The sequence below is a fragment of the Macaca fascicularis genome, chromosome 7 (assembly GCF_037993035.2).
Source record: "Macaca fascicularis isolate 582-1 chromosome 7, T2T-MFA8v1.1".
In the NCBI taxonomy this organism is placed as follows: Eukaryota; Metazoa; Chordata; class Mammalia; order Primates; family Cercopithecidae; genus Macaca; species Macaca fascicularis.
In genome coordinates, this window is record NC_088381.1 from 110,003,502 (window position 1) to 110,075,590 (window position 72,089).

At 35.8% G+C, this 72,089-nt stretch overlaps 1 long non-coding RNA gene across 12 annotated transcripts; it reads left to right on the plus strand.

The window, feature by feature from the left end:
* The first annotated feature begins 12,547 nt into the window (after positions 1-12,547).
* On the plus strand, positions 12,548-52,444 carry LOC123574516 (uncharacterized). 12 transcript variants are annotated; one of them, XR_010588450.1, is made up of 9 exons: positions 12,548-12,695; positions 12,781-13,037; positions 18,462-18,524; positions 18,824-18,911; positions 40,555-40,594; positions 43,734-43,835; positions 45,300-45,418; positions 50,192-50,333; positions 51,606-52,444. It is a non-coding gene; the product is annotated as an uncharacterized lncRNA (long non-coding RNA). The 12 variants fall into 12 exon arrangements; XR_010588452.1 differs by lacking the exon at positions 45,300-45,418 and adding an exon at positions 45,521-45,611; XR_010588451.1 differs by lacking the exon at positions 45,300-45,418 and adding an exon at positions 51,355-51,385.
* Positions 52,445-72,089: the final 19,645 nt, after the last annotated feature.

Here is a 72,089-nt window from a genome sequence, read left to right on the forward strand (position 1 = left end):
TCTAGCTTGTTCCAAGGATGCCACTGCTGCTAATATTGGACAGATAATATAACATAACAGTATGCAGGAATTAATACTCTATAGCAGAGATCAGCAACTATGGCCCAGGGGTCAATCCGGTCTGACATCTATTTTTGTAAATAAAATGTAATTAGGTCCCACACACATCCTCATTCATTTCGGTATTGTCTATGGCTGTTTTTGCACTCTTATCAGCAGTGTCAAGTAGTTACAACAGAGACCCAATGGTCTGTAAAATTCAAAATATTACTATGTGCCCTTTTACATTAAAAGTTTGCCAATCCCTCCTCCACGGGATGAATTTCTGACTAACAGTTGATGAAAACGGAAATATCAGCTTTCATCAGGTCTCTTCAAGCAGCTTTGTTTTCTGGTGGAGCTATCATCAGTTCAGTGATGTGCCACTTAGTATTTGATTTTCTTCCTTCACTGACTTATTTCCCTTTCCACTTCACTTTTGGTTACAAAAATTTTATTTTCTCCTTAGGAAAACATCAGTATATAAGGTTTATCTCAGTATTTGCAGTCTAGGAACTACCTTAATCACAACATATGATTTCAGTATTTCTCCAACACTCCTGATCCCCATTTTGCTTTATTTTTCTTTTTAACAAACAGCACCTAATACACTATACTGTACATTTTGCTTTTTAAGTCCTTTTTACTGTCTGTATCCTGTCACTACGATGTAGTTTCCATGAAGGCATCCACATTTGTTGTCACTGGATTTTTTCACTACTCTACCTAAAATCCTAGAACAGTTTCTGGCACATAGTATGCCCTGGATTCATCACTTTTGAATGAGTGAATTTATTAACATTGCACCTTACACCCTCACTTCTTAAAACTGTGAAGCTTTTTTTTTCCCCCAGTGCCTCAGTCACTTTCTTGACAATATTTCACAAAATAGAATTAATGCTTGCAGAGTTTTATGTAACTTTTAATAAATTCCCTAGAGATTGGATTCTTTAAAGCTGAAATTCTGCCCTCTGATTACATGCTTTTCTCATTTAAACCACCAGTCCCGGTACCCTAAATGTGATGTTCCTTCTGCCTGACCCGCCTGACCCTCACTGCCTGCTGTTGCATATCGTCATGCTTCTGCTTCTATTTATTCCATTGCCCTGCGTGTGCAAACCAGCACGTGCTCCATGCTTGTCTCTCCATGTGGCTGGGCTTAGTGTTAAGAAAACCCTTGCACCCCTGTTCCCTTTTCTAAGAGTTTTGCTATTATTAATTAGCAAATAGGATTCCCTTTAATAATTACAAAACAACTGATGGGAGAATTTTAAGAAGATAGCAAAACAAACAAAGGAGATTAAATTGGTGGTTGATTAATTGGCAAAGGATGACACAAATAAACTTACCTGCTTTCTTATTTACGTGAATCAAGAAGAATGAATAAAATAACACTAAAACAATTTAAGAATACACATATCAGGAAAAAATGAATTAATAAAACATCCAGACATAGTTTTTAAAAGTCATATGATCTGATATTTGTAATATCACTTTAGGCAGGCCACAACAGTAAACAAAAATGTATTTGCAATGATGACAACAGCAAATGAGACACAGAAACATGGAGAAATCTCACTCCAATAATTCTTAGGAGTCATTAGTAAGACTACACAAAGCACCGGAATGGATATAAAAATCAATCACTACTAATGAATGGAACTTTCGAAAGGAAAGTAGACATAAAGACATTACAGTAGACATAACAGAAAGACATAGCAGAAATCCATTACATGATGGTACAATGAGCTGTTTTAAATGCTTAATCATGATAGTAAAATGCATATACCAGCTGAGGTACCCTTCCTCTGAGTGCCAAATTAAATCAGCTTGAATCATAGTGCATGTGAATGTGTGCCTGGGGATTTTTCAGTCATCCTGGAGATTGGGGTATGGAAGGTAGTAGGAAGGTAGTAAAGGGAGGATGGTGTTTGAAGCACTTCTAATTCTATATTTCTGCTTCTTTTAAATTAATGAGTGGATCTCCTCATCTCCTACACTGTGTACACATTCTGTCATTGATGATTCAAGATGAGACACAGAAACCTTCTCCTTGATTTCTCTTGGTAAAATCACTCATCCAAGGCATGTATGCAATGTGGCAATGTGTGTGTGTGTGTGTGTGTGTGTGTGTGTGTGTGTGTGTGTGTGTAGCAGAACTTTATTTAGTTTTAGGCTACCTGCAGACTTATCCGTTATCAGATTGCTTGATGTTCTTTTTTTTCTATAAATAATCTATTCACATATTTTCTTCCTCTACAGTTTTCTGGGGTTTCATCGCTCTTGAGATCTCCAAAACTCAGTGCTACGGTCTTCATTTCATATAGCAATTTAACTTCCACTCATACACTCTATGGTGGCTCACTTTTATGTATCATGGAACTCATCAATGTTTTGCACAAATAATGAATCATCAGCCACAGGACACAAACTAACTACCAGAGATTTTCAATGTTCACCTTTCCTTTTCCATTCTTCACCAATCTGCTTGATGAGAAGTGAATAAATATGGAGATTTATATCACCAAGCCCATTAATTACAGTATCCACTTAAATGACAGAACTAGCTATATTTAGCTTAACTCTGTTTCTCTCTTTATTTAATAGCAGTCCTGACATTTGACAGAGGTTCATACTTACTAGTAATGATGACTGGAGTAGTTAATGACCACCTCCTCTGAGTCAAACACTTCTAAGTACAATATATTCATAAGTAAAACTATTAATGGATATTTTACAGATGAGAAAACCATGACTTAAGGATGTTAACTTGCCTCCCTGCACTTAGATTTTTTTTTTTTTTTTTTTTTTTTTTTTGAGACGGAGTCTCGCTCTGTCGCCCAGGCTGGAGTGCAGCGGCCAGATCTCAGCTCACTGCAAGCTCCACCTCCGGGGTTCACGCCATTCTCTTGCCTCAGCCTCCCGAGTAGCTGGGACTACAGGCGCCCGCCAACTCGCCCGGCTAGTTTTTTGTATTCTTAGTAGAGACGGGGTTTCACCCGGTTAGCCAGGATGGTCTCGATCTGCTGACCTCGTGATCCGCCAGTCTTGGCCTCCCAAAGTGCTGGAATTACAGGCTTGAGCCACTGCGCCTGGCCCCTTCACTTATATTTTAATTTTTCTGCCTGTGATCCAAACCTATGGAACCTCATCCTCAAACACATATTCTTAACCATTACATTGTATTACATTCGCTGATTGAGAAGAAATGAGATGCTCACTTGTTTGAGATCATTAATAAATTATTTTCTCCAGGTGCTGTGGCTCACACCTGTAATCCCAGCACTTTGGGAGGCTGAGGCGGGTGGATCACGAGGTCAGGAGATAGAAACCATCCTGGCTAACACAGTGAAATCCCGCTTCTACTAAAATTCCAAAAAAGTAGCCAAGCATGGTGGCACACGCCTGTAGTCCTGGCTACTTGGGAGGCAGAGGCAGGAGCATTGCATGAATATGGGAGGTGGAGGTTGCAGTGAGGCGAGATCGCACCACTGCACTCCAGCCTGGGCGACAGAGCGAGACTCCATCTCAAAATAAATAAATAAATAAATAAATAAATAAATAAATAAATAATAGCAAAGTATTTCCAAACAAAACCCAAGGTGTTCCCAACTTCGTTACTTTAGCATGCTCACTATATAGTGAGTATTTCACTGCTATATCTCTAGAGTTGTGGATGTCTTTTTTTTTTTTCAATAATGAAGTTTAACTTTTTTCTCATTTGCTCACTCTGGGAAATGGATGGCAGTAAAATTTCACCTGATTTTTTTCTCTCTGAAAATATAACCATATATTTCTGTTCTCCCTGCTGTTCTCTCATAGCATTACTGTGCTGTCCAGTTCTTTAATTCAGTCTCTAAATTATAGGTATAGAAAGACCTGTGATTTAGAACACTGTTGTGAGAGAAGGAAAATGAAGAACTAGCACTGAGCTGAAAAAGATTTACCAGAATTTCAAACACACATAAATCAATATTTTATATGTGGACTTGTTTGAATTACAAGAGCACAAGATTTGTGATCTTCAACATAAATTATCCCTTCTCTTATGTTTATTTTTTTTCTTCATAACGATCATCTTGCTTACCTTTGTCCCTTAGTCTAAGAATATGTAAGATAATTTTTAAATTCTTTTTTTTTTTTTTGACAGAGTATCTCTCTGTTTTCCAGGCTGAAGTGCAGCGGCACATCTCTGCCTACTGCAGTGTCCACCTCCCAGGCTCGAGCGATTCTCCTGCCTCAGCCTCCTGAGTAACTGAGAAGACAGGCACACACCACCACGCCCTGTTTATTATTATTATTATCTTGTATTTTTAGTAGAGACAGGTTTCACTTTGTTGGCCAGGCTGGTCCCGAAATCCTGGCCTCAAGTGATCCATCCACGCTGGCCTCCCAAAGTGCAGGGATTACAGGTGTGAGTCACAGTGTCCGTCCAAAAAGTTCTTGCTAATAAAATTGCAAGCTTGCTAAACAGGCAAGTTTTGGCAAACCAGCATAATCATTTTTTTTTCTTGACTGCTGTTTTATATTGTACTTCTTTTGTAAGCATCATCACTTAAACTACTTCTGATATTGTAATTTATTAATATATAGAAGTCGATATTGATCTTGACATAGCATTTTTTTACTGTTATCTAGACTTACCTAATCAATTTTAATATGTTTCTATGCTGTTGAACTTTGAGTTTATACATGTATTTAAAAATAAGTAAAGTCATATTTTATTTATATTATAGTTTTATTGAATGCTTTCATTTTTCATGATAACATTTTACATATCTTGGTAGAATAAAAAGAATGTAAGCATTCCAGGCACAAGAACAAGGCCCCAGGTCAGATTTTTCATTTTCTTTCTGTGTTTCCTTGGGCAAGACACTTCATGATTAAGTCAATTTCCATTTCTAAAATGTATTTTATAATCCCCCCTCCAATATGTTTTGACAAATTGGGTAAAAGAAAGTGCTTTCTTCTGCAAGTAGCAAAATACCTGGCAAATGTTACATCATTATTTCTTTTTAGTCTTGTATGCTTACAATTTATAGAATGTAATATATAGTTTATGCTTATTGTATTTATATGTAAAAATACACAGACATGCAAGCTCTACCAAAGTTCTAGGTATAAGTCGCTCTGAGATATTAAGAAAAGATAAAGTATTACTTTTTATTAATATGTAATTTATTTATGTTTCAACAATATAATTATACTTATTTTAATATTTCATATTCTATAATCTTTCTGGCCTCTGATAAATCTTTTTTTATTATTTTAAATTTTTTAACTTTTATTTTAAATTCAGGGGTACAAGTGCAGATTTGTTACATACGTAAACTTGTGTCATGGGGATTTGTTGTACAGATTATTTCGTCACCCAAGTATTAAGCCTAGTACCCATTAGTTAAAAGCTCAACATCACTGATCATTAGAGAAGTGCGAATCAAACCACAATGAGATACCATCTCACAATAGTCAGATGGCTATTATTAAAAAGTCGAGGCTAGGCATGGTGGCTGAAGCCTGTAATCCCAGCACTTTGGGAGGCCAAGATGCGTGGATAAGCAGAGGTCAGGAGTCCAAGACCAGCCTGACCAACACGGCAAAACCTCATCTCTACTAAAAAATACAAAAATTAACTGGACATGGTGGTATGTGCCTGTAGTCCCAGCTGCTTGGGAGGCTGAGGCAGGAGAATGGCTTGAATCCAGGAGGCAGAGGTGGCAGTGAGCCAAGATCACACCACTGCACTCCAGCCTGGGCAACAGAGTGAGACTCCATCTTAAAACAACAACAACAACAACAAAGGAAAAAAATGACATATGCTGGAAAGGTTTTGGACAAAAAGTAACACTTATACACTATTGGTGGGGTGTAAATTAGTTCAGCCATTGTAGAGGACAGTGTGGCGATTTCTCAAAGACCTAAATACAGAAATACGATTTCACTCTGCAATCCCATTATCGGGTATATACCCAAATAAATATAAATCATTCTATTATAAAGATACATCCACACGTATGTTCATTACAGTACTATTCACAAAAGCAAAGACATGGAATTAACATAAATGGTCATCAATAGTAGACTGGATAAAGAAAATGTGGTACATATACACATGGAATACCATGCAGTCATAAAAAATCACCTGATGTCTTTTTCAGGGACATGGATGCATCATGAGGTCACTATCCTTAACAAACTAACGCAGGAATAGAAAACCAAATACATCATGTTCTAACTTATAAGTGAGAGATAAATCATGAGAACATGGGGACACATAAAGGGTAATTTTTATAAATCCCAAACTTCTATAATTCTACTCATTTCATGTTTTTCCTTTCTTAATACTTAATAATTGTTTCTCTGAATTTAATTAAGTTTTTGTTTCTGTTATACAGGCAGACAGCTTATGGTTTGCTACCATAGCTTCTTAATTTGAAACTTGTATCCGCCTGGTATATTTAGATTTGAAACAGGGTCATTTACTGAGAGGGAAGTAAAGTTGATATAATATGTATCTCCTGCACTCATTATAAGGAAGCCTTCAGGATTTTCAAGAAAAACAGCAGCACTGAAAAAAGTTTAAAAGGTGATATAATGTATTGACTTATGATTCAGGTGCTTAGGTACTTAAGCACCTCATAAATCTCACTTTGATTTTCAACATTTCTTCTGGTGTCTGGGCATCTAACTACATCTCTTTAGTTTTTACAAGGCTTCATTGCAATGATGCAGGACATCAGATCTTCCCATTCTAGGCAATTAATGACAGTTCTTTTTTAGTTCTGGTTTTGCTGGTAACATGAAACAAAAATTCAAGAAACATTCATTATTTGGTTTTAATGTCATCTAAAATGCTTGTAATAAAGAGAGACATATATGAAATATGATTCAGATATTATCAAAGCACTATACAGGAAAAGAATGAAAATGAATAGGAAAAGAGATAATTGACAAGCTACATTTCTATTTCATGATTATCTTCCCTTCTTTGAGGAGAACAAAGTCATCAGACAAAAGATTTTCATTAGCATTTTTGGACTCAAAATGAGTTTTAATTGTGTTTTCTATTTTAGTAACAAGCCCATTCTTCACAAGATACAAAAACTTTATGAAAGCCACGGCCTCTGTTTACATTATGAAGTGATGAGAGATTTGGAACACTGAAACTCAACACACCTTCCTTAATACACTCTAAAGCCTGTGTAGAAGTGAAAGAAAAACAGTTTTTTTTTTTTTTTTTGTTATTGCTCTATTTTATTCTTTTTAAAAAAATTATTATACTTTAAGTTCTGGGATACATGTGCAGAATGTGCAGGTTTGTTACATAGGTATACATGTGCCATGGTGGTTTGCTGCACCCATCAACCCATCATCAACATTAGGTATTTCTCCTAATGCTATCCCTCCCCTTGTCCCCCACTGGGCCCCAACAGGCCCCAGTGTGTGATGTTCCCCTGCCTATGTTCATGTGTTCTCATTGTTCAGCTCCCACTTTTGAGTGAGAACATGCAGTGTTTGGTTTTCTGTTCCTGTGTGAGTTTGCTGAGAATGATGGTTTCCAGCTTCATCCACGTCCCTGCAAAGGACTTGAACTCATTCTTTTTTATGGCTGCCTAGTATTCCATGGTGTGTATATGCCACATTTTCTTTATCCAGTTGATCATTAATAGGCATTTGGGTTGGGTCCACATTTTTGCTATTGTGGACGGTGCTGCAATAAACATACATGTGCATGTGTCCTTATAGTAGAACTATTTATAATCCTTCGGGTATATACCCAGTAATGAGATTGCAGGGTCAAATGATATTTCTAGTTCTAGATCCTTGAGGAATTGCCACACTGTCTTCCACAATGGTTGAACTAATTTACAGTCCCACCAACAGTGTAAAAGCGTTCCTATTTCTCCACATCCTCTCCAGCATCTGTTGTTTCCTGACTTTTTAAGGATCGCCATTCTAACTGGTATCTCATTGTGGTTTTGATTTGCATTTCTGTAATGACCAGTGATGATGAGCTTTTTTTCATAGCTTGTTGACCACATAAATGTCTTCTTTTGAAAAGCATGTGTTCATATCCTTTGCCCACTTTTTGATGGGGTTATTTGTTTTTATCTTGTAAATTTGTTCAAGTTCCTTGTAGATTCTGGATATTAGCCCTTTGTCAGATGGATAGATTGCAAAAATTTTCTGCGATTCTGTAGGTTGCCTGTTTACTCTGATGATAGTTTCTTTCGCTGTGCAGAAACTCTTTAGTTTAATTAGATCACATTTGTCAATTTTGGCTTTTGTTGCCATTGCTCTTGGTGTTTTAGTCGTGAAGTCTTTGCCCATGCCTATGTCCCGAATGATATTGCCTAAGTTTTCTTCTAGGGTTTTTATGGTTTTAGGTCTTACGTTTAAATCTTTAATCCACCTTGAGTTGATTTTTGTATAAAGTGTAAGGAAGGGGTCCAGTTTCACTTTTCTGCATATGGCAAGCCAGTTTTTACAACACCATTTATTAAATAGGGAATCCTTTCCCCATTGCTCATTTTTATCATGTTTGTCAAAGATCAGATGGTTGTAGATGTGTGGGATATTATTTCTGAGGCCTCTGTTCTATTCCATTGGTCTATATATCTGTTTTGATACCAGTAATGTGCTGTTGTGATCACTGTAGCCTTGTAGTATAATTTGAAGTCAGGTAGTATGATGCCTCCATCTTTGTTCTTTTTGCTTAGGATTGTCTTGGCTATACAGGCTCCTTTTGGTTCCATATGAAATTTAAAGTAATTTTTTCTAATTGTCTGAAGAAAGTCAATGGTAGCTTGATGGGAATAGCATTGAATCTATAAATTACTTCGGGCAGTATGACCATTTTCACAATATTGATTCTTCCTATTCGAGAGCATGGAATGTTTTTCCATTTATTTGTGTCCTCTCTTATTTCTTTGAGGAGTGGTTTGTAGTTCTCCTTGAAGAGGTCCTTCACATCCCTTGTAAGTTGTATTCCTAGGTATTTCATTCTCTTTGTAGCAATTGTGAATGCTAGTTTGCTCGTGATTTGGCTGTTTGTCTGTTATTGATGTATAGGAATGTTTGTGATTTTTGCACATTGATTTTGTATCCTGAGATTTTGCTGAAGTTGCCTATCAGCTTATGGGGTTTTTGGGCAGAGACAGTGAGGTTTTCTAAATACACAGTAATGTCATGTGGAAACAGAGATAATTTGACTTCCTCTCTTCCTATTTGAATATGCTTTATTTCTTTCTCTTGCCTGATTGCCTTGTTTTGAAATCAATGTGTTAGGAAAATATCTTGGAGTCAAGATAGAAAAGTCAAGCTCTTGCAGTATTAAAAACATGTAAAGCCAAAGGTGAATTGTTAAGCCAACCAAATGCCATGCCTTAACCAATCAGACCTAAACAAGGACTAGAGCATTATGTGAAACTCAGGAGGTGCACTATAAATGAGTAATTAGTGACTGTCAAATGCCAACCATTGACACACACTGGCATTCAATGTCAGGCTAAAGCAGGCATTTTGTTAACATGCTTAATATAAAGATTTGCAAGTTTGGGATTAGGGACCTTTGAAAAGAGTGCATATTCCCATAGGGAAAGATAATTATTGATTATTTTAAATTATCTTCAACTATTTTGAAATCAGTTTAGATTTACAGAATATTGAAAAATAGTACAGAGAGTTTCCTTATACTCTTTACCCAATATCCAACAATTTTTACAGCTTATGTAACAATGGTACAACATAAAGATCAGTAAAATTACATTGGTACAATGTGGATGTACAGTTCTATGGAAAGATAAGTGCCATTTTATCACATACGTTGATTTCTGTAACTACCACTGCACTCAAGATACAGAACAATTTCACCACCAGAAAGATCTATTGGTGTCATCATTTTTTGAATTTAAATAAAACGTAAAATGTTACTTCCCATTAATTCCCTTTACCCTCTCCTGTTTATAATTGTCTTTAATATTTTTCTACATACGTGAAGACCCGTATTAGCTAAGAATATATTTTTATTTCAACCCTCAAACATAATTTAGAAAACAGAAGAGATGGAAAAAAGTATTGTGTTTACTATATTTTTTGTTCTTCCTGTTGTTTTTCTTCTCCTTGATGTTCCAAAACTCCTTATTTTATTGTCTTTCTCCTGGAAAAGCCTCCTACAGCTATTTTTTTAGGGATGTTTGCTGATGACAAATTATCTTAGATTTTTTTTTTTTATCAGAATGTCTTTATTTGCTCTTCACTGCGCATAAATACTTTTTCCGATATATAATTTACAGATCTTTCAGTATTTGAAGAATGTTGTGAAGTATCATTTTGACTCCTGTGGTTTATGGTAAAGAATCCACTTTAATTCAAATAATTAAAAGCAGAGTATTGCTTCTCCCTAGCTAATTAAGACTTTCTCTTTACCTTCAGTTTTCCTACATTTTGTTAAAATATATCCTGACATGGATTCCTTTGGGTTTCACCTGTTGTTAAACCTGTCACCGTTTTGAATCTTTAGATTAATGTAACTTGCCAAATTTAAAAGATTTTAGTCATAATTCTTTGAATTCTTTTTTTTTTTTTTTTTTTTTGAGACGGAGTCTCGCTCTGTCGCCCAGGCTGGAGTGCAGTGGCCGGATCTCAGCTCACTGCAAGCTCCACCTCCCGGGCACCATCTTTTGTCTCTCCTTCTGGAATTCTGGTAAAAAGATTATTTTGTTGTTGTTTCACAGATTCCTGAGGGTGTGTTGTCTCTATCATTTTTTTCTATTCTATTTTCTTTCTATTGTTTATTTCTGTTGAATTATTTCTGTTGTTCCATCTTTAAGCTTCCTGTCTCTTTTCTTTTTCCTCTCCACTCCTTTGGTTAGTCCATCCATTGAGCTTTTAATTTTTTATAGTAGTTTTGCTAGAGTTTATTATACACACTTTTAATTAATACAATTCACTTTCACATAACACTATGTCATTTCACATGTAGTGCAGATACCTTATACAGAGTATTTCCAATTTCTCCTTTCTGTACCTTATGACATTGCTGTCACTCATCTTATGAGTTCTATTTTATATGCATTCATTTATTGCTCCTATTTTTGTTTTGCAGTTATATTTTAGATCAAATAAGAGTAAGAGAAATGAAAGTTTACACTAATGTCACTTTTTTCTTTTCAGATATTCCCCCTTTTTAAATGTAAATCTGATTTTTTTTAATTCATATTGCTTCAATTTTCCCTGAATTACTTAATTCAAATTTCTTGCAAAGAAAAGCTGTTGGTGATCAATTCTCTTAATGACTGAATAAATTTTGTGTAAGCTGCGCTTTAAAATAATATTTCACTGGATAGAAAATTCTACTCTGCAGATTTTGCTCTTTAAACACTTTAAATATTTCACTTTACTCTCTTCTTATCCACATGGTTGCTGACAAAATGTCTCGGTACTTCTTATCCCTTATCCTTTTTCTCCTATAGTTTTCTCGCCTGTGGCTTTTTTTAAAGATTTTTCTCATTTTTAAATTTTTAATGATTATGGGTACATACTAGTATACCAGTTATATATATTTGCAGGGGACATGTGATATTTTGATGCAAGCATATAATGTGAAATATTGAAATCAGGGTAACTACAGTTGAATGTGATTTTTCCCAAGTGGTGGCATTGGGCTTTGGTTGTTTTCTTGTGTGGACTTATTCTGCACATTTTATTTGAGCATCCTACATCTGTGATTTTGTGTCTGTCATTAAATTTGAAAAGATCTAGAAAATTATTATTCCAAGTATTTCTCCCACTCCTCTCTTACTTCTCTTTCTGCTATTTCGATTCTTACATGTTACAACAACTTTTGAAATTGTCCCACAGTTCTTGGATGTTCTGGTATCCTGCTACCACCCCTACCATTTTTTTCTCTTTGTATGTTTCAGTTTAGGCACTTTCTACTGATGTGTATGCAAGCTCACTGATAATTTCTTTGTGTCCAGTCTACGGATAATACCATTAAAAAATTTCTGTTGGATTGTGTTTGATTTCTAATATTTCATTTTAATGGAATCTTAATGTTTCCATTTCTCTGTTCACAATATTTGTCTATTATTCACTGTCTTCTAATTGTTTTCCATGGCATTCCTTAATATATTCATCACAGTCATTTTAAATTCCGTATCTTGTAATACCTGCATCATGTGTGAGTCTGATTCTGTTGATTCCCTTGCCCCTTTAGATGGTTTTTCCTTGTGTTTTGGTGTACCTTTTAGATCTTTGTTGAAAGTCGTGTATTTTATTGCATAATAACCACTGAATCAAGTAGGCCTATAGTGTTAGAGTTATTAGGATTTTCCCCAGCAGTTGAACTGTATTTAGTATCTGCTGTAGCTCCCAGTGTCAGTGACTTCAAATTCCTTCAGTGTCCTTGTTGTTGTCACCCCTCTTAATTTTGTCTTACCTAAATGCTGCTTTTACAGATTTAGTCTTTGTCTTTAATCTCTTTCAGCTATAATCCTCTGTTATTATATTGGAGCCCTGTTTGTGTGGTGACAAGTGCTGAGGACATAGACTGTTCAATAATCCTCCACTTACATCTCATTGTTTCAGTGGGACTGTGTTTAGAAGCTGTGAATTTACAAGCCTTTTCCCACTGGGATAGCTTTTTCCCTCTGGTACCTCACTCTATTCCCTTTCTGCAATTTTCCAAATCTATTTATTTGAAGCCTGACCTTCACTAAACTATTTTTTCATCCTTAGGTGAGACAGAAAAGCTAGAAGGCACTGGACTCAGAGCAATTACTTCTCCCAATAAGAAAGTCTCCGGCAAATGCATTGGCCTCTGTAGAGAAACCACTTATTATGGGGAAATCTCTGGGTGTATTTTACAGTGATTACTCCTCTCATGACTCTGATCGAGAAAATGAAGAAATTAAAGAAGAGGGCTGAATCTGTTCATACTGGATGGAAGAAGAAAAGTTGACTTATCTGCTGAGAAGCTTATGAGCGGCTACAAGGTAAGAAATGGTGAGATTATTTGCTGAGAATGGAAGGATTGTTGTCAGAGGCAGTGGATATAGAATAAGAGACAGCAAGGAGGTATTAGAACCTCATGGAGTGGAGTGGGAGAGGTAGGTGGATGATACAGACACAGAGGACTGCCCCAGACGGCACTGAGAATTGATGATGCATTAATAGTAGTACAAATGTCTAAGTTTATTTTGCTGTAATCAATTAAGAAATGTATACAGCACTGTACACACACACACAAAAGACCTCAAACACTTTAGAGTGTGTGAATATAAAGAGAGAGAGGGAACTGAAAGAAAGAATGTATATAACTCATATATCCTTTCGTTGGATGAACACTTATTTAGTGAAACTTTGTTCCAAGCACAGTATGAGGAACTGAATGTATACTTTTGGACAGGAGGGATCTGACCACTCCTCTTTTAGTTTTCAGTCTAGAAAGGAAGACAATTAGTATCTTTGGTATTGAAATTACAGTTCTTATATTTTTATATCTTCTCTATTGTCTCAAAAATGTATGCATTTTAATTAGAAAAATAACATGCAAAATGTATGACACCTAAAGTGTTATCTTTCTGATATCAATTGCTCAAACCACTGAATTCTTCAGATCTAATTAAGATGTATTATATCTTGAAAGGCAAATTCCAAGGATATTTTCTACAATTCCAATGACAGGCATGTTAAATATCTAACCAGATGTATTTATAATAGTATTAGCTCTTTTATTCATTATAACAAATAATGTAGTGTAAGTGTCTCGTATTAAATATACCTCCAATAATTGAACCTTAAAACTTTTTGTATGGCTTCTTTTGAATATTGGAGTAGACCAAAAATAGTATTAATAAGAGCTACACATAAAAATAAATAATTGAAAAGAAGCAAGTTAAAAAAAGGAACCTAAATTCTAAAGAAAAAAAATTGATGAAAACTATGTATAATAAAAAAGTAAGAGAATTTTAGACCAATATCCCTGATGAACATCGATGCAAAAATCCTCAATAAAATACTGGCACACCGGATTCAGCAACACATCAAAAAGCTTATCCACCATGATCAAGTGGGCTTCATCCCTGGGATGCAAGGCTGGTTCAACATTTGCAAATCAATAAACATAATCCAGCATATAAACAGAACCAAAGACAAGAACCACATGATTATCTCAATAGATGCAGAAAAGGCTTTTGACAAAATTCAACAGCCCTTCATGCTAAAAACGCTCAATAAATTCGGTATTGATGGAACATACCTCAAAATAATAAGAGCTATTTATGACAAACCCACAGCCAATATCATACTGAATGGGCAAAAACTGGAAAAATTCCCTTTGAAAACTGGCACAAGACAGGGATGCCCTCTCTCACCACTCCTATTCAACATAGTGTTGGAAGTTCTGGCTAGGGCAATTAGGCAAGAGAAAGAAATCAAGGGTATTCAGTTAGGAAAAGAAGAAGTCAAACTGTCCCTGTTTGCAGATGACATGATTGTATATTTAGAAAACCCCATTGTCTCAGCCCAAAATCTCCTTAAGCTGATAAGCAACTTCAGCAAAGTCTCAGGATACAAAATTAATGTGCAAAAATCACAAGCATTCTTATACACCAGTAACAGACAAACAGAGAGCCAAATCAGGAATGAACTTCCATTCACAATTGCTTCAAAGAGAATAAAATACCTAGGAATCCAACTTACAAGGGATGTAAAGGACCTCTTCAAGGAGAACTACAAACCACTGCTCAGTGAAATCAAAGAGGACACAAACAAATGGAAGAACATACCATGCTCATGGATAGGAAGAATCAATATCGTGAAAATGGCCATACTGCCCAAGGTAATTTATAGATTCAATGCCATCCCCATCAAGCTACCAATGAGTTTCTTCACAGAATTGGAAAAAACTGCTTTAAAGTTCATATGGAACCAAAAAAGAGCCCGCATCTCCAAGACAATCCTAAGTCAAAAGAACAAAGCTGGAGGCATCACGCTACCTGACTTCAAACTATACTACAAGGCTACAGTAACCAAAACAGCATGGTACTGGTACCAAAACAGAGATATAGACCAATGGAACAGAACAGAGTCCTCAGAAATAATACCACACATCTACAGCCATCTGATCTTTGACAAACCTGAGAGAAACAAGAAATGGGGAAAGGATTCCCTATTTAATAAATGGTGCTGGGAAAATTGGCTAGCCATAAGTAGAAAGCTGAAACTGGATCCTTTCCTTACTCCTTATACGAAAATTAATTCAAGATGGATTAGAGACTTAAATGTTAGACCTAATACCATAAAAATCCTAGAGGAAAACCTAGGTAGTACCATTCAGGACATAGGCATGGGCAAAGACTTCATGTCTAAAACACCAAAAGCAACGGCAACAAAAGCCAAAATTGACAAATGGGATCTCATTAAACTAAAAAGCTTCTGCACAGCAAAAGAAACTACCATCAGAGTGAACAGGCAACCTACAGAATGGGAGAAAATTTTTGCAATCTACTCATCTGACAAAGGGCTAATATCCAGAACCTACAAAGAACTCAAACAAATTTACAAGAAAAAAACAAACAACTCCATCAAAAAGTGGGCAAAGGATATGAACAGACATTTCTCAAAAGAAGACATTCATACAGCCAACAGACACATGAAAAAATGCTCATCATCACTGGCCATCAGAGAAATGCAAATCAAAACCACAATGAGATACCATCTCACACCAGTTAGAATGGCAATCATTAAAAAGTCAGGAAACAACAGGTGCTGGAGAGGATGTGGAGAAATAGGAACACTTTTACACTGTTGGTGGGATTGTAAACTAGTTCAACCATTATGGAAAACAGTATGGCGATTCCTCAAGGATCTAGAACTAGATGTACCATATGACCCAGCCATCCCATTACTGGGTATATACCCAAAGGATTAGAAATCATGCTGCTATAAAGACACATGCACACGTATGTTTATTGCAGCACTATTCACAATAGCAAAGACTTGGAATCAACCCAAATGTCCATCAGTGACAGATTGGATTAAGAAAATGTGGCACATATACACCATGGAATACTATGCAGCCATCAAAAAGGATGAGTTTGCGTCCTTTGTAGGGACATGGATGAAGCTGGAAACCATCATTCTTAGCAAACTATCACAAGAACAGAAAACCAAACACCGCATGTTCTCACTCATAGGTGGGAACTGAACAATAAGATCACTTGGACTCAGGAAGGGGAACATCACACACAGGGGCCTATCATGGGGAGGGGGGAGGGGGGAGGGATTGCATTGGGAGTTATACCTGATGTAAATGATGAGTTGATGGGTGCAGCACACCAACATGGCACAAGTATACATATGTAACAAACCTGCACGTTATGCACATGTACCCTACAACTTAAAGTATAATAATAATAAATAAATTAAAAAAAAAAAAGTAAAATTAAAAAATACATGATAAAATATTAAAACATTATTAAGATAAACTATTACATTTAAAATCTGAGATCACAATATAACAGGTTTTACATGGTAAATTGTATGAGATAGAAAATTGAAATGGAAGTACAATTTTTCAAATTTAGATATTTCTTTGAAACCTCAAAATAGCCAAATGCCCTCACATTCTCTGTTAGTCTGATATGTATTTTATTGAAATCTTAGGAAACATGAAATGTATACAATGTAAATTTTTGAAATGTTATTTTAACTATAGCATATTTTAAAATGGATTTCACTGACTAATATTAAAACCATTTTTCAAGTTTATGTGTGTTTAAAAATTGCAGTTTGAATTTTTAATAAAGCAGTTTTCAAAATTGAACAGAAAGTAACTGACTCAAGATTTAGCGTATTTGATTGCATAAATATTTACTATTGATGTAATAGTTTTCTTTTTCAATAGATTTAGATATTGTTATTGTGTCTAAGTAGGTTTTATAATCTGAAAACAGAGACAGTTATAAAGTTAGTTATTGATAATTTTATTTAAACCTAGAGTAAATTTTACTTCTGTTGCATTTCACGAATTATATCTACACTAGAAAATGATTTATTTAAAAATTTAGGCCGAGTGCAGTGGCTCATGCCTGTAATTTCAGCATTTAGGGGCCAAGGCGGATGGATTTCTTGAGCTCAGGAGTTCAAGACCAGCCTGGCCATCATGGTGAGACCTCATCTCTACCAAAAATACCAAAAATATAGCTGGGCATGGTGGTGCGGACCTGTGATCCCAGCTACTGGGGAGGCTGAGGCAAGATAATCTCTGGAGCCCCGGAAGCAGAGGTTGCAGTGACCCGAAACTGCTCCATTGTACTCCAGCCTGGGAGACAGAGTGAGACACTAACTCAGAATACTACTACTATGACGACGACGACGACAACGACTACTACTACTAGTACTACTAATGAAAGAACCATATGGAAAATATACGTATATAAGCAAAATCTCTGTTAGTCTTATAGTTCTTTTCTAAAGCAGAAAAAAGCATCTGGCAAATGGCTGGGAATGGCACTCACGCCTGTAATTCCAGCACTATGGGAGGCCGAAGCAGGAGGATTACCTGAGGTCAGGAGTTCAAGACCATCCTGACCAATATGATGAAACCCCCATCTTTACTGAAAATACAAAAATTAGCCAAGTGTGGTGGTGCATGCCTATATTCCCAGCTACTCAGGAGGATGAGAGAAGAGAATCACTTGAACCTGGGATGCAGAGGTTGCAGTGCGCCAAGATCTCACCATTGAACTCCAGCCTGGGCAACAGAGTGAGACTCCATCTAAAAATAAATAAATAAATAAATAAATAAGCATCTACCTATCAACCAAATGACAGTCATTTGTCATTTTACCCAGAATAAATATATTTTGAGACCCTAGTTTCTCTTACAGCTTAGATCCCAGAAGTGAATGTATAAAGTCAGCCAGCTAAAAAAAAGAAATAATAAAAACATAAGAACTGTAAATATGAAAATTTTTTGGAATAATCACAAAAGATATCACCTCCATATACATCCATGTTCATCATCTTCTTATCATTGGCTCTTGAGTTGTCAGTTATTAGGTTTGTGCAAAAGTAAAAGTAATGGCAAAAACTGCAATTATGTTTGCACCAATATTAACAAGTGAAGTCTTCTTTAGAAATAATATATTTTTTTATTTCCAACTTCTAATTTAAGTTCAGGATGTACAGGTTTGTCATAAGTTAACATGTATAATGCTTCTTTAGTTTACGATTTCATAATACCCTGGCAATAATTGCATACTTTGATATAAAACCTATTTTATTATGTAGTTTTGAGTATATTAGTACTTATTTTAACCGAATTGGTTAAGCATCATGCTATTGAACTAGTTTGCTATAAGTCAAGTAAATGTGTTCTGTTGTATAACGACAAACTTTGTTTCCTGCCTTAGACAAATCCTTTCACCTATATGTGCTATTTACCAAAATAGGAATAAAACGACAAAGGCAATTGGGTAAGTACAAATCTTTCATGATTATAAAATACAATGTTAATATTAAATTATTTGATAAATGCAAGTCCCATGTGTCTAACCCCAACGTAAATTTTAATGTTATGAAAGAAAGTGGAGAGAAAATGCTTCTTTCTCTTAGTATTTATTTTACCTGACATCAGACAGTCAAAAGTCTCTAATCATCTACCTAAAATAGAGCTTTCCTAATCACTCCTAGTTCTATAGCTTTTAATTTTTTCTTCTTAGCCCTGGCCCCTGTCTAGTATATTAGATATATGATTTCCTCCTCTTCCCTCTAGAACGAAAGCTGCTTTGGAGCAGGCCTTTCCTCTTTGCTCATGGCTGTTTCTCTGGTCTTTAACATGTCTGACACAAAGTTGCTGCACGGTAAGTATTGTTTGAATTAATAAACAAATTATTCATCATCTTACCTACAAAGATAAAAGGATTTTTAAAAAATGGCTTTTGCTACAAAATTTCAGGATATATACACATGTCAAAAATATTTCAATATATACATTTACAGTTTGGCAAGGCTCAACTAAAATTAGACTGCCAGCCTACTGAAAATTGTACAAAATTAATAAATATCACAAGACTAACATGACCATTCATTTACTATCTCTAGACCATTCATTTACTATCTCTATCTCTAGACCATTCATTTACTATCATATGATTGCGTATGCATTTTAATGAGATTGATATATTAAACTAATCTAATAAGGATTCTTATTTTTTCTTCACACATTATTGTCCTATGAGTATCTTTATCTGGTTTCAAGTATGGATTATTTACGCATTGCTTTTGCTCTCCCTATTTTATAACGTAATTGGAAATATTACATTTGCTGTGAAGACTTGCTTACCAAGAAATATTTAAATAAGTCATGCAATTGCAGCTGCAGTTGCCACTGTAAACAGAGAATGGAGTTCCATTCGGAGACTGAATACACAGGAGATTGGCCTTTCTAAAACCTTTTCATTTTTCATCAACACTTTCAGAGTTCAAACTATGTGTGCTTGCCTGTTCCAGAATATTATTTCATATTAACAAAAATGTTAAAAGAGAGACTTGAACTGACTTACCTTTGTCCTCCAGAACTTAAACACTGGTTTAAATCTCAAAAATTTTCATAGCACATGCTTTTAGAAGTAACTCTGTGAGTGTTTGTGATAATTGTTCCTTGTGACAAGTGAAAACAAGAAAGATGATTTAAATGAAATAATTTCTATATTTACATTTCTTGGGTAAAATCCAATGTTTCCAGTCTAAACTAAAAGCTGTTTTGATTGCAAACAAAACAGTTTACTATGCAACTTGTGATTGTTGTTTTAGTTCAGAAGTAACCATTGCATGTTTTTTTATTCACAGTCACAATTTTAAAACACACAGTCTTCTCTACACCTTCACTCAAGAATAAACTATCCTGTTTTTATATTTTCAAATGGGATTTGGCAATTCCTTTATCACTTCATTGTCTTTCCTCACTCCTAAACTGCATCAGGTTGAAAGAATAAAGTCTTTTGAAAAGGGACATGACCAAAACTATGACAACTTAACTTATTTCCATTCTCAGAGATATGGCAGAAAACCAAAAAAAGTCATTTGGTCTAGATATCCTAAAAAACTAAATTTTTCGAAAGTAAAATATATTCTAGAGCTACATAAAATGTAAGGTAATTCTCCAAAGCCGGAAATAATGAGAAATCATAAATCTAGACACTAAGCTGTTGTTTTTTGCTGGAGGCATCAACCACTACCTGGTAGTTAAGCATACGGGTTTTAAAAGATCCAGAGCCGAGAGGAAAGAGAACAGGCCAGGGTCCATGGAAACGTGGGAAGTTGAAATAAACGTTAAACATTTAACAATACCAGTAGTGAATTAGGAATAAACCTAGTTGAGAGAGATCATGATATTTGCCTCACTTTGTCTGTTTAATATTAGGGGAAAATTTGCAAAAATTTCATTCCAATAATTATAAATCATAAGCTACGCCTAAAGAAAATTTGTAGATCTAATTTTAATTTCTCTGCCTCCTAAACAATAACCCACTACAAAATTTAAGTCCTTTTAATTACCAAGCAGAAACATTACTTCAATAGAGTTATTTCATATTCAAGTTTTAAAGAATCCCACAGATAAATTTGAAGGAAGATAATAACCTCAAAATAATCAGATAAATAAATAAAACACACATGAAAAAACCAACCACTATGACTGAACGCTCAGAGAAACAATCAACTGCAATCATATGCACAAAAGACTGTGTATGTTGGAGCTATTGTGTATATTCTATAGAACTTAGTTATAAACTTATTTATTAATTTATTTAAAAAAGGAGATTTAAAATATAATAAAATAAATAGATACTCATAAATAGCCAATCATATCTGAGAAAGAACCAATTTGGAAATATCATATTACTGGACTTCAAATTATACTATAAGCCTATAGTTACCAAAACAGCATGGTATTGGTATAAAAGTAAACACATCGACCAATAGAACAGAATAGAGAACACAGAAATGAAGTCAAATACTTACAACCAACGGATCTTTGACAAAGCATACAAAAACCTAAACCAGGGAAAGGACACCCCATTCAATCAATCATGCTGGAAAAGCTGGCTAGCCACATGTAGAAGAATGAAACTGGATCTTTATCCCTCACCTTATACAAAAATCAACTCAAGATGGATCAAAGACTTAAAATCTATGACATGAATCAATAAAAATTCTAAAATAACCTATGAAAAATGCTTCTGGACATTGGCCTAGGCAAAAAATTCATGACTAAGACCTCAAAAGCAAATGCAACAAAAACAGAAACAAGTAAATGGTACCTAATTAAACTAAAACGCTTCTGTACAACAAAAAAAAAGCGATTAGCAGAGGAAACAGATAACCCACAGAATGGGATAAAATATTTGCAAACTATGCATCCAACAAAGGACTGATATCCAGAATTTACAAGGGATGCAAACAAACCAGCAAGAAAAAAGGAAAACAAATAATCACATAAAAAAGTGAGTAAATAACATGAATAAACATTTATCAAAAGAAAGTATATAAATGACAAACATAAAAAAAGTTCAACATTACTAAAAATCACATAAATAATGCAATTAAATATTAACTCTATAAAATCATGATAACATAATATTATCAAATTTATGGTTTCATAAAGAAAAGGTAAAACTAGAATATTAGACAATATTAGATTACATTTTCTACATGTCTAGAACAATAACTGACATTGTAAAAAGAATGAAGGGAGTCTTGTAAAAAATAAATAAAGTGAATGTCTTTTAACTCTTCAGAAGAATGATAAATATATTGATGGATGTTAAAATTCCGTAGAGTAAAGAAAAAATACTCTTTCTAGAAAACATCTATTTCCCTGGATTAGGTTGACAAAATAGGGAAATAGTTCTCTAGACTTCTCTAGTAGTAAAAATGTTAAGTGCTAGAATCCTTCGTCTTTCTTTTTTCTTTCTTTCTTTCCTTTCCTTCCTTCCTTCCTTCCTTCCTTCCTTCCTTCCTTCCTTCCTTCCTTCCTTCCTTCCTTCCTTCCTTCTCTTTCTTTCTTTCTTTCTTTCTTTCTTTCTTTCTTTCTTTCTTTCTTTCTTTCTTTCTTTCTTTCTTTCTTTCTTTCTCTCTCTCTCTTTCTTCTTTTTTTTCTTGTAATTCATTTCAGCTCTCTAGTGTAGATCAGTAGGTACTCTTTGGTAAATCAGAAGTATATCCTATAACTGTGTTCCTAGTTTAGAGTGGAAATCACAAGACTTAAATGATTTGAATGAGAGAAGGATGCCTTGACTAACAAATCCTCTACTGTGTTTCTTAGTCAGGGTTCGACCAGAGAAACAGAATCAATAGAAGACATATATTAAGAAATTTATTTTAAGGAATTGGTTTATGCAATTTTAGGGACCGACTGGTCACAAAGAAGAGAAGGTTTTGTTTTGACTCTGGAGCTGAAGATTTCTTCTTCAAACAAGCTTCAGCTCTGCTGTACTCATGGTGGACCTGATTCAATTAATTGAATCAGAATAATCTTCCTTACTCGAAGGCAATTGATTATAAACTTAATCACATCTACAAAATGCCCTTCAAGCAATATTATCTTGGATTTTTTTTTTTAATAACCAGGAATTGTAATATATATAAGTTAACACATGAAACTACCCATCGCAGTTTACCCTTTGTTGACTTTAAATCACATATATTAGCCAAATAAAGACAATTACAAAGTCTTACTTTCATCTTTCTGCATACAACTGAAAATACACAAATGCTTTCCACAAAAGAGAATGCAAAGCCCTTGGGTGATGTTTCCTCTTCTTTGATATAACTGTAACATTGCATTATTATAATACATCGTCCATGGGATGACGAGAGGAGGAGAGAAGAAATAAAACAATAGGTTTGTTTAAAATATGCTAACATATTCCTGACAAAATAGGGAGAGGAATTCATAACTATTACATTCCCTTTTTTCTGCAACATGGTCATAATTGCTATTTATAACTACCTTCTTTCATTACATATTTCATATTCCCTTTACCCTTGCAAGCATCTGAGCTGGTTGTGGGTTTTGTATGGTGGGGCATATTAGTTTCCTGTAGCTGTCATAGCAAATTACTGCAGACTTTTGGCTAAAACAGTAGAAATTTATCGTCACAGTTATAAAAGCTAGAAATTCAAAGTAAAAGTGTTGGCAGGGCCCACTCTTTCCAGGAGCTCTACGGGCGATCCATGCGTCATCTCTTCCAGCTTCTAGTGGTTGTTCTAGCATTCCTGAGCTGGTGGCTGCATTGCTTCAATCTCTGCCTTTGTGGTCACATTGATTCCTCCTCTTTTGCATGTCTGTTTCAAAGTTCCCTCTGCTGTTTGTCTTCTTTAAGGATACATGTGACTGCATTTAGGGTCCACTTAGAAAATCCAGGATAACTTTCTTCTTTGAAAATTCTTAATTACATTTTCTTTCCATAAAGGTTAGTATTTTCTCAGATGATAGGAATTTGGATTTGGACACATCCTTTTAAGCATCCAAAATTCAGCCCACTCCATGGGATAACCCAAACTTTCATTTCTGAAGGGTCTGTTCATTATCATATGGTCTGAATTGGTTTGTTGATGTTTTCCATTGACTTTATTCACAAGTCATGGTAGTACTAATAGATACCCTAAAAGATCACCTATCTTCCAGTTATATTTTATTTTTAATACCTCCAATTTTGTTGTAACAGTTGTATTTTCTATTAGTAATTAGGATCAACACCCTGTTAAAAGAGTAACTCCTTTATTTGTCTGTTGATTTAGAGGCAAAGGAGTCAAAATAGACTTGTAATATTCTCAAAGTTTCAGTTCAATGGAATCAATATTGTATATTCTGGTGTAAATATTTCTTCCTCAAAAGCAAAGACCTCTGGACCAGAAGAGTGTAAAATCACAGGGATGGAAGCAAAAATTTTGCTAGTGAGTCACTAGGGATAATAGTAAATGGTAGACCTGGTACAGTGGGTCACGCCTATAATCCCAGCACCTTGGGAGGCCAAGGCAGGCAGATCACTTGAGGTCAGGAGTTCGAGACCAGCCTGGCCAACATAATGAAACCCCATCTCTATAAAGAAATACAAAAATGAGCCAGGTGTGGTGGTGCATGGCTGTAGTCACAGCTACTTGGAAGATTAAGGTGCGCGAATCACTTGAACCCAGGAAGAGGGGGTTATAACAAGCTGCGATCAGCCACTGCACTCCAGCCTGGGTGACAGAGAGAGACCCTGTCTCAAATAAATAAATAAATAAATAAATAAATTTAATTAAATTATAAAAAAGGAAATGGAGCGACTTCCATTTTCATTCATAGATTTCTGGATCTGTAAATTCTGTCTATGAAAAATAGTACTATACATTAGATAACAATTTAGGGCATATATGTCATTATGGAAGACATCGCTCCAGCCTACAACCTTTCTACAATGCTCATTATCATGATAACCGAGTATTCAACAGGTAATAATATCATTTTCTCAAGTCAGATGGTTCATAATGATTGCAGAACATGGTAACACCAATAATTTCATGAACATAGTTCCATTGCTGCATTTCATCCTTTGTGAAGTAAGCTCTTTGATCATAGGCAAACAATCAAATGTAGAATAATATGTAGAATACCATGAGAGTGAATACAGTGAATTCACCATGAGAGTGAATACCATTCTATGTAGAATACCATGAGAGTGAATACAGCATTCTGTAAGTCCATAGATGGTAGTTTTGGCAGAACTATTGAATGCATGAAAGGCAAATCCATGTCCAGAGTAAGTGTCTATTCCAGAAAAAAACAATGAGTTGCCCTTTCAGGATTAAACTGTTCTAATGTTATCTGTCTATCACCAGATATCTAGCTTATCTCCTTGGAAAATGATGACAGATCATGGATTCAGTTTTGGTCTCTGCTGCTGTCAGATTGGGCACTCAGTAGTTGCTGTCACCAAGTTGGTGTTTGTGAGTGGATGTTCATGTTGCTGAGTTCATGCATAGCCCTGATCCCTGCCATCATAGCCACTTTGTTTATGATCCCATTTGATGATGACAGGGATAGCTAAGAAAAGAGGCTGACTGGTATCCATAGAATGATTCATTCATTTTATCCACTTGATTATTAAAATCTTACTCTCTTGAAGTCACCCTTTGGTAAGCATTCATATGAAACACAGATATCTTCAAATTCATTCCCTGGATAATTCTATGCATATATCAATTATCCAGACCTTATTATTGACAATAACCCATTTGGGTACATCCTGATCATCAAGCCAAATCATTGGCAACAGCCAATCAGACTAATTAACTCTTACTCCTGACCATTTCTCCTTTAGGGAAAAATGAACAACCAGGTTTGCTGCTCAAAATTCTGCCTACTGAGAATATTTCCCTTCATGTATATTTTTCAATGATGTCTCAAAATGAGCTGCAGGGCCACAGCTTTCTTTTTTTTTAACTTTTAAGTTCAGGTATACAAGTGCAGGTTTGTTTCATAGGTAAACTTGTGTCACGGGGGTTTGTTGTACAGATTATTTCTAAACCAGGTATTGAGCCTAGTAGTCATTAGTTATTTTTCCTGATCCTCTCCCTCCTCCCATCCTCCACTCTCCAATAGGCCCCAGTGTTTGTTGTTCCCCTCTATGTGTCCATGTGGTCTCATCCTTAACTCCCACTAGTAAGTGAGAACATATGGTATTTGGTTTTCTGTTCCTCTCTTATTTTGCTATGGATAATGGCCTCCAGCCCCATCCATTGTTGGGAGAAAAGCTGGGTGTTGGAAGAAGCTGAGGCAGGGCTTGCATGTCTGACGTAATGTAAAAGAGTCTTGGAACATGTCCCTGGTCCAGGGTCTAAAACCTCTTGTGGCCTTTGGAACACCAAGCTCTGTGCCAAAAGGTGGAAGGCTACCCTGACGCACCAAAATCTGAGCCCAGGGCATAAAACCCCTGTGGCTTGGATAGAATCTAGGGCTCAGGGCATAAAACCCCTCATGGCCTCTGGAATGTGTCTAGACTTGCTGGCTCCTTGCTCCTTTCTCTTCCAGGATTGGCTGTATCTTGAGTTAAAATAACCTGCTCTCCATTATCTCAAGTAGTAGAGCATATGCTAAACCGTCACAGCTGTAAATCATGTGCTTAATGCAATACTCCCTTTCAACCCCACATTCTCACCAGACGTTTATTTGTTTTATCACCAATAAATAGTCTGGGATTCCAGAGCACAGAGCCTTCACAGCTTCCAAACTCGCGATGGCCCCGTGGACCCACTTTCTCTCTCAAACTGTCTTTTCTCATTCTTTTGACTCTGCCGGACATCATCACCCCCACGACCTGGTGTTGGGTCTGATCACCCCAACATCCATGTCCCTGCAAAGGACATTATCTCATTCCTCTTTATGGCTGCTTTCTACTTTCATGGTGTTCTTGCATATCTTGCAAAACCATTTATTATTATTACTATTGATGCATAATAGTTGTACACTGTTTTGTGGCACATGTGGCAATTTAATGCATTAATATAATTTGTAAATATCAAATCAATGTACTTGAGATATCTATCACCCAAAATACTTGTCTTGTTTTTATGCTAGAAAGGTTCAATGTATTCTCTTGTAGCTTTTTTAAGATGGAAAATGGATTGTGGTTAACAACAGTCACAGTACTGATGTATCTATCACTAGGTCTTATTTATAGTATGATAGAAGAAATATGAGCATCTTTAAACCTGGGCTGAACTTTCTCTCTTATAGCCAACTGGTCAGAGAGAACTCCCTGTGAGTACATAAGGATTATATGAAAGAGAAAGATAACATAACAGGAGTAGGGGCCAAGGCCATCTCTGAAAGGACATCTCAACATGCCCCATGCCACTGGTTCTCAAGAAATTTCACTGAAGTAGAACCTCTAAATTTTTGTAATATTTATTTCTTACCTTCTGATAGAAAAGTACCTTATCTATATGTCTAGAGAAAATACTACAATCTGCTAATGATAGCCAATTTCATAACATCATCAATGAAATGAAACAACACAATGTCTTGTGGAAGAGAACAGCAAGCACCATCTCTATGGAATAAATTATGACATGGGGCTGGAGAGTTCACACAGCCCTAAGGTAGAATAGCGAAGATGTACGGGAAGCAACTGCTTTCAGTGATCTTATTAACAGGTATTGAAAAAGAAAAAAACATTTGTCAGTTTAGCTGCGTACCAGATGTGAAAAGATATGCTAATTTTCTCAAGCAACAAAACCACAATCGGAATAACAGCTATAATTACAGTTACCAGATGATTAAGTTTATGATAATCCACTCTCATTCACCAAGATCCATCTGCTTTTTGTACACGCCAAATAGTCAAGTTCATTGGTGATTTTCAGGAATTACACCTGCATCTTTCAAGTTCTTGGCGGTGGCACTGATTGATGCAATATATCCAGGAATGGAGCATTGCTTTTAGTTTACTGTTTTTGCAGTTAAACGCGATTCTGGTGGCTGCTACTTAGCCTAATAACCCTTATTCCACAAGTCAGAGACCCGATGTGGGAATTGTAAGTGCTATCTCTTCCAATTATGCATTCCAGACCTGGGAAAATAAGTATTGGATGAGGTCATGGACCCAGTAGGTCAACTGTAATATGACCTGAGCTAAAACTCCATTGATTACCTGACCTGCAGCGCCCCTAGGCTGACTGGTGGACCCCAATGAAGTTTTATGTATCCTGGAATTAGTATCAGTTCAGGGATTATAGTATCCAGTATTCCTTGAAAACTCTAATTATTTCACTTTTACAATGCATAGTCACCTTGGTAAATGGACATGGATTACTTAGGGAAGGGAGGAAGAATGATTAACAATACAAATTTTTGGTAATGTAGCAGAGGCCTTCCTCCAGGGGACTCAATCTCACTTTTATTAATTCTATAAACTGGCTCAACTCTGGGAACTGGGGGACCATTAATCTTTCTTTGTGGTAATTCAGATTAGGTTTCTGTTCTCTATGTCTAGTAATGGTGAACTTCTGTTCATCATCCTCTGCTAATATGTATCCAATATGAACTCAGTAGAGTTATCATCTGTTTCTTTCCTAGGGACACTAGCCAATGCCATAGGTTTCTGTTAGACAAATTGTTCTGGTTAATTATTTAAAACCATTATCTATTAAAGTATGGCCACGTTGCTTTGACAATTAAATACTGCCACTGAGCCACTACCGCCCTGGGATCTCATTATTCCATGACATTTAAGAATCCCAGTTTGATTTCTGATTTCTGACCTATCAATAAGTGTGACCATAAATCCCTTCAAGGATACTGGAGCTCCCCTCACAAATGTTTTTATTAGAGACATGATAAAAGGTGTGTCCTCTAGAATCTCTTAAGATGAGTGAGGACATCTTACATTATATATGTAGCATAATATTTCAATCTCCCTAAGTCTTTAAATATCTTCTTCTACACTATACCAGGGCAGTTGTTGGTATTGGTATTTAAATTATATTTAGTATGGGCCACCTTTGGGTCCATGTTTCAGCCAACCAACCAAACAAAAGTTAGAGCCTTCTATAAATCATTGAGCTAAAATATTAAATGCAGAATCCTCATTTAAAGGGCCTGTATCAATCAATTCAGGCTGATTGAACTTACTATATATATATATATATATATATATATATATATATATATATATACTCAAGTTCTGGGATGCATGTGCCAAACCTCCAGGTTTGTTACATAGGTATACATGTGCCATGGTGGTTTGCTACAACCATCAGCCTGTCATCTACATTAGGTATTTCTCCTAATGCTATCCCTCCTCTTGCCCCCCAGCCACCGACAGGCCCCAGTGTGTGATGTTCCCCTCCCTGTGCCCATATGTTCTGATTGTTCAACTCCCACTTATGGTGAGAACATGCGGTATTTGGTTTTCTGTTCCTGTGTTAGTTTGCTGAGCATGATGGTTTCCAGCTTCATCCATATCCCTGCAAAGGAAATGAACTCATTCTACCTTATGACTGCATAGTATTCCATGGTGTATATGTGCCACATTTTCTTTGTCCAGTTTATCATTGATGAGTATTTGGATTGGTTCCAAGTCTTTGCTATTGTGAACAGTTCTGCAATAAATATATGTGTGTATAAGTCTTTATAGTAGAGTGATTTATATCCTTTGGGTATATACCCAGTAATGGGATTGCTGGGTCAAATGGCATTTCCGGTTCTAGATCCTTGCGGAATCGCCATACTGTCTTCCACAACGATTGAACTAATTGACACTCCCACCAACAGTGTAAAAGCATTCCTATTTCTTCACATCCTCTCCAGCATCTGTTGTTTCCTGACTTTTTAATGATTGCCATTCTAACTGGTGTGAGATGGTATCTCATTGTGGTTTTGATTTGCATTTCTCTAGTGACCAGTGATGATGAGCTTTTTTCTAAATGTTTGCTGGCTGCATAAACGTCTTCTTTTGAGAAGTGTCTGTTCATATTTTTTGCCCACTTTTTGATGGGGCTGTTTGATTTTATCTTGTAAATTTGTTTCAGTTCTTCATAGATTCTGGATATTAGCCCTTTGTCAGATGACTAGATTGCAAAAATTTTCTCCCATTCCTTAGGTTGCCTGTTTACTCTGATGATAGTTTTCTTTTTCTTTCTTTCTTTCTTTCTTTCTTTCTTTCTTTCTTTCTTTCTTTCTTTCTTTCTTTCTTTCTTTCTTTCTTTCTTTCTTTCTTTCTTTCTTTCTTTCTTTCTTTTTTTTCTGTGCAGAAACTCTTTAATTAGATCCCATTTATAAATTTTGGCTTTTGTTGCCATTGCTTTTGTTATTTTAGTCATGAAGTCTTTGCCCATGCCTATGTCATGAATGGTATTGCCTAGGTTTCCTTCCAGAGTTTTTATGGTTTTATGTCTTACATTTAAGTCTTTAATCCACCTAGAGTTAATTTTTGTACAAGGTGTAAGGAAGGGGTCCAGTTTCAGTTTTCTGCATATAGCTAGCCAGTTTTACCAACACCATTTATTAAATAGGGGATCCGTTTCCTACAGCTTTTTTTGTCAGGTTTGTCAAAAATCAGTTAGTTGTAGATGTGTGGTGTTATTTCTGAGGCCTCTGTTCTGTTTCCTTTGTCTATATGTCTGTTTTGGCATCAGTACCATGCTCTTTTGGTTGTTGTAGCCTTATTTGAATTCAGGTAGCATGGTGACTCAACCTTTATTCTTTTTGTTTAGGATTGTCTTGGCTGTGCGAGCTTTTCTTGGTTCCATATGAAATTTAAAGTAGTTTTTTTCTATGAAGAAAGTATATGGTAGCTTGATGGGAATAGCACTGAATCTATCAATTACTTTGGGTAGTATGGCCATTTTCAAAATATTGATTCTTCCTATCAATGATCATGGATTTTTTTTCTATTTGTTTGTATACTCTCTTATTTCCCTGAGTAGTAGTTTGTAGTTCTCCTTGAAGAGGTCCTTCACATCCCTTGTAAGTCATATTCCTGGATATTTTATTCTCTTTGTAGCAATTGTGAATGGGAGTTCACTCATGACTTGGTTCTCTGTTTGTCTGTTATTGCTGTATATGAATGCTTGTCATTTTCGCACACTGATTGTGTATCCTGAGAGTTTGCTAAGTTGCTTATCAGCTTAAGGAGTTTTCGAGCTGAGACGATGGGGTTTTCTAAATTACAATCATGTCATCTGCAAACAGAGATAATTTGACTTTCTCTCTTTTTATTTGAATACACTTTATTTCTTTCTCTTGCCTGATTGCCCTAGCCAGAACTTCCAAAACTATGTTGAACAGGAGTGGTGAGCGGGGACACCCTTGTCTTGTGCTAATTTTCAAAGGGAATGCTTCCAACTTTTGTGCGTTCAGTATGATAATGGCTGTGGGTTTGTCATAAATAGCTCTTATTATTTTGAGATAAGTTCCATCAATACATAGTTTATTCAGTGTTTTTAGCATGAAGGGGTGTTGAATTTTATCGAAGGCCATTTCTCCATCTATTGAGATAATCATGTGCTTTTGTCATTGGTTCTGTTTATGTGATGGAATATTTTTATTGTTTTGAGTATGTTGACCCAGCCTTGCATCCCAGGGATGAAGCCAACTTGATAGTGGTGGAAATGCTTTTTGATGTGCTGCTGGATTCGATTTGCTGGTATTTTATTGAGGATTTTAGCATGGATATTCATCAGGGATATTGGCCTAAAATTTGCTTTTTTTGTTTTGTCTCTGCTGGGTTTGGGTATCAGGATGCTGCTAGCCTTATAAAAGGAGTTATGGAGGAGTCCCTCTTTTTCTATTGCTTGGAATAATTTTAGAAAGAATGATACCAGCTCCTCTTTGTACCTCTAGTAGAATTCCACCGTGAATCTGTCTGGTCCTGGGCTTTTTTTGGTTGGTGACTATTAATTACTGCCTCAATTTCAGAACTTGTTATTGGTCTATTCAGTGATTCGATTTCTTCCTCATTTAGTCTTGGGAGGATGTATGTGTCCAGGAATTTATTTTTTCTAGATGTTCTAGTTTATTTTCTTAGAAGTGTGTATAGTATTATCTGATGGTCGTTTGTATTTCTGTGGGATCAGTAGTAACACCTCCTTTATCATTTTTATTGTGTCTATTTGATTCTTCTCTCTTTTCTTCTTTATTCATCTGGCTAGAGTCTATCTATTTTGTTCTTCTTTTCAAATAACCAGCTCCTGAATTCAATGATTTTTTGAACTATTTTTTGGCGTGTGTTTCTATCGCCTTCAGCTCTGCTCTGATCTTAGTTATTTCTTGCCTTCTGCTAGCTTTTGAATTTGTTTCCTCTTGCTTCTCTAGTTCTTTTCATTGTGATATTACGGTATCAATTTTAGATGTTTCCTGCTTTCTCTTGTTGGCATTTAGTGCTATAAATTTCCCTCTACACGCTGCTTTAAATGTATCCCAGAGATTCTGGTATGTTGTTTCTTTGTTCTCATTGGTTTCAAAGAACATCTTTATTTCTGCCTTCATTTCATTATTTATGCAGTAGTCATTCAGGAGCAGGTTGTTAAGTTTCCTTGTAGTTGTGTGGTTCTGAGTGAGTTTCTTAATTCTGAGTTCTAATTTGATTGTACTGTGGTCTGAGAGACTGTTTGTTATTATTTCCATTCCTTTGCATTTGTTGAGGAGTGTTTTACTTCCAATTATATGATCAATTTTAGAATAATTGCTATGTGGTGCTCAGAAGAATGTATATTCTGTTTTTTTGGGGTGGAGAGTTCTGTAGATGTCTATTAGGTCCACTTGGTCCAGAGCTGAATTTAAGTCCTGAATATCTTTATTAATTTTCTGTCTTGTTGATCTGTCTAATATTGAAAGTGGGGTGTTAAAGTCTCCCACTATTATTGTGTGGGAGTCTAAGTCTCTTTGTAGGTCTCTAAGAACTTGCTTTAGGTATCTGGGTGCTCCTATTGGGTGCATATATTTAGGAAAGTTCGGTTTTCTTGTTGCATTGATCCCTTTACCATTATGTAATGCCCTTCTTTGTATTTTTTAATCTTTGTGGGTTTAAAGTCTGTTTTATCAGAGACTAGGATTGCAACCCCTGCTGTTTTGCTTTTCATTTGCTTGGTAAATCTTCCTCCATCCCTTTACTTTGTGTGTCTTTGCTTGTCAGATGGGTTTCCTGAATACAGCACACTGATGGGTCTTGACTCTTTATCCAATTTGCCAGTCTTTGTCTTTTAATTGGGGCATTTAGCCCATTTACATTTAAGGTTAGCATTGTTATGTGTATGTTTGATCCTATCATCCTGATGCTAGCAGGTTATTTTGCCTATTAGTTGATGCAATTTCTTCATAGTGTCAACGGTCTTTACATTTCCGTATGTTTTTGCAGTAACTGGTACTGGTTTTTTGTTTCCACATTTAGTGCTCCCTTCAGGAGCTCTTGTAAGACAGGCCTGGTGGTGACAAAATCCCTCAGCATTTGTTTGTCTGTATAGGATTTTATTTCTCCCTCACTGATGAAGCTTAGTTTGGCAGGATATGAAATTCTGGTTGAAAATTCTTTTCTTTAAGAATGTTGAAAATTGGCCCCCGCTTTCTTCTGGTTTGCAGAGTTTCTGCAAAGAGATACACTGTTACTCTGATGGTCTTCCCTTTGTGGGTAACTCAACCTTTCTCTCTGGCTGCCTTTAACATTTTCCCTCGGTGAATCTGTTAATCATGTGTCTTGGGGTTGCTCTTCTTGAGGAGTATCTTTGTGGTGTTCTCTGTATTTCTTGAATTTGAATGTTGGTCTGTCTTGCTAGGTTGGGGAAGTTCTCCTGGGTAATATCCTGAAGTGTGTTTTCCAACTTGGTGCCATTCTCTCCATCACTTTCAGGTATACCAGTCAAACGTAGGTTTGATCTCTTCACATAGTCCCATATTTATTGGAGGCTTTGTTCATTATTTTTCATTCTTTTTTCCCTAATCATGTCTTCATGCTTTATTTCATTGAACTAATCTTCTATCTCTGATATCCTTTCTTCAGCTTGATCAATTCAGCTGTTGATACTTGTGTATGCTTCATGAAGTTCTCATTCTTCGTTTTTGGGTTCCATCAGGTCATTTATATTCTTCTCTAAACTGGTTATTCTAGTTAGCAGTTCCTGTTACCTGTTTGGGCAGACATTGAGCTAGCTGCAGGAGTTTTTCTTCATACTGCAATGGTGCCTGGAATGCTAGCAAGACAGAACTGTTTACTCCCTTGAAAAAGGGGCTGAAGTCAGGGAGCCAATTGGTCTTGCTCAATGTATCCCAGCCCAACAAGCTAAGATCCACTGACTTGGAATTCTTGCTGCCAGCACAGCATCTGAAGTCAACCTAGGACACTCAAACTTGGTGGGGAGAGGGGTATCTGCCATTACTGAGGCTTGAGTAGGTGGTTTTCCCCTCATAGTATAAACAATGCTTCCTGGAAGTTCAGACGGGGTGGATCCCACTCCAGTTCTGCAAAGCCGCTGTAGCCACTAGATTCCTCCTCTCTGGGCAGGGCATCTCTGAAAGAAAGGCCGCAGCCCTAGTCAGGGGCTTATAGATAAACTCCCATCTCCCTGGGACAGAGCACCTGGGAGAAGGGGCAGCTGTGGGCACAGCTTTAGCAGACTTAAACGTTCCTGTCTGCCAGTTCTGAAGAGAGCAGCAGATCTCCCAGTGCAGTGCTTGAGCTCTGCTAAGTGATAGACTGCCTCCTCAAGTGGGTCCCTGACCCCCATGCATCCTGACAGGAAGACACGTCCCAGCAGGGGTTGACAGACACCTCATACAGGAGAGCCCCGCTGGCATATTGTGGTGCCCTCTCTGGGACAACCCAGCCAGAGGAAGGAGCATGCAGCAATCTTTGCTTTCTGTAGCCTCTGCTGGTGATACCCAGGCAAACAGGGTCTGGAGTGGACTTTCAGAAAACTCCAGCAGACCTGTAGAAGAGGGGCCTGACTATTAGCAGGAAAACTAACAAACAGAAAGCAGTAGCATCAACATCAAAATAAAGGATGACCACTCAAAAACCCTATTTGAAGGTCACCAACATCAAAGACCAAAGGTGGGCAAATCCAAAAAGATGAGCAAAAATCAGTTCAAAAAGGCTGAAAATTCAAAAAACAGAATGCCTCTTCTCCTCCAAAGGATCACACCTCTTTGCCAGCAAAGGAACAAAACTGAATGGAAAATGAATTTGATGAATTGACAGAAGTAGGCTTCAGAAGGTAGGTAATAACAAACTCCTCCTAGCTAAAGAAGCATGTTGTAACCCAATGCAAGGAAACTAAGAACCTTGATTGAACTTTATATTCTTTCTACAAAAACACCCGTATCTTTAAGATTGGTTTCTACACGTATTCTGCTGATTTCTGTCTTTGTGGATGGGAATACATTATTTAAGTTATTTTGATATGCAGTGAACATCTTTTGGGTTACACTTTGTACCTTACTCTTCAAGACTTTCTGGGACTTGATTTATTTATAAGTCTAGAAGCAAAAGAAGGGTAAAGAGGTTGATAAGCCTTGAGGAAAATCAGTAACTCCATGCAAGGTAGCTTCCCCATGGGAGGTCATTAAAGGTGCTTTAGGCAATAGAGGACTAACCTCTTCAGGCAGAAGTGAAAGAACTTGAAGTAATGAAGACTCAGCAGATTTTATTTAGGAGTTAGGTTTTCCCAGCTTTTTTGGAATCCTTCCATATGTACTCATTCCAATTTTCAGGATCCCATTTCTTCTCACTGAATGTCCTCATTTTAACAGATGCCACCCTGTGAGGTTACGAACTTAATTTAAATTGAAATTAAACCACTCACAGACTCTGAGTTGAGTTTTCAACAATATTGTCATGGTGGCTACAGAATATAAGAGTTTCAATTGGAACAGATATAGATGCTTTCAGTTCCTTAATGCAGAGCTTGGACTGGGAATTTGGAGCCCTGAACACATTCTTCCTGACCTCAGCCTTCCTGACACCAGGTTTCTTTCTCCACTGTAGATAGGAGCATCTGGCTTATCTCGTTATATGCTTTACTTTAACTAAAATGTTCTAGATGGCAGGTACATGGTCACCCATAAAGACTGCACCTTTTGTAGGTATTTGATTAGGAGTCTCCAATGGTGATATTTTGTGTACCTCTATCATGCTATGGACTACTAATGTCCTCTTTTTTTACTAGAAAAAGAATCATTAGTGACTTTAATCAAATCATAGAAATTATACCAGCAAACCTGGAACCAATTCAACAAAACTTATTCCTAATTGCTTTTCCTGTAGAAGCACTTCTGATACCAAAATCAGTCATGATTCTATCAAACTAAAATGAAATAATAAATAGATAGATATACAGTTACATATTTTGATAGATATTTAGATATATAGCAAATTAGTATATTATTAGATTAATTTTATATGTATTCTAGATATCCATTAAGATATTTAGTGCAAGGAATTGACCTTTATGGGGGCTGGCTAAGCAAATCTGAGATCCTTAGGGCAGGCTGTCAGAGACAGCTGACTGAAGCTCTCAGCTGCATGCTAAAACTATTGCCAAGAGTGAATTTTCTTCTTTTTCAGGAAAGCTTCAGTTGTGCTCTTAATTCATTTCAAATGATTGAATCACTGAGATTATGTACAATAATCTCGCTTATTTGAAGTCAACTTATTATGGACTTAAATCACATCTACAAAGTTCCTTCACAGTTAACACCTATATCAGTGTTTCAATGAAGACTATAGTAGCAAAACTGACACATAAAACTGACCATCACACTGGGATAAAAAGATGCAAATAAAAATACATTCATTTCTATGTTTCTTATTTTCTGTTCTACATACCTGTTCATATAACTACTATTTACATAAGGATCATTCCCAAGGTATAGTTATGGGAAAGTTTAAATGTATGTGATGGCCAATATTTGTGGAAGTTAAAAGACAGATGTTAGGAATAAATATATAAAATTAAAATTAAACTGACATGTAGAAACACTAAATTGGTTTACTTAATTAAGACATGTTAATATTTCCCAGTTTTGTGAAGAAAATGTGAAAAGGCCACCTATCATAGCATTTCCTCTGTAAATATTGAAGAACATGACACTGTGAAGCAGAGACGCAGATACACAAGATGAATACATAGTAATATTGATTGTTATAAAAATATAGACTTTTTACAGATTATTAAAGACAAAATTTTCAACCTAAAAACAAAGAATCTTATATAATGATATTACATCTATCATGATAAATATTACATCTATCATGATAAAAGTTTATCATGATAAAATTAAAAACTAAAATATTAGAATTTTAGAAACTATTGATACATTTCTAATGATAGTCTGGCCTAAACTGTGGAAACATGGGTGCCAGCCTCATGGTGAGTAGGACACTGAAGATCTGAATTCCACAGTGTCCCTGATACATTGATTGAACAATAGCAAGATGACTCTGTATATGGAAGAGACATTACTTGGCCAGACATACAAAGCAATAAAAGCTTCCATCACAAGAATCTGAACAGCCTCCACATTAACCTCTTTGGAGAAAGTGTAGTGTAGGCTTGAGATATGGACTTCCTAGCCTCTCCATTGGCTCTTAAGGTTTTTTGTTTGGTTTGGTATGGTTTTGTTTTTTCTTATATGCTTCAACGGCTCCCTTTTTTGCCTCTCTTGTCTCTCCTTCAATTTTACTCTATAGTGTCCCTTTGTAGTATTGCCTGTCCCTTCGGAATACTATTTAAACAGCTGTTTGTGCTGAGAATAGCACTTGTTGCAGCTGTAATTGAGTGACTCTCTTAAGTTTTTCTTTTGTTTGTTTTTTACAAGCACTGAAGTGTTTTTAACAGTTGAGTTTGTGTATGAGTGAAAATTAAAACAGTTTTCTCAACATTACAGATATATCTTTGTGTAATGCATCACATAGTATTACAAAGGGAAAATGTATTATAATGAAAAAACACAAAACCAGAAGAGTTTTTTCTAATCTCCATTCTGCACTAATTTACTCTGTGATATTCTCAATTCATGCAACCTCTCTGAGTAATGATACGTGTCCTTTCCACCATGAGGATTAAAAAAAGAGAGAAATAACAGCTGCTAAATTGTTCTAAAACAGTTTAAAGTGCTATGTTACAAAAACAACAACAACAACAAAAAACAACAACAACAAAAACCTGGGTAAGAAAACAGCTAAATCCTGCAGCCACTTTACTTATTATTTTTTGTTGTGCTTTAGGGATTCAATAAAACGTTGAGCTATCTACTATAAAATCCTTCTAGAACTAAAATGATCACTACTTTATATGCTTTACTATTTGTCTCATAGAACTTTTATATGTGTTTTCAATATTAAGAGAAAAAAATTAAGAGTTTGGATGTGTCTTCTATATGATAATAGGTCTGATACCACCTAAAATATATGAGTTTTAGATTCAATATACAGCATACTAATTACTCATAAATATAATTCTGAATGATAAAGTATTGTTGTAGGTATAATGAAGATATTCTTTCCTGGAAGTGTTTATAAATTAGCCCAGACTACATGTGAAGGCAAATAGTTGGACTAGACTCTATATAAATTTTTTTCCATTATATGACTCTTCTTGATAATATTATTCTATTGCTTCAATAGCTTCCAATTTTCTACTTTATAAAGTTAAATTATCTTATCAAGACAAGCAAATATTTCCTCAAACGTTTAACTTTTTTGTCTTTTCTTCTTTACTTACTAGTGCTTTAGATCCCTATTTACCTGGACCAAATATACTGTTTTTTTTTTTTTTTTAATTATTATTATACTTTAAGTTCTAGGGTGCATGTGCACAACGTGCAGGTTTGTTACATACGTATACACATGCCATGATGGTGTGCTGCACCCATTAACTCATCATTTACATTAGGCATATCTCCTAATGCTATCCCTCTCCCCTGCCCCCACCCCATGACAGGCCCCAGTGTGTGATGTTTCCATCCCTGTGTCAAAGTGTTCTCATTGTTCAATTTCCACCTATGAGTGAGAGCATGTGGTGTTTAGTTTTCTGTTCCTGTGATAGTTTGCTGAGAATGATGCTTTCCAGCTTCATCTATGTCCCTACAAAGGACATGAACTCATCCTTTTTCATGGCTGCACAGTATTCCATGGTGTATATGTGCCACATTTTCTTAATCCAGTCTATCATTGATGGACATTTGGGTTGGTTCTAAGTCTTTGCTATTGTGAATATGCTGCAATAAATATATGTGTGCATGTGTCTTTATAGCAGCATGATTTATAATCCTTTGGGTATATACCCAGTAATGAGATGGCTGGGTCAAATGGTATTTCTAGTTCTGGATCTAATGATTGCCATTCTAACTGGTGTGAGATGGTATCGCATTGTGGTTTTGATTTGCATTTCTCTGATGGCCAGTGATGATGAGCATTTTTTCATGTGTGTTTTGGCTGAATAAATGCCTTCTTTTGAGAAGTGTCTGTTCATATCCTTTGCCCACTTTTCGATGTGGTTGTTTTTTTCTTGTAAATTTGTTTGAGATCTTTGTAGATTCTGAATATTAGCCCTTTGTCAGATGAGTAGATTGCAAAACTTTTCTCCCATTCTGTAGTTTGCCTGTTCACTTTGATGGTAGCTTCTTTTGCTGTGCAGAAGCTCTTTAGTTTAATTGGGTCCCTATCAATTTTGGCTTTTGTTGCCATTGCTTTTGGTGTTTTAGACATGAAGTCTTTGCCCATGCGTATGTCTTGAATGGTATTGCCTAGGTTTTCTTCTAGGGTTTTTATGGTTTTAGGTCTAACATTTAAGTCTTTAATCCAGCTTGAATTAATTTTTTATAAGGTATAAGGAAGGGATCCAGTTCCAATTTTCTACATATGGCTAGCCAGTTTTCCCAGCACCATTTATTAAATAGGGAATCCTTTCCCCATTTCTTGTTTCTGTCTGGTTTGTCAAAGATCAGATGGTTGTAGATGTGTGGTATTATTTCTGAGGGCTGTGTTCTGTTCCAATGGTCTATATCTCTGTTTTGGTACCAGTACCATGTTGTTTTGGTTACTGTAGCCCTGTAGTATAGTCTGAAGTCAGGTAGCATGATGCCTCCAGCTTTGTTCTTTTGGATTAGGATTGTCTTGGCAATGCGGGCTCTTTTTTGGTTCCATATGAACTTTAAAGTAGTGTTTCTCCAATTCTGTGAAGAAAATCATTGGTGGCTTAATGGGGATGGCATTGAATCTATAAATTACCTTGGACAGTATGGCCATTTTCACTATATTGATTCTTCCTATCCATGAACATGGAATGTTCTTCCATTTATTTGTGTCCTCTTTTATTTCATTGAGCAGTGGTTTGTAGTTCTCCTTGAAGAGGTCCTTCACATCCCTTGTAAGTTGGATTCCTAGGTATTTTATTCTCCTTGAAGCAATTGTGAATGGGAGTTCACTCATGATTTGGCTCTCTGTTCGTCTGTTATTGGTGTATAAGAATGCTTGTGATTTTTGCACATTGATTTTGTATCTTGAGACTTTGCTGAAGTTGTTGATCAGCTTAAGGAGATTTGGGGCTGCGACAAAGAGATTTTCTAAATATACAATCATGTCATCTGCAAACAGGGACATTCTGACTTTCTCTTTTCCTGATTGAATACCCTTTATTTCTTTCTCCTGCCTGATTGCTCTGGCCAGAACTTCTAAGACTATGTTGAATAGGAGTGGTGAGAGACGGCATCCCTGTCTTATGCCAGTTTTCAAAGGGAATTTTTGCAGTTTTTGCCCATTCAGTATGATATTGGCTGTGGGTTTGTCATAAATAGCTCTTATTATTTTGAGATACTTTCCATCAATACCAAATTTATTGAGAGTTTTTAGCATGAAGGACTCTTGAATTTTGTCAAAGACCTTTTCTGCATCTATTGAAATAACGATGTGTCTTTTGCTTTGGTTCTGTTTATATGCTGGATAATGTTTATTGTTTTTTACACAGGTTTTCTATGAAAAATTATTTGGTCAATTACTCATTTAAAGTAAGTATTTTCAAGTTTCAATTCATTTCAGTTGCATACTAAATCACTTGAATTAAATATCTCCTTGAGAACAACTAAAAAAATTGGAAGAAATAATTTTTTAAAAAATTCTTTAACATATCAGAGAACTAGCAAAGCAGTGAGAAACTATTGAGACAAGATGAACGAGAAAGGAAAAGAATGCTGGCATTTAGAATTACTTTTAGCTGAAGACTTTTTTTCCAGTTTCAAAATTGTAGTTCAGAATTTGAGAAACAGAGCAGTAATTCTGAGGATTCAAGCTCTGGGAGAAAAATTGCAGTTCAAAACCCACCAAAAAGGAGAAACCACGCTTAATCCCTAGGTTTAGTGTGTTCTGTCATTGGTAACTCCTATTCTAGCTGCCTTCCAAAAAATATGAAGTAAATTTCTTCCAAAATCTTTTTTTTTTTTTTGAGACTGAGTCTGGCTCTGTCGCCCAGGCTGGAGTGCAGTGGCCGGATCTCAGCTCACTGCAAGCTCTGCCTCCCGGGTTTATGCCATTCTCCTGCCTCAGCCTCCCGAGTAGCTGGGACCACAGGCGCCCGCCACTTCGCCCAGCTAGTTTTTTGTATTTTTTAGTAGAGATGTGGTTTCACCGTGTTAGCCAGGATGGTCTCGATCTCCTGACCTTGTGATCCGCCCGTCTCGGCCTCCCAAAGTGCTGGGATTACAGGCTTGAGCCACCGCGCCCGGCCCAAAATCTTAAACTATCTCTACGTTTTAAATATGCATATGGTCAGTACTCAATAAAAATTATCAGGCACATGTAGAAATATAAACTACAATTGGCATTCAAAATAAATTTTACACTGTAGAAAAAGATAAACAGGTAATCTAGATAGTGGACGTAGACATGGACTTTAGGATAACAATGCTTGTGGGTGATTAAGAAAATAGAACACACAATTGAGACCTTAAGTAAAAAACCTGAAACTGTTGATAATAACTACATGAAAAGTCTAGAACAAAAAAAATTAAATAAAAAAATGTATAATTCAATGGGTAGATTGTTTAATAGATTAAGCACAGCTGAAAAGTAGGTAAACTGTAAGATATATCAGAAGATATCCAGGTAAAACAAGTTAAAAAAATACAGGAAATCATGTAAAAGACATGTGGGAGACAGGGAAAAACTCTAATGTATATATTTGAAGTCTTCAAGAAGAGAAAGAGAATATAGTAGAAACAACTTTAAAAGAGAAAATGACAAAAAAAAATTCAAACTATCAAAAAGTATCTGGGCATTTAATCAATAAATGCCACAGATCTTCAGCAGAAAAAAACATTTTTAGGGAAACACCAAGAACACATAATATTACAGGCTGAACGACACAGGTTTGAACTTATAAGTGAGAACATGCAGTATTTTAATGTATTTCCTGTGTCACTTATTACTTAAGATAATGACTTCCAGCTGTACTTATGGTGCTGCAAAGGGCATGATTTCATTCTTTTTTATGACTGTGTTGTATTCCATGGTGATTTTCTCAATAACATTGTATTATCTCTAGTTTATTGTAAGAATATAGTATATAATACATATAACATAGAAAACATGAATTGATTTTCATTCTTTTTTTATGACTGTGTAATATTTCATGGTGATTTTCTTAATAACATTGTATTTTCTCCCATTTATTATAAGAATATAGTATACAATACATATGACATAGAAAATGTGAGTTGATTTACTGTTTATGTTATCAGTAACACTTCTAGTCAATAGTAGACTATTAAGTTTTCTGAGGAATCATAATTTATACATGGGACTGTTGTATTAGACTTTAATAAATTAAGAAGGCACAATGCAAATGCTAGAGTGACTATTACAATAATTGTAAATAAATATATCAATGCTAAACTAAGATAAGGGAAAAATGCATTAACAGGTATAATCAACCAAAAATAAAGTAAAAAGGGAGAAAACAAGTAATACAGGGCTATAGGGACAAATAGAAGCATTAGTAAACTAGTAGTTTTAAAACCTAATATGCATGCAATTACATTAAAAGTGAATAGACTAAAAGCTCCAATCAAAAGACAGATTTTTGTAGTAATTAAAAGATATGCACATGCATGCACGCACATACAAATTCACAAAACTATGAGCCATTTTCAAGAGAGAAACCTTAAATATAAACAATCAGAACATTTTGAAGTATAACATTGAAAAGAAACTGAGGACACAATCCACCAAAGATGTTATTGCCACTATACCTATAGCACACAAAGTAGAATTAAAAGAAAAGAGCATCACCATAGATAAAGGACAATTAATGATAATAACATGGTCAGTGGTTTATCTGAATGTTTCTAATAAGATGGTTTCAAGATATGTCAAGTTTTAGAACAGCGAAAAGCAAATTTAGCAAATCTCTCTGAGTGACTACTAAGCATGCAGACAAAAAATTTGGTAAACGTAGGAAATATAGAAGATCTAAATAACCCAATTTGATAAACTGGCTTGATGTACATGTATAAGACACCATCCAACAACTAAAAATTGTGAAAAATTTGAATGGACATGCAGAAAGAAATTATAAAAATGATGAAGAAATATATAAATATGATAAAATCAGAATTTGTGTTAATGAGAATTAATTAGAAAGATAAATGTCCATTACAAATAGAACCACAGAATAGTTAATTTATAAGGACAGATAATGCAATTTATTGGCAATGAGATGGACAAAAACAATGATATACTGCCATTGAAATTGTAAATTGGTACAACCAGTTGAAAAATTGAGTTCTCTGGGAATCTCATGCAGATAAGGAACTTGTGTGTATAATGTTTGTTAGAGATTGCTCTCCATATGAATACCAGTGGAAAAGTTCAGGAAACAAGTCTGGGCAGAGAAAGAGCTGAATTTCAAAGCATTTGCAACAAGACCTCCATTTAATCTTATGCAGAGGTTTTGAAATTCATTGGTCCTTGAGAGCTATCCAGAATTTAAGCTAAATTGCCAGTCTTTTATAACCCTAAATTATCTAGTCATTGGAAAGGGTTTCTCATGAAGAGTAGTCTTGACTTCAGAAGAGGCGCCTCATGATAACAAATGACACATTTCAGAGTAGAACTCAGTTGATGGTTGTTCACTACCAATTCAACCAACAGTTTGCAATATGAGCACTTCAGTCCTAGAAGAGAGGATCTAGACAGCACATCACAGCAGCCCCTAAAATACCCAACAGACATGTGGATATATGTGCATCAAAGGTATGTAAAAGTCTTCATAACAGTATTATTTGTGCTTAACAAAATTTACAGATTACCCAAATGTTCATTGACCGTTAGATGGATAAATTACCGTGTATTCATACTATAAAATATTATTTAGTAACAAAAATTAATTAACTATAACTCAAATGCATAAGTAAAATTTACATACATAATCTTAAGCCAAAGAAGTCGTATACAATAAAAAAACACACAGCCTGATACCATGTATATGTAGTTCAAAAAGGCAAAATGTGGAGGTTTGAGTTCTGGCAAAATTCTCTAACTACACCAGGTAGAGCTTGCTTAGAGTATCTTCACAGAACAGTATTATACTCTTTTGAGTTGGGCACTTTGCATATGTTAACTTCAGTAAAAATGTAAAAATAATGTGAAATATTTGTACCTCTTCTTAATATTCTTCAAAATCTTAAAACATACATTCAACTGCCAATGGAAAAAAAAATAGGTGAACATGCCCTCTACTATTTGTTTTCCATATGTTTATTATCCTCAAAAAATAAAATAAAATAAATAACACTGTACACTAAAATATTTTCTTCCCAACAATTTTTCAATTATTTTCTCTCATTCTTGGTGCCATCCCTACTTGTATGTATCCCAAAGTAAATAGTGTGGTTCTTTGTATATAACTATTATTTATTTTTTCATTCATTTAAGAAATGAATGAAACTACTCATTTCTAGAAACTATATTTCTAGAAAATTAAATTTATGAACTCTGAGGAGTAACAGAACTGCATGTATTTCCATTGCATTCATGGACTGTCAGATGTATTAGGAAATCTATGATTTGTGAAAATGTTTTTAAAAATTGTATGTGTTACAAACTGGTACTTTTTTGTAAACTGTTTTTTTTTTTTTTTTTATAGCTGTCCCAGTAAGCAATACATTTTTTTTTTCTCATAAAATTGCTAAGTGTACCTCAGTTTTAGGGAAAAAAAAATTTTGATAGCAGATTGAAAGCATCTTGTGTAGACTTTAAATTTTCTACTTTTTTTCACATTCAAATGTTATTGGCAGGGTTGAAATTCAAAACTCATCTAGGTTCCTGAGTAGCATTTCTGTGGCTATTGTCAGGCCTCTGAGCCCAAGCCAAGCCATTGAATCCCCTGTGACTTGCATGTATACTCCCAGATGGCCTGAAGTAACTGAAGAATCACAAAAGAAGTGCAAATACCCTGCCTCGCCTTAACTGATGACATTCCACCGCAAAAGAAGTGAAAATGGCTGGTCCTTGCCTTAAGTGATGGTATTATCTTGTTAAATTCCTTTTCCTGGCTCATCCTGGCTCAAAAAGCTCCCCTACTGAGCACCTTGTGACCCCCCACTCCTGCCAGCCAGAGAACAACCCCCCCTTGACTGTAATTTTCCTTTACCTACCCAAATCCTATAAAATGGCCCCACCCTTATCTCCCTTCGCTGACTCTCTTTTTGGACTCAGCCCGCCTGCACCCAGGTGATTAAAAAGCTTTATTGCTCACACAAAGCCTGTTTGGTGGTCTCTTCACATGGATGCGCATGACAGCTATTACTTAATAGAGTAGGAAAAACAATTGGATGGTAAGATATTTCTATGAATATTTTAATTTTACAATTATTGCACTGAGTCATGTTTTAATTCAACAAATATTTGTTCATTTCCTACTATCTTGATTGGTCCAGGTACTGAAGACTGGGTGACTCAAGCAACAGAAATTTGTTTGGCATAGTTTTGGATGCTGGGAAATCCAAGATCAAGATGCCTACAGATCTGGTATCTGTCAAGGGCACTGTTTTTTATTTTTGTGATTATATCGTCACATAGCAGAGAGAAAGATCATGTCTCCCATGTTTTTTCTTATAAGGCTACCGATCTCATTTAGTAGTGCTCCACCTTCATGACCTAATTACCTCACAAAGGTCCTACACTCCAAATGTCACATTGGTGATTTAGGCTTCAACACACAAATTTTGAGGGGAATCAAACAGTCAGTTTTTAGCTCCTACCATGTACCATAGGGTGTGTTTAGGATAGAAGGTGGAAGATTTGTATACTGAAAACTATAAAATACTGATGAAATAAATGAAAGAAAATATAAACAAATGGAAAGATATTCTATATATGTGGCTTGGAAGGATTAATATTATTAAAATATCCATACTACCCAAAATAATCTACAGATTCCATGCAATCCCTATCAAAATTCCAATGTCATTTTTCACAGAAATAGAAAAAAAAATAAAATTTCTATGAAATCCACCCCCACCTCCCCACACACAAATCAAATAGCCAAAGGAATCTTGAGCAAAGAGAACAAAGCTGGATGCATCAACTCCCTGATTTCAAAATATATTAAAACCATCAACAACAACAGCAACCTATTCTCAAAGAAAGTCAGGCTGGGCATTAAAAAAAAGAGAGACAGCATGGTATTGGCACAAAGACAAACATTTAGGCCAATGGAACAGATCAGAAGGCTCAGAAATAAACCCATGCCTTTATGGTCAATTGACTTTTGACACAGACACCATGAACACACAATGGGCAAAGGACAGTCTCTTCGATACATGGTATCAAAACACTGGATACCCACATGCTAAACATAAAAATTGGATCTTTATCTCACACTATATACAAAAACAAAATTAAAATTGATTAAATATTTAAAAATAAGACCTGAAACAGTAATTCTACTAGAAGAAAACAAGAAAAATTCCTCATGACATGGGTCTAGGAAATGATAGTTTTGGGGTATGACTCTGAAAGTACAGGCAACAAAAACAAAAATAGACAAATGGAATTTTATGAAACTTAAAAAACAACTTCTGCACAGTAATAAAAGCAATTATCAGAGTGAAAAGACAACCCCTGAATGATGTAAAATATTTGCAAACTACACACCTGATAAAGTATCAATATACTAAATCAATATATAAGAAACTCAATAGCAACAAATAACCTGATTTTAAAAAGAGTAAAATACCTGAAAGACATTTTCTCAGAAAAAAAAACATGCAAGTTCATAAAATGAAGCAACAAGTTTAATAAAATGGCCAATAAGTTTATTTAAAAAGTACTCAATATTACTAATTATCAAGAAAGTGTAAGTTAAAACAACAATGAGATATCAACTGCCACCTGTTAGATTACCTATGATAAAAAAATGAAAGATATAATAAGTATTGGAGAGGATGTGGAGAAAAAGGAACCCTTGTGGTTCTCTTTGAATGGGAACTCTTGTATTGGGAATGTAAATTGGTATAGCAATTATATATAGAAACAGTATGGCAGTTTCTCAACAAATCAAAAATAGAACTTCAGTATGATCTCACAATGCTACATCTGTGAATATAATCAAAAGGCATGAAATTAATATGTTGAAGAGATATTTGCACACCCATACTTATTGTAACTATTCACAATAGCCAAGATATAGAATCAACCTAAGTATCCATCAAAGGATGAATGGATAAAGAAAACATGGTATATAAACCCAAAGGAATTCCATTCAGATTTAAAGAGAGGGAAGTTTTGTTATTTGCAACAACATGACTGAACTTAGAGGACATACTAAGTGAAATAAGCCAGGCATAATAAAACAAATACCACAGGATTTCACTTAGATGTGGAATCGAAAAAAGTCAGACTCATAGAAGCAGAAAAGAGAATAGTGGTTACCTAAAACTGGTGAAAATGAATAAAGGGAATGGGGCAATGTTGGTCAAAGGATACCAAGTTTCAGTTAGACAGGAGGAATAAGTTTTTGAGATCTATTGCATAGCAGGGTGGTTATAGTTAATGTGTATTTCAAAGTTGCTAAAAGAGTATATTTCAAATGTCTCATGACAAAAGATGAGTTGCTAGACATATTCGTTAGCTTAATTCAATGATTCCACATTCTATGCATATAGCTAAACAGCACATGGTACCCCATAAAAATGTGTACTTTTGATTTGTCAATTTAAAATAATTTTTATAAAAAATAGTTCAGAATATATCATTGAGCAAATATACAACAATTTCTGTACTTTGGTAGGTCATATTCTAGCAAGGGAGACTCCAAAATCGCAACTGTTATAAGAAAGTAAATTACACAGTTTATTGGCTAAGTGCTGTGAGAAAAAGAAGAAAAATAATAAAAGTAGTAGTGTAAAAAGGAATCTGTAATATTAGGAAAAAGAGTTTTGATTTTCAGTAGGGTTTAAGTGGGCCTCATAGATAAGGGAACAGTTGAACAATTACTTGAAGAATTAGAATTAATGTTGTAGATATCTAAGAGAAGTGCATTCCAAGAAGAGATAAGAGCTACTGAAAAGTCCCTAGGTTGCAAACGTGACGACAAGTTTGAAGAACTTCAGGGATACAGTAGGACAAAAGTGGAGTGATCAGGAGAAAATAAGTTAAAAAATGCAATCAGAAAGGTTGGAGGCAGGGAGAGAGGTTATATGTGGGCATTGTCAGCCATTGTACACACTCTGGTTTTTGAAAAGAGGAGCCATTTGGCTTTTGAGCAGAGGAGATACATTATATGATTTAGTTTTTAGAGGGTTACCCCAGGTACTGTGTGCTGTGAATATATTACAGAGGGCAAAGATGAAGCAGAGAGATTCCTTAAATAGCTATTACAGTAACCTAATCTAGATACTAGGATTGCTTGGGCCAGTTTGGAATTTGGATGCATTTTGAAAGTACAGAGGAATAACCTGAAATAGCAGGTATGGAGTATGAAAGAAATTAAAAGGAAAGGATAATTACTAATTTGGAGATCTAGGCAACAGAAGGAATAGAGTTGCCATCAACTGAGATGAGAAAGCTAGAGTGTGGTGCAAGTTTGCGTGGAAAGGTTCAGTCTTGAGCATGTCATGTTAAGGTGTCTCCTAAGCATCCAAATAAAAATGTAGCTTACACACATTCTCCAGCTGAGGTTATTAATTTGTGATTAAAACATTAGTCGTTTGATTATTTGTATAATTCCAAGGAGTGACTGACATGCAGCTGCATGGATTTTGCACTGTCTTGCTTAGAGTCTACTATAAGGATGTTGGTGGATGATGGCTGGGGCTGAAATTTCCAAGATAGGTTTACACAGATGTCTAGTGTCTTGGTAGAGACGGCTGGAGGGCTGTGCTGCTGGGGCCACTGAGTTTCTCTCTTTTTATATAGCTTTTTCACGTAGTTTAGTTAGCCTCTCCAGCACAGTAACTAGACCACTTGTGTGATGGCTTAGAGCCCCAGAAAAATAAACATTTAAATTACCAGGCCTTGTTAAGGCTTAGGACTATAACTGGCACAGTTTCCTTCTGCTGCATGTATTGAATTAAGCAAGTCCAAATCCAGTGTGAGAAGGATCTCCAAAAGCATAATAACAAAGGATGTGATTTTGGAGGGGGGCGGGCTGGAGATTAACTACCACTGGCACATTACATTTGAGATGTCTGTTAGGCATTTTAAGAATGATTTCAAGTAGGCAGTGAAATATATGAGTTAGAATATTCATAGTATTTTCTGTCTTAAAGCTATAAATTCTAGAGATTTTGTTATTTTATGCAGAGAACATCACCAAAATAGAGATTTACAGGAGAATCAGAGGGTAAAATTATTTTCAACAAGTTTTTAATAAATTTTGGTATGCTTGAGACATTTCTTGATAGATAAATAGAAGATATGTAGGTAGACAGAGATTTTATATATAGGTAAATAATGTGTATTTCAGTCATATGGCTATTTGGTGCTCACTGAATTACCTTATCTTGTGATTTTGCTGTAATACCTAGTTGATAAAATTGGGTATGAAAAATACATGAACATTTGATGTAATTGTTCATGAAAATTGGACATATAAATTAGTTGAATGTACAGTGTAGCTTTGGGGTAAACTAAATGAATAAAAGTATTCTCCTCTGAGAAAAAAGCATTAATATATTGTCAAATATCTTGAGGGGTTGCACCATCCACTTTGTTAACCTTAACTAGATACAAAGGCTCAGAGTAAATGGCCTTAGGAAGGTTCAGTAAAGATATTTCTAATATTTTATTGAGCCCTCGTTCTCATCCTCTACTCTGCAAATATTAATAGTACAGCAAAACCCAAGTGGAGTCAGACCTGTGTGTTACCCGTTCTAGTTCAAGATTGCTGTGCTTTCTCAACCTCACTCAATCTGAAATATTTAGTAAAGTCAATGAACATGTATAAACAAGAAGGGTAAATTTTCTCTTAAATTTTTAATTAGGGGATTAGACTGGGAATGACATGATAATGACCAAGCGTAGATGTGGCAGTGGGAGAAGACAGGTCTTCTGCCCACGAGAAGATACTCTCTATTGCACTCACATCTCCATCCTCCCTCTTTCAGAATGTCAAGCAAGAAGCAGACTAGGTAAAGGATACCTGGAACAGAAATGCCAGCTCTTCCTTCATTTGGATTTACTCTCCTTTGTTACAAAAATAATAATCTAGATAGACCCATGATTTTGATATTGGCCTAATATAAGCAGGTAAGTCAGCTTCTTAGTCTATGAAATACTTCAGATATTTGGTCAAAATTAGGCTAGGCAAAAGGAGTCCTTAAAGTCCCTGGGATACAAGTGACTCATCAGCAAATGGGGCTGGAGTTTATACCAAGTTATTTTGGAAAAGAGAACATATGTTTGCGTGCGGATTTTCTCTTCCTCTCTCCATGAGAAAACTGGATTAAACAGTAGGTGCTGTTTAAGAGTTAAAACATTCAGCAACGTGGGTACTCAGAAAAAAAAATGCTATCTTAGTAATCTTAACAACTGCCTCAAATTTTGATCAATATAGATAGTTCTTTATGACTAGAACCAAGCCATTTCAATTACATCTTTTCTGTGAAATATAAACATGAAACAGAATATAATAGCCTTCCCTTTCCATGAGACATACATTCCAAGACCCCCAGCAGATGCCTGAACCCTAGAATAGTACCAAACCCTGTATATAGTACCTTTATTCCCATACATACATATCTATGATAAAGTTTAATTTATAAATTAGTCACAGTAATAGATAGATTAACATCAATAACTAATGATAAACTAGAACTATAACATATACTGTAATATAAGTTATGTGAATGTGGTCTGTCTCAAAATATCTTATTTTACTGTACTCATCTATCTTAATGCCGTGACTGACTATAGGTAACTGAAACTACAAAAAGTAGCACCACAGACAAGGGGAGACTAATGTAGCCACTCTTATGTACACCTCTATATGCTATTAAAATTATTCTGAGTAACTTGATTGGTTGCCTGTGAAGCTTGGTATACACCACTGAGTTGGGAAGAATTAAGCTCAAAGGGAATGTGTGTTTATTTGATGAAATTCTCTTTGTACTTTACAATCCTTATAGATTTACAAAAAACTTGGTCTCTTGAAAGTAATCTGTGCATATCTCTTTCTTATGACACTTATTTTTTCCCCTCGTTTGGTTGGAGATGTTTTTAATACAGCATTTTTGTTTGTTTGTTTCTTTATTCATTCCCCAATGAGAAGAAATCAACCCAGCTACGCTCTCTCTTGATGGGTGAGATTGTGTGTTTATGTGTATCCTACTGTTTTGGTGTATTTGAAGTATAAATTCGTATGCACAGCTCTAGATCAAATTTCCATTGATATGAATATAATCTAACACTCTTAGCATGAATTGATGTAGAAGTTTTTCCGTATGTTTACACCCAATGAATTCCCTTACAGAAAGTAGTTAACTACCTCTGTTAACTGTTCATTTTTTTTTTTTTCCACAGAGTTGTTGTTTCTGAAGATTTATGAACATTTGAAAACAGGATTTTTGGAGGAAGTTAGGAAATACTGGATGGGAAGAGCATGCATACAACCTCATAATATACTAAATGCATACCATAGGTTCAACTACTGATTTTCTTATCGATTCCTCATCACAATGATTAACAGTGTTTGTGGTTGGGAAATTGAAAGACTATATGTATTTTTACCTTTTTGTGAGAAAATGAAGCATTGATATAAAACCTCCTATTTTTATAAACTCTGCTCCAGTTCAGGCATTGGTTGATTGTAGGTAAAATATTTAGATTTTAGTATCATTTAAATGTATACAGATATAATATCTTCATACATATTTTTGTAGAAATTTGGAAAATGTTATGTCCAGAGTTGTTCTTCAAGCTGTTTGAGTTACAAATTAACTCTTGGCTTCTTTAATTATTTTGGATTTCATTCCTGCCCTTCACCCTGATTTATATGACTTTATAATTTGACCTGCTTTCTGTTCATTTTATAGCTCTCCTCTCTAAAAATCCAACTCATCTATCACTAGGGAGCAGTAATTGCAATCACAGTGCAGGGAATGTAATGTTTAGCTTCTATCCCTGTATATAGAATAGTCTATCAATCACCTTCCAGTATCACTGCCAACATTTGCCTGTGGATTCTGTAGGGGAATAAGCCCTACATGTGGATGTAGACCCACTAGCTAATAGAATTATTTTATTTCACTAAGAATCAAGAGCCAAGACTTATCCCTGCTGTTTTTCTATTTCCAACTACTGGATCCTTCATTTTCTGCATTTGACAAAAAGGAAAGGAAAGCTACAAAAAAAAAAAGAAATATGTTAATCTCCAAAACGAAAAGAAAAAATACAGTCAACTAGACTGGAACTGACAAGTGGGGCTCAAGAATTAAATGACCTGAGAATTATGTGGACTTCTCATTACAAAATCCCCAGCTGGTCTCTAATTTGTAAAATTCTTTAGTTTCCGCACTCCAAATGAAAGCAAAATTTGTCCTCAAAGCACCATGTCCAAACTGGTAGCTAGACATGAACACAGAATAAAACAATTTTATTTTGTTATGCGTTCAGTCACAAGAAGAAAACACCTGAATTCCTATATCAAATACATGATTTATAACAACTGAAAATGGTCTCAACCTGGAATATCCCCAATGTAGTCATATTATTGATTTTCATTCCTTAGTCCTTTTCTCCACATCTGAAGAAAATTTACCTTTAGATAATCTAGGCCATGTCAAATAAACCTCTTTGTGTCGGGTTAAGTTGATTATAAATGACACATTGGGTGTTACTTTCTCATAATTGTTTGTGTTATGATTCTATTATTGTGTTATATATATAAAAGCAGATGGACTAATTCATGATCTCTTCCTTATCACAAAGGGACAAAATATAGAGCCTACTTAGAACTTACTTGTTATCTGCTGTCCCTTCTTGACCTTCCCATACTAAATTTACCAATTTCCTTATTCCTTTTCAAATGCAAACCAAGTAGGAAGTGAAATTTTAAGTTTGGCCAGTCATAAATTCTTGCTTTTGGTGTAGAGTGCTCTTACACATCATTAACTGGGAAGATGTTTCTTGAAGCTTAGGACTGGGAAGCAGCTACTCACATTCTGACCCTTCACATTGTACTTGTCTTCTTTTCCTTTTATAACATCAAATCTAGTCAGAATTCACCCCCTTGGTGCATACATTTAAGAAAAGGGAAGAAATGTATGAGGACCTTGTAATTTCTGAGACAGACAGAAACTATGACCTAAGACTTTACAATTACTTTTTTGTTTCTACCTATGATATAGCTGCACTGGGCCAGAGGTAGAATTGAGTAGCATGCAGATTTGACAGTTTATTGTTAATGTAATTTAAGAGATATATTAAACATTTTCTAATCAAAGATCTCTACATCTTCTACATCTCAATAAAACAAACAGCGAAGGCTGTGATCTACATTAAAATCAAAACTAGCCATCATTAGCTTGCATATTACTGATCATAAATTAGCAGGTTCTTTCCAAGTTGGAGGAGAGTAAATAGTGAATGGAGACCACCTACCATTTATAGAGAAGATAATTTAAAAAAGAAAGTTTTAGAAGATGCAAGTAATTAATTTTTATCATTTTTCCTAAAGTCAGCACTAGTTTAGGACATTAATAAACACATGGGGTGTGATATGGCTTCATTCAAAAAAGGCATTTGAGAGACGTGTTATATATGAAGGCTTTGCATAGTAGCAGGATTGCTCAGGGTTTTTAATCATTTTACTACGTAAGTATTATGGGAAATTTATTTCCAACCTTTGTAAGAAAATTTCTGCAACTAAAATCCTATGTGATTATTTTTTTTTCCAGAATTACTTCTTTGTATGCTGTATTGGTTTACTATGGTTGCTATAACAAATTACCACAAACATAGTGGCTTAGATAAATATACATTTATTATCTCACAGTTCTGCAGACAAGAGTCTTAAATTTCTGAAAGCAAGCTGTTGGCAGGGCTGGTTCCCCCTGGAGAGTTAGGTGAAATTCTATTTCCCTGCCTTTTCCAGCTTGTAGAAGTGCCTGCAGTTCTTTGCTCCTGACGGCTTCGTTGCATCACATCGCTCTTTCTCTACTGTAATCAAATCTCTCTGTCTCTGCCTGTCTCATATAAGGACACTTGTGTTTATATTTAAGGCCCATTGAGATAATTGAGTAAAATCTCACCATCCTCATATACTAAAATTAATCATATCTGCAAAGTCCCCTTTTGGTGTATCCAGTAACCAAATTTTGGACCTATGGAGGTCATCATTCAGCCTACCACATACGCTGTTAGGAATTCTGCTTCTAAAAATATATTTATATATCAACTAAATTAAGTAAATGTTCATTGGACATTAACATATAGTATCACCCAAGTGTATTTATCTGATTGAATATTAGCTGAACTGTAAAAATCATCATGCATCCACATACGAACTGCGCGAATCTACATCATCGTGTAAATTTTATTATATTTAAATATTTTAGTAGATACATGTTGTATTTCAGGAGAAAAAGTGAAAGCTCTCCCAACTGATAATTAGATTTCAGTTGCTTATAGATGAAAGTTATCATTTTTTGTCATCTCTAAAAACAACAAAACAAAACACAAGATACGTTCATAGTCTTTTTTGTATGCGTATATGGAAATATAACCAAAATGTAGTTATTTAAAAATAATTTATATAACTAATTGAAACAAAAATATCATTTTTCAGAATAATCGTCTTATAAAACTGGTTGAGAAGGATAGTTTTGTTAAATAAACATTTAATTATTAAACTCTCTAAAAGTCACCTCTGTGTATTTGTAGGCTTTTGAAATTTTCTTTGAAATTTCAGAAGGTTGTGATAGTAATTAAAGGAGGAGAATTTTTGACAACCAATAAATGTATCTTTTAGTGCATTTGAAAAAGTACTAGAATCAGTAGGAAACATGGCAAATGATACTATAGGAAATCTGTTTCTACTATAGCAAATGTTAAACTAAACAAAAAAATGTGGTAAAGTCTAGATGACCTAAGAAATAGCTACTTCTATTATGCTTTTGACTCAGTAACCAAATAGATCCTAGCCAGTATTATAAACCTGTAATTATAAACCTCTTGGGAAAGTGAATATAAGAAGAAATGCATTCAAACTAAGATTATTGCAACTGTAAGTGAAGAAAGCAAATAAACTTTTTAAAGGCAAACTCAGAAGTCAATTTAATTTAGGATTCCTCAAATAAACACAAAAGATTTTTGATTCTTATTTCATGAGGTATGCATAAGTTTATATAGATTCAACATTTCTATACCAATATAACTATCCTGATAATTTAATACAGAAATGGGTTGGGAGTGATGGTCCCTGATTCTAGATGGACTCAGGGCATGTATATGTGGAATCTAGAATGTTAAGATAATGAAAGCCAAAAAAGTTATCTTCATTCATAAACAGAGGAGATTATATATCAATTATTATTTTATCAATATGTAGTCTATGGATTGGAGGATGAAACATCTTCAAGGAAAGTGATTACTTGGTAGGTTTTATGAAGAAATATTATTAGTTGTAAGAGATGTTGCTGTTAGCCTCTTCTCATATATATAACAATTTCCTTGCATATTGCCCAATTTCTAAATTCCAGCATAAACTCATTTCTTCTAGAATATACAATTTTTGGAGGATAGTATCTTTTGATCCTTTGTGTTTCTATGATAGCTGTAACATCTCTTCTTTATTTCAGAATTTTTTATTAGTCTTCTCTCTTTTTTTAGTTAGTCTGGGTAAAGTTTCATTGATTTTGTTTATCTTTTCCAAAAGCAACTTTTAATTTTACTGATCTATTCTATTGTCCTTCTAGTGTCTATTTATTTCTACTAAGATCTTTATTATTTACCTCATTCTAATGACTTTGGGCTTAGTTTGTTCTGTTTTTTCTAGGGCTTTGAAATGTAACATTAATTTACTTATTTAAGATCTTTCTTTTTTTTGAGTTAGGTCTTCATTGCTGTAAATTTCCTTCTTCAAACTGTTTGTGCTGCATCCCATGAGTTTTGGCATGTTGTATTTTCATTTTTATTCACCTCAAGATATTTTTTATTTTTCCTTATAATATCTTTTATCTCGTTTGTTGTTTAGGTGTAAGTATTTGTGAATTTTCCAAAATTTCCATGCATTTATCAATTTTCCAAAATTCCTCCTATTATTGATTTCTAGTTTTATTCCATTGTGGTCATAAATTATACTTGGTTTGCTTCTTCTTAAATTTGTTAAGACTTGTTTTGTGTTTTAATATATTATCTATGCTGAAGAATGTTCCATGTATAGTTAAGACTATGTATTCTGTAGATATTTGATGAAATGTTCTATATATATATGTTAAGTTCATTTGTCCTAGAATATAGCTTATGGCCAATGTTTTCTTATTAATTTGCTGTTTGGTGATCTGTCCTTGGCTGAAAGTGAGGTGTTGAAGTCCCCTACTTTTATGACTTTGAAGTTTATCTCACCATTTAGATCTATTAATTTTTATTTTATATATTTAGGTGTACACATATTGGGTGCATACATATATTTAAAATTTACAATTGTTATATCCTAGGCCTTGGGTTTCACCAGGGTTTTACAGTCTCCTACTTGATTCCCAAGGCTCCCACAAAGATACTTTTGTCCATGGGTGGGTGGAGAATTCTTGTTGTTGTTAGGATATGAGCTGGTAACCTCCTATTTTGCCTTTGTGCCTATGTTATTTGGATGCTGTGTTAATGCATTCCTTACTGACTGCCTTCCTTTCCCTTACCTGTTTCACTTCCTGACTACTAAATACCCACTAACCATCCCCACTTTTCCCCACATCCCCTACTACCCTTCCCAGCCTTTCTTAACAATCCTTCTACTCTCTGTCTCCATGAGTTCAATTGTTTTGATTTTTAGACCTTTTAGATCTTTCAAATGAATGAGGACATGCAATGTTTGTCTTTCTGTGCCTGGTTTATTTCACTTAACATAATGATCTCCACTTCCATCCATGCTGCCAGGGATGACTTTCCAAAGAAACTACTTGCATTTGTGTATTTGCCACAGAGTTGGCTTCTGGAGGAACCCAAACTAATAAAATTACTATTGGAACTAAACATAGGAAGCAGATTCCCAGGAGAGATCTCTGAAATTGAATCACCTCATTCACTGACCAGAAGTCTATAAGAAGATAATTTTGTGATGAGTCATGACATGCTGTTATACCACTATTAAAATGAGTTATAATTGTAAACACGAGTTAAGTATGGAGCACTGGCTTTTGCAATGTCTCCTGTCTCCAGTATCTCATAGATATAAGGGAAACGGTGATTTTAAGACAAAAAAAAAATTAGCTGGTTGTTTATTGCCATTGAAGCATAGCCAGAAGAAAATAACAACTTAGGCTATGATGCAAAAGCCAGAAGACCCCTTGTTTAAAGAATTGTCCTTCGCAGCAGAGAACAGACTATATGGAAAAGCACAACTAGTTACTCACTTAAAGAAGTTGTGCTTCCCATTCCTTTATAATTCAGTTTTCCTGAAGTACTGGTCTTGTTGCTGGAGTAGAGAAGATGTTGCCTCTATTTTGGGGCACAAAAATGATTCCACTAATCTCAATATGGCTTTTACCTGATTAATTTGGATACCTTATGGAAGCCGATTAGAAAACAAAAGAGTTACTACACCACCTAGGATAAATTACCTTGGTTTTTAGGAAGAGATACAATCTCTGACATGTAATAGGATTAGGAATGTGTATATCAGTAACTCAGGGGATTCAATGATTCATTAATATGCTTTGAATAGATCCATGCTGGGTGATAACAGTAGGTAGAAAATTGAAGTAGTCATGGCTTAACAAGGGTAGAGTAACCAGGAGCCGGAACTCCTCAGGGATAGAGATTTGAGTTACTCCACTGGACAAGCAACCTAAAGCAACAAAAATGCTTGTGAAGGGTGAGAAGAATCTAGAATGGATAATAGAGAAAACAGATTATTTACATCGTATGTGACCTTGATAACAACTGCAGCGGTGTGAATGTAGCTTGTTACATGAACTCTCCAGACGGAGTCAATTTTTTAAAAAGAAATTGTGGTTAACCACTACCTTGAATAATCAATAGCAGGATGAAATAAAGTTAATGTGGGGCATGGATGAACTAGGTGCTGCAAGTGCCTTCATCATTTCCATATACATTGGCCTATCATCCCAATGTCAGCCCCTGCCTCAATTTGCCTGGGGTCTTTTTCTTACCTTGGGAACCTAATCTGTTGACCACAGGTCAGGCTACAAGGGAGTATTTAACATAACCTTTTGATACGGAAGCAGCACTCAACTTAAGACTTCTGGAGTTGGTAGATAAATACATTAGAACCTTCACGCATCCTTGGATGGGAAATGCTAAAAGGTATGCTGTATGCTGACTTCTAGAGTTCTCCAGTGAAATTGAAAACGAGTTGCCTATAGTGATAATTAATTTAGCCATTGTGCTAGGTAGAATTGTGACTTCCCCAAACACGCACATCAAAGATGTCCACATCCTAAAATGTTAATGTACCCAATGTAGGATACAGAATTGTATCCATCTTCCACTGTTGCTGCAACAAATTACCACCCATTTTGTGGCTTAACACAGAATAAATTTATTATGTTAAATTTCTGGAGGACTAAAGTCCACAATGTATCTGAAATTGGTCTAAAATCAAGGTGTCATTAGCATTCTCTTTGGAGGCACTAGTGAAAAACCCATTTTCTCACCTCTTCTAGTTTCTAGAGACTGCCCGTATTCCTTGGCTCATGTCCCTCTTTCAACAATCACATCCTGCCAATGTCTTTTACTTTTAATCTCAGGTTTCATAGCTGTTTGCTCCAAGTATACATGGATAAATGAAACCCATCTAAGTTTTTTTTTTTAAAGAATAATCGTATTATTATGAGGACCAGTATTGTTTTTAATTGCCTATTAAATTTGTCATCCAGTACTGCTTTTGGCTCTCATTATTATGACTACTTGACAATATAAACATTTTTTTTAATTTAAATAAAGTCAGTGAATTTATAAGGTCCTTGTCTCAGCAATCACCCTTTTGGCAGATGGCTTAAATGACTTGATATACACTTGAGAAATTAAGGCAAATCTGTTACAGATTGGTGGCTTTGTTGGCATTGTACATTATATAGCCCAGGGGCTTGGTAGAGGTTGTAAAATTCTCTGGAACCATTAAAGTGAAAACAAAAATATCATTTTGTACATATTTAGCCAATTTAATGTAGGCTTTCAGAATTCAGGTGTAATCTTCCAAATTTATGACTTCTACATTTTATTTACTAATCAATAATGACATGTAAAGACTTTTCTCATTGTTCATGCAACCTACACTTAATTTTACAACGGGAGATGACAACTCAAAGTTGTTGCTATGGCAGTGTTACAATAACAGAGAACACTTTTTTCTTTTCTTTTTTTTTTTTTTTTTTTACTTTGTGCAAGAAAAGACAAGGTTGAGTAATTAATTTCATTGTATTATTTTGTGAAGGTAAATGTGAGAAAGCCCATATACATTAGAAAACCTTTTATGACTTTCCATTCCTATCACTGCACCACTTCATAAAGCTCAACTACAACCAAAACCATGGAAAAACAGACTTGGCCTAAGTTTATCTATGCATTGGTTATGATGACCATGAGCATTAGATGTGAGCATTGAAGACTGGGGATCTCAAGAACAAAGCAGAGGCATGAGATAGGAAGAAAAGGAATGCAATAAGAACAAATGTTTTACTTCGGGTGTGCTATATCTGCTTGTCTTTGAGGAACCTGCTTCAAGAGGCAATTATAGTGAATAGAAATCATGCTAGAGCAGTTATCAGGGTCTATCCTCCCAGATAAAATTATGTTTCTACTCTATTTCTTACTTCCTTCATCCATAAATGATGAGTTTGTATTACATAATTGGCCATTTTTCTCTCTTGGCAATAAGAATGTACTTTCTCTGGTTAGGGCAAATACAAATTAAAATCAAAGGTTTCATTCTCCCTGTTGAAACTCAGGAAAGAAACTACTGTTCTTAGAGCTTGGACTTTAAAAGACTAGGAAGTTCCCTTGCTTGTCTTTGTGAAATGTATGCAACTCTTTCTGAGAGTTCATTAAGTGTCTAGAAAGGTTTAGGACCCAAGAGTGCCTTTCTCAAGTGCCTGGAGCCTTCTTTTTGAAATGTAACCATCAAGGAATACAGTACCTCATATCCAGTCTCTATGGGATAGTAAGAATATAACTTTGGTGGTCCTTTTGCTCTAAATTGAAGAACTACCTTTTGTCATAAAGACATAAGAAATTCATTTTTCCTTCGGTCGAAGCCAATTAGCTAGCACAGATGGTCACTCAAACGCCAAGTGAGTTTAGATTAAACTATGTGCAAAAAATGGTGTTGTCAAATCCTCTTACTTGAGGATTACTGTTCATCTTGAGAAGATGTATGTAATGGGTTTTATCTGTTTGGCTATATAAAAGGATGAAAGTTATTTCTGTCTTTACAATCTCTTAGCAGATTGCCTCTTATGTGCATCACATTCTGTTTTTAATGGTTATTCAATAATAAAACTGTCTCCTTTCTCTTCCTACCTTCATGGAGAGGTTTTCTGGGCTGTGATGAGGTTTCTGTTTTAAATTATATTTTCCCCAAAACCCATATTTATCTTCTAATCATTTAAAAACCATCAAGATGACCAAAGTATACTGTCCTTTGTAGAGAATTTGAAATGTATTCGATAAAATCTACAGATAATCATATCATTTATTCTTTAATTGTTATGCTCAGAACAGACGGAAGTCAAGGGGAAGGAGCCACAATCATTCCTGCATTTTTTCTATTATATTGTCCTCTAGCTTCTCTATAAAAGATATTATATCTTCACTTTTGCTCTCAGTCCCTGTCTTTATCATGGCCTAGGAAAGTCATTGTACAAGGTAAAAGCAATACATGTAAATTATTTTTTGAAAATGTACTCATTGGTTACCAAATTCTTTCTTTCTGCTCCATACAACCTAGATCTTCAGGTTGCAATGTCACTTTTGGGGAAAGAAATAATTTATAATGTATGTTTTATGTATTTTGTTAATAAAATAAGCCTACTACAATTATTTATATTGTGAAATGTTTAAAATTTAAGCCAAGTATTAACTTTGTTACAGCTTCTTACATACAATTTATGAAAGAAACAACGGTTAGAATGTCAAGGGATCGTGCAAGACTGCACAGCAAGGCTGTGCATGAAAATTCTACTTTATTTTATTTTATTTTATTTTATTTTATTTTTTTATTTTTTATTTTTTGAGACGGAGTCTGGCTCTGTCGCCCAGGCTGGGGTGCAGTGGCCGGATCTCAGCTCACTGCAAGCTCCGCCTCCCGGGTTTACGCCATTCTCCTGCCTCAGCCTCCGGAGTAGCTGGGACTACAGGCGCCCACCACCTCGCCCGGCTAGTTTTTTGTATTTTTTAGTAGAGACGGGGTTTCACCATGTTAGCCAGGATGGTCTTGATCTGCTGACCTATTGATCTGCCCGTCTCGGCCTCCCAAAGTGCTGGGATTACAGGCTTGAGCCACTGTGCCCGGCCGAAAATTCTACTTTAAAAATAACTCCACAGAACAAGAGGTAATTATGAATATGTCAGGCAATTAATTATCTCTGCTTGACAAATGTAACACATATAGGAAAGGAGGCAATACTATCAAACTTTAAGTTTGTTGGGATGGTGTCATAAGTGAGGTGTTATTTTTATAATTCTTTGAAATATTTTTTCAGTTTCTGATAATAGTTTATAGGATATGTAGAATAAATCATTTTTATAGTCATTTGTAAAATTATGATTAATCATACCTGAGATGCCATAGCCCTCTTCTAGTTTGGGTCACCTTGAAGGTTACATTGGTTTTGGCTGAATAAACCTATGAGAACCACAGATGCTACAGTTACATTAGCTGTGTTTCTTCAACTTAATTTGCTTTTTAAATCCACAAAAATGCTTTCAGCTGGTTGTTGCAACCTTATTCTCTCTATAATTAGAATGCTATTAGCCTTAAAAGATATATCTGAAGAGAGCTAGTGTTTGTTTGTTTGTTTTTTCCTGAAACTTTAAGCATACCAGCCTTGATAAATTTTCTCTGTGATTTTTCTCTAGAAACTTAGAATCTGTGGCTTTTAAAAGATTTAAATTAGGCACAGGGCACCAGCAGCAGTAGCACTGCAAGATTTTGCTTATTCTCAGTCTTTAACTAATTGTCCCATTTAAATGGCAGCCAGCTTCTAAAAAATAATCAATAGTTGTGTTACAGGAAAGGGGTCCCAATCCACATCCCAAGAGTTCTTGGATCTCGCGCAAGAAAGAATTCAGAGCTAGTCCGCAGTGCTAAGTGAAAGCAAGTTTATTAAGAAAATAAAGGAATAAAATAATGGCTACTCTATAGACAGAGCAACCCCAAGGGCAGGGTGCTGGTTGCTAATTTTTATGGTTATTTCTTGATGACATGCTAAATAAGGGGTGAATTATTCATGTCTCCCTTTTTAGACAATGTAGGGAAACTTCCTGACATTGCCATGTCATTTGTAAACTGTTATGGCACTGGTGGGAATGTAGCAGTGAGGACGACCAGAGGTCACTCTTGTGGCCATTTTGGTTTGGTGGTTTTTGGCTGCCTCCTTCACTGCAACCTGTTTTATCAGCAAGGTCTTTATGACCTGTATTTTGTGCTGACCTCCGACTTCATCCTGTGACTTAGAATGCCTTAACCATCTCAGAATGCAGCCCAGTAGGCTTCAGCCTCATTTTACCCAGCTCCTTTTTAACATGCAGTTGCTGTGGGTCACACGCCTCTCACAGTTGTTTTGCTCAGATGTTGGTTGAATTGAAAAAATGTTACTTCGTATATCGCTGTGCCATTCAACAAAAGATAATATTCTTTGAACCACTTTTTTTTTCCCCAAAATTCTAATTGTATAGCCTGCCAAGTCCTGTGATATTTGGTATCAAACAAATATCGTATTTAATCATCTTCTGTAATCAACTTAATGGTTTCAAGAAGCAAAACAGCTGCCTTGCAGGATTTCTAAATGCCAGGCATGCATGTCTCACCGTCAATAACACATTATTGCTTTGAATGGGAGTGAAATTCAAGACAATTGATGCCTCAGCTGCTGAAGAAGCAGAGGAAACATCAGGTGATAGAAAGTTGCTTGCTCAGCAAAATTACTTCATGCTGAGAGGTTCAACCATGAGGAATTCACTCTAATAGTCCTGCTTCAGTGTACTAAACAATGCTGTGCACTGACTGATTTCAGATGAAACAGATTTAAAAGACTTTGGATTACAGATCTTCTAAGTTTACATTTTTATTGTGCTGGATGTCTAATCCTGTAACGCTGATTTGTATCGCAGTGATAGTTTAAAAACATGTCTGCGAATTCTGTGACACCCCTTACATCAAAAGGTAAAAACAGTGTCCTCTCCACTTGAACCTGGCTGAGCTTTTTTGACAGCTTCAGCAAATAGAATACAGTGGAAGTGAAGCTGTGTGACTTCTAGGAGTAGGTTAGAAAAGGCCAGTTAGGGCCAGGCACGGTGGCTCATGCCTGTAATCCCAGCACTTTGGGAGGCCTAGGCGGGGTGGATCCCTGGGGTCTGGAGTTCATGGCCAACATGGTGAAACTCCATCTCTACTAAAAATACAAAATAAAATGATACGAGCATTGAAGACTGGGGATCTCAAGAACGAAGCAGAGGCATGAGATAGGAAGAAAAGGAATGCAATAAGAACAAATGTTTTACTTCGGGTGTGCTATATCTGCTTGTCTTTGAGGAACCTGCTTCAAGAGGCAATTATAGTGAATAGAAATCATGCTAGAGCAGTTATCAGGGCCTATCCTCCCAGATAAAATCATGTTTCTACTCTATTTCTTACTTCCTTCATCCATAAATGATGAGTTTGTATTACATAATTGGCCATTTTTCTCTCTTGGCAATAAGAATGTACTTTCTCTGGTTACACCGGTAATCCCAGCTACTTGGGAAGCTGAGACAGGATAATCACTTGAACCCAGGAGGCTAAGGTTGCAGTGAGCCAAGATCCTGCCATTGCACTCCAGTCTGGGCAACAGAGAAAGCCTCTGTCTCAAAAAAAAAAAAAAAAAAGAAAGAAAAAAGAAGAAGAAGAAGAAGAAGAAGAAGAAGAAGAAGAAGAAGAAGAAGAAGAAGAGAAGAAAAGAAGAAAAGAAGAAAAGAAGAAAAGAAGAAAAGAAGAAAAGAAGAAAAGAAGGAGAAGGAGAAGGAGAAGGAGGAGAAGGAGAAGGAGAAGGAGAAGGAGAAGGAGAAGGAGAAGGAGAAGGAGAAGGAGAAGGAGAAGGAGAAGGAGAAGAAGAAGAGAAGAAGAAGAAGAAGAAGAAGAAGAAGAAGAAGGAGAAGAAGAAGAAGAAGAGAAGAAAAGAAGAAAAGAAGAAAAGAAGAAAAGAAGAAAAGAAGGAGAAGGAGAAGGAGAAGGAGGAGAAGGAGAAGGAGAAGGAGAAGGAGAAGGAGAAGGAGAAGGAGAAGGAGAAGGAGAAGGAGAAGGAGAAGGAGAAGAGAAGAAGAGAAGAAGAAGAAGAAGAAGAAGAAGAAGAAGAAGAAGAAGAAGAAGAAGAAGAAGAAGAAGAAGAAGAAGAAGAAGAAGAAGAAGAAGAAGAAGAAGAAGAAGAAGAAGAAGAAGAAGAAGAAGAAAGAAGAAGAAGAAGAAGAAGAAGAAGAAGAAGAAGAAGAAGAAGAAGAAGAAGAAGAAGAAGAAGAAGAAGAAGAAGAAGAAGAAGAAGAAGAAGAAGAAGAAGAAGAAGAAGAAGAAGAAGAAGAAGAAAAAGGCCAGTTAGACAGCTTTTGCTAGTCTCTCTTAGAATACTTGCTGTGGGAGCCTAGGGCCCCAGTGTAGGATATTCAGCGACCTGGAGGCTCCATGCAGGGACCACAGGGTGAGACCACACACAGGGATAGAGAGGTAATAGACGAGCCCTAGTAGTGCTTGTCCCCAGCTATTTGATTTTCCCAGGCCATGTATTAGAAATATAAGTAGAAAAGTTTAAAGATGGTCTCAACTCCAGCCACCTTCATATTGCAACTGTATGAGCCAACCAGAGTGAGAATTGCCTAGCTGTGCCCCGTCAGCCTGCAGAATTATAAACAAAATAAATGATTACTAATAAGCCGATAATTTGAGGTGCATTTTCTCATGGCAAGAGAAGTTGGGAATGTTTCATCATATACTTATTAGTAGGTTTATAAGCAAAAACTATTTGGTTGCCTAAACACATCGAATTTATTATTCTCTAGTAGGGGTTTCTCACACCTTATACCAAAGTAATTTCTTACATGATTTTTTGACTCTACATCTCTTTATATAGCTACAGATATTATGTTAAGCCTAAATTGAAGAACTGAATATAAAATGCCAGAAAATAAATATGAATGATATAAAATACCTTTAAACTAATAAAAGTTTTACAGATGAAATGCAGTTTGGCAGGTGTTTTCCTAATCTTTTCTTCCTTTGTTGAATGTGAGATACATTAAGACATTTGGTCATTTGATCAACTCTGAACTTTTATGGGTCTCAATAATTGTTTATGTGATTTTTAGGTAGTTAAAACTCTTAGTGGTGTTTGAAGAATAGGGCCTTGCTTATTTTTAGATTTTTTTCTTTCCACAGATTCAATGTATTATATAATTTTAAAGTTCTTAAGATTGGAAAGGTATTTTACAAACCTTAGGATAACAAATAGGAAGGCTCTAAAATATTAGTTTTAAAATACTCTTTAAGAAATTCACCTTAACACACTCATTTTCATTTTTAAATACAACCTTCTAATATGGACACATATGTATAAATTTTTAATGGATATTAAAATAATATCAACTATATGATTTATATATTAGAAAATACATAATTATATTTTTAATGTATATTTATATTTCATGTAGTGAGACTACTCTTTAAAATGACATTCTAAGAAAGACTAAGAAAGCCTACTTGCTTCTCAGTGTGAAATAAACGTATGGCGTTCATAGTGCAGGAATTAGTCTCTTGGATTTTTAGTCTCTTTCTTTTTTTTTTTTTTAATTTACCGTCTTTTTTTTTATTATTATTATACTTTAAGTTCTAGGGTACATGTGCATAACATGCAGGTTTGTTACATATGTATACTTGTGCCATGTTGGTGTGCTGCACCCATCAACTCGTCACCACCTATCAACTCATCATTTACATCAGGTATAACTCCCAATGCAATCCCTCCCCCCTCCCCCCTCCCCATGATAGGCCCCGGTGTGTGATGTTCCCCTTTCCGAGTCCAAGTGATCTCATTGTTCAGTTCCCACCTATGAGTGAGAACATGCGGTGTTTGGTTTTCTGTTCTTGTGATAGTTTGCTAAGAGTGATGGTTTCCAGCTGTATCCATGTCCCTACAAAGGACACAAACTCATCCTTTTTTATGGCTGCATAGTATTCCATGGTGTATATGTGCCACAGTTTCTTAATCCAGTCTGTCACTGATGGACATTTGGGTTGATTCCAAGTCTTTGCTATTATGAATAGTGCCGCAATAAACATACATGTGCATGTGTCTTTATAGCAGCATGATTTATAATCCTTTGGGTATATACCCGGTAATGGGATGGCTGGGTCATATGGTACATCTAGTTCTAGATCCTTGAGGAATCGCCATACTGTTTTCCATAATGGTTGAACTAGTTTACAATCCCACCAACAGGTTAAAAGTGTTCCTGTTTCTCCACATCCTCTCCAGCACCTGTTGTTTCCTGACTTTTCAATGATCGCCATTCTAACTGGTGTGAGATGGTATCTCATTGTGGTTTTGATTTGCATTTCTCTGAATTCAAGTTTGGTCTCTACCTTCCTTTCCATTCTTCTTTTGAACAATGTGAACTTAAGCCATCTTTACAATTTTTTTTAAATTCTGTTTTAGATAGTGGAACATTGTATTAGTTAGATAGGATAGGCTAAATTAAAGTCGGGAAAAAAATCTAAACATCCCAGTAGTGTTACACAAAAAGATGTATTTCTCTTTTATATTACAGGATCACACACAGTGTCACTAGGGGAACTCTACTTATTTCAAGACCTCAATGCCCCAGGCTGACAGAACAGGACCATATACAGCTTTGCTGATTGACCTGACAAAGAGAAGTGAGAACTCTGGATGATCTCATGTTGATAATTAAATACTCAGCATAGATATATGTCATGTCTCGTTACTGGCTTATATGAGTTAAAAAGTTCAATCCTGTAACCAGAAAGACAGCAAGTGTAAAAGACAGCAAGTACCATATTCCTCAAAGCCTTTTGTTAATTTTAATAATGACCATGCGGGGGGAGGGGGGAAAGAAGGTTAAAACAATGCAATGGTAAATTTTCAATGTTTTAATTTCATAAATGTAAATCATAGAGTTAATTACACAAATATGTATTGAATATATGTAACACTCCAAGTAGAATGTTAAAATGTTGTCTAATGTAAATGAATAAGACATTACTCCTCAGTTTACTCACAGTATGATAGCATGGACTCACTGAAAACAGTACTTTCAAAATGACATTTGAGTAGGTAGCTAGTCAGGCATGAGCAGGGCAGGAAAGGGCTACCCCCACCCTACCCCACCAGAAATGTCAGGTGGCTATCAGGCAGTGGTCGAGCAGTTGTTACACTGCGTCTCTAAAATAACAATTGGTCACAGCTGGTGCAGAGAAATGCACCAGCTGAAACTGGTGATCAGGGGCTTCCCAATAGGATCTCAAGAGTTGGGCAAGTGGGCTCAAGCATGCGCAGTAAGAGGCAAAATGGCAGAGTTTAATTGGTATATGACTTTCCAGGGACATTCGACTGCTAAGGGAAGAACACAAGTGAGCACGCATACAACTCCAGTGAACAGGCCGTGCATGCTCACTTTCCAAGTGCTAGCAGGCCACTGTGCATGTGGACATCCCACCTCAAGGGAAGAACCAGGGGAGAAGGGATGCAAGACACCAGAAGTGTGCCAACATATAAACCCCAAGTCAAGAAGTAAAAATGCACACTTGATGTCTCAAGCCACCCGTCAGCCCTCTTCCAATTGTACTTTACTTTCTTTCGTTCCTGCTCTAAAGCCTTCTAATAAGCTTTCACTCCTGTTCTAAAACCTGCCTGGGTCTCTTCTGCCTTATGCCTCCTGGTGAATTTCTTTCTTCTGAGGAGGCAAGAGTGGAAGTTGTTGCAGACCCATTTGAATTTGCTGCCAGTAACAGTAACTGTGTGGCAAAGCTGTGCAGAATGAATAATGGGAGCAAAGAGGAGGGAAACACTAATTCTGGCTAGAAGCAAAGACGGTTCTCCAGTTATTCTAGAAATCTGTCACTTCAAAGATGAGTTCTATTATTACTCTTAAAAAAGTGCCATATTTTAAAAAGCAATCCTCACAATTTACAAAATAATAATCTTGTAAAATTTAAGTTCTATTTTAAAAATATTTTCACAAACCTGTTGACGCTATTTGTTGTTTCAATTTCAATGACATATTAGGAACCTTCTATTCAATTTATTATTAAAGAAACAAAAATTGCAGCATGCCAAATTGTATGTTACAGTTTAAAAACACGAATTAAAAGACATCATTGAGCACAAAACATATATAATTTAAAAAGAAGTGAAAAATATAAATTGATGATGTAACTGAGGACCCCAATTTTTCTGAAATAGTTTATTTCTTTTTTATTGTTTTCTCTTCTTTTCTTCTTTCCCCTTCTTCCCTGCTCCACCCTTCCTACTTAGCCCTTTAGAAATGCAAATATAAGGCCAAGTGAGGTAGCTCATGCCTGTAATCCTAGCACTTGGGGAGGCCGAGGAGGGTGGTTCACCTGAGGCCAGGAGTTCGAGACCAGCCTGGCCAACAGGGTGAAACTCATCTCTACTAAAAATGCAAAAATTACCTAGGTGTGGTTGCATGACCCTGTAATCCCAGCTACTCAGATGGCTGAGGTGGGAGAATTGCTTGAAACTGGGAGGCAGAGACTACAGTGAGCAGAGATGGCACCACTGTACTCCAGCCTGGGGAACAGAGCAAGACTCCATCTCAAAAAAAAAAAAAAAAAAAAAGGAAAGAAAGAATGAAAGTAAGAAAGGAAGAAAGAAGGAAAGACAGGAAAGAAAGGAAAAAAAAAAGAAAAAAAAAGAAAGAAAAGAAAAAGTCCCTCAACAGACTTTCCCCACAGGGCAAGTTCATCTATATGCTCCAAAAAGTGTGCCCCCAGACACCTCCACAGGGTCACCTCAGGAGAACATGTGGAAAGCATGCCCGCTTGGCCACTTTTACAACCTACCTCTGCCCAGGAAGTAACCAACTCAACGACCCAGTAGATAAGGCACCAAGCTAGCAGGGGGACCCCTATCTTTGGCCATTTCCTCCCCTACCTTATTAGGAAAGTGCCAACTCTCTGCTCCAAAATTGAAGTGGCATATTTAAAGGCAAGATGCTTTGCATCCCTTACCCCAAACTACCTTTGAAATAAATTCACGTTTTTTTTTTGTTTTTTGTACCAGATCTTGCTCTTGTTAATTGGACTCTGCCTGCAGTGAGCAACTAACGTCCTTTTTTTTTTTTTTTTTTCGTTTGAGACGGAGTCTCGTTCTGTTACCAGGCTGGAGTGCAGTGACTGAACTCAGCTCACCGCAACTTCCACCTCCTGGGTTCACACCATTCTCCAGCCTCAGCCTCCCAAGTAGCTGGGACTACAGGTGCCCGTCACCATGCCTGGCTAATTTTTTGTACTTTTAGTAGAGACGGGGTTTCACCTTGTTATCCAGGATGGTCTCAATCTCCTAACCTCATGATCCGTCTGCCTTGGCCTCCCAAAGTGCTAGGAATACAGACATGAACCACCACACCCGGCCTAATGTGCTTTCTAGTTACAATGATACTTAACAAATCAATGTGCTTTTTAGTTACAATGATATTTAACAATCACCAGTTGACAGGTATTGTAATAGAAGACTCTTCCCTGATTACCACCCAGTCTTGTGGATCATATTTAAAACAGCCCTTTGAGGTAAACACATTTTTTTCTTACAACCTTTTTCACAGGTAAGGCAGTTAAAATTCAGAGCGTTTAAGTGACATGTATGAGATTTCCCTGCCTTTACATCATGGAGTGGCTTTTTGAAACAACCTCTGACATCAGATCATGAATTCTGAACTCTTCCTCTACTATGTATCACAAAATTTAAGCAAGCTTCATAAAATTAAATAAGAAGGAATAAATGTATACTAATAGTTGGTATGTATTATTTATGGATATCTGCTGAAAATAATCTCATCTTACCTAAATTGATTTTTTAACACAATCAAAAAGTTACATTAAGTGGGAAAGTCAGTTGACTCATCGTCTAAATGCCAATAGATTAAAACCCAAGTTTTAGCAATGCCGTAATGTGTACATGCTAGTTCAAATGCATTCTGTTATAATTACAGGATCTTATAAAAGCATAGTGAGATTGTGAGTAATTAAGTCATTGGAGAGAGATATTGAATTAAAATTGGAGAATATTGTAACCATTGATTTTCTTAGAAGACATAACAGACATATGATATTAAATATTGTATAAAGGAAATAAATGGAAAACGTATCTGCTACACAGTGATGTAGGTGATTTCTTTCTCTCTCTCTCTTTCCTTCTTTCTTTCTTTCTTTCTTTCTTTTTTTTTCTTTTAATTTTTCCAGGATCTTCCTCTGTTGCCCAGGCTGGCATACAGTGGCATGATCACAGCTCACTGTAGCCTCAACCTCCCTGGCTCTAGTGATCCTCCCACCTCAGCCTTCTGAGTAGCTGGGACTACAGGCTTGCACCACCATGCTTGGCTACGTTTTTTGTTTGTTTGTTTGTTTGTTTGAGATATGGTCTCACTATATTGCCCAGGCTGGTCTTAAACTTCTGGACTCAAACTATCCTACTCCCTCAGCCTTCCAATGTGCTGGGATTACAGGTGTGAGCCACTGCACCAGGCCAAATTTATATTTCTGATGTTTCATTCATATAAAACTAAAATGCTGTCAACAACAAAGCAATAAGGCAAAATGCAACATACTGTAAGCTTTGAGGTAAATACTGTTTTATTTTATTCTCACTTTCCTGATTGACAATATGTGATTAATCTATCAGAAGTCCATGCTGAATTTAAAAAATCACATGGTCTGTTTCATTCTGCCATTCAATCATATTAGATAAGAAAGTTATAAATGTAATTGAAAGGACACAAAGATAGATGTGTACCCGCCCCCCACCCGCTACACCCTTGTTCTGCTCTCTAATCTTTGCACATACCAGAGATTTCGTAAGTTCTGTGAGTACCTGGTTTTCTGCACGTACCAGAGATTTTGTTTTGCACATACCAGAGATTTTGTAAGTTCTGAGGCAAGGTCACAAGACGTGTTTAAGTAAGATAAACTCTTGCTGCCATAAACCTGCTCTCCCGCCTCAAAGTTTGAACCAAAATATCAGAAATGGCAGGAACCAATCATAGTTAGCCAAATCGCCTTGTTCAAACACTAGCCAATCATATATCTGATTTGTATAATAACTCTATGCCCACTTTTCTTAGACTATATAACATTGTTCGGAGCTGAGTGGGGGAGCTCTCCTGCCCGTCTCGTTTCACGAGCGAGGGAGAGTTCCAGGTTCGAACCTGTAATAAAGATCCTTGCTGCTTAGCTTTGACTCTGGACTCTGGTGGTCTTCTTCGGGGAATAAACGGTCTAGGCATAACATAATCAGATTACATATCAACTCTGTGCACTTTACTCTTTTACCTGTCTAAATAGGATGTAATGATGCCTTGAGACGGTTTGTATCCAACAAGTTAATTTTATTT